This window comes from Nicotiana tabacum, chromosome 24 (genome assembly GCF_000715075.1).
Source record: "Nicotiana tabacum cultivar K326 chromosome 24, ASM71507v2, whole genome shotgun sequence".
NCBI classification, from domain to species: domain Eukaryota; kingdom Viridiplantae; phylum Streptophyta; class Magnoliopsida; order Solanales; family Solanaceae; genus Nicotiana; species Nicotiana tabacum.
Genome location: NC_134103.1, coordinates 39,336,108 through 39,408,196, shown reverse-complemented (window position 1 = coordinate 39,408,196; position 72,089 = coordinate 39,336,108). Strand labels below are relative to the sequence as shown.

Sequence of the window (72,089 nt, the reverse complement as noted above, 5' to 3'; positions counted from 1 at the left end):
AGAGGCAGCTTCAAGTACCTTGGTTCGGTTATCCAGGGGGAGGGGAGATCGACGAGGATGTCACACACCATATTGGGGTAGGATGGATGAAGTGGAGGTTCGCATCTGGAATGATGATATTCGGGAGAAGGTGCATGTGGCTCCCATTGATGACAAGATGCGGGAAGCGAGGCTTAGATGGTTCAGACATGTTCAGAGGAGAAGCCTAGATGCTTCGGTACGGAGGTGTGAGCAACTGGTTACGGAGGGCACGAGAAGAGGTAGAGGGCAGACTAAGAAGTATTGGGGAGAGGTGATCAGGAAGGATATGGCGAGGCTCCAGATTTTCGAGGATATGACACTTGATAGGAAGATGTGGAGGTCAAGTATTAGGATTTTAGGTTAGGAGGCAGTTGAGTCGTGCCTTACTTCGTAACATGGTGGGACTAGCCATGTAGGGTTTTTGTCTAAGATAACTAGTGAAAATGTTGTGGCTTACTATTTTGCTTTTCAGTGCAGGTCCTATTTACTAGCTATCACTTTTGCTTTACATCTTTCTTCTAGATTTCATGATGTTCCTATTTTTCTTATAACTGTTGTGGTGATACTAATATTTACTAATATTGTCTCCCTTTACTTTGCATCTTTCTTCTGGATTTCATGGTGTTTCTATTTATCCTATAATTGTTGTTGTGATACTAATATTGTCTCCCTTTTTGCCCATTTTGTCTTTTGTTTTTTGAACCGAGGGTCTTTCGGAAACAACCTCTCTACTCCTTCGAGGTAGGGGTAAGATCTGCGTATACACTACCCTCCCCAGAACCCATTAGTAGAAATTTACTGGGTTGTTGCTGTTGTTGTTGTTGATGTATTGTTTCCAAAAGGAATAGCTAACCCTAGAACTCGCCCATTAACTTCAAATTAATCTTGGAAAGGGTAATTTGGAGTTGAAAAAGATTAATTAACAAGAAATTGAGGCGTTAACCCTCATTTTATAGATTCTACCTAGGGATAGGATTGAACTACTTGTAGCCACTTTGGGTGCTCTTAATCTCTTAATTATTTTAGGGATAATTCAATTAGGAAGTATTGATAGTCTTGGAAGAAGATAATAAAAAATTAATATCCGAGGCTAATTAACATAAATTCGCTCATATTTGTAAAATCATGAAATACATTGGATCGTTACTTGAGTATAATTTTAGTTGCATCCATGCTTACGACCATTGATCATTTTACTTGCTTTCTAGGTTAGTTTACATTTTCGCATTTAGACATAAATAATTTTTCAATACCTTTTTAAGTGTTTGACTTAGTATAATAAGCGATAATTTTCTTACATTGCCTAATCGCCTACATATTTTTCTCTGTGAGATTCAACCCCTACCCATAATTGGGTATATTATATTGCATGCGGTCGTGTCCATTTACTTTTTAGTAGTGGAATTGGATGTCACCATTCACCCTCTCATGTTTCTCTTTTGATGGTGTACACGGGGTATGAGGAAAACTGATCAGTGTTTGGTTACTGCATCTCTTCTCTATTTGCAAATACCTTGGATGTATACATGTTTTATCCGCATATCTTCTCCATATGCTAGATTTAGAATGTATGCATTCCTCGTTCTGCATATCTTATCTATATGTTGTTTGGTTCTATTAGCAAGAGCACAATACATATCTTCTCTATATTTCTATCTGTGTATATAAGACTTGATCATATATGTGCATATCTTCTCTATGTGCTAGGTTGTTAACTTATACAGGGCCTTGCACATTATCTCTTTGTGCACGGAGGTGATTTTATTTGTGTTGTTTGATTAGATGGTACTATTGTTATGTACTTGTGAAATTCATGAACTGAGCAGGTTATTAGTGAGTATTATTGATAATTCTTGCCACTGTTACTTCGCTGAGGTTAGTTATGATACTTGCTAAGTACATAGGGTCGGTTATACTCATACTACACTCTACATTTAATTGTACAAATCCAGTATTGGACCTAACCGAGAGCAATTGCGATTTGCTGTGAGTTGCTAAGAGACGAGGTAGAGCTACATTCCGACCGCAGTCTTTGACGTCTCTTTCCATTTCAGTTGTTATTCCCATTCAGACAGTATTTTCATTTCGTATTTTCAGACTTATGCTTCTATTATAGAGCTCATGACTTTGTATTACCAATTCTGGGAGATTTTATGTATTGCCGCAGTTTATTTATGACATTTAGCTTTAGATTTGTATTAATTCCGTTAATTTTGACAACTTGTTCCGCTATTGTTATGTTTGGCTTGCCTAGCAAGTGAGTTAGATACCCTCACAATCGGATAGTGATTTTGGGTCGTGACAAAATTTTGGAGAATATTTTCTATCTATTTCATGCCTATATAAGCATCATGTTGTTGCTATCGCCTTGGATACTTTTACATAGGCACATAACAAATCACTCTCAGCAAATAAATAACAATCATAGTAAGAAGGTGCTTTCAAAGATTCAAGTTATTCAACGGAAGAACCTAGTTAGAAGACGAAGATGTTTAGTTCTTTAGTTGGTTAAGTCTTGAGTCGTCGTTCTTTAAGTGTAACCTACTCTGCTTTTGAGAAGTGTATTGATAGAAAAAAAAATTGACAGATGCATTTTGAAGTTCTAAGCTAGAGTTTATAGTCCAGAAGGATTAGCTATAATTGACTTGATTGTAGCGGATTAAGGTACTAGAGCTTATAGTCCCCTTAATTATTGAGTTGTAACCTAAAATCGCTCTTGTTATTTAGTGAAGTTTGAAAAAATCCTACTCGCGTATGTCGTGATTTTTACTCCCTTAAGTAAGAAAGTTTTTCACATAAAATTATTTGTATCTTTAAGTTTATGCACTTTACTTCGTGTTGATACTGAAATCTTTAAGTTAAAGAACCAAATTCTTTAACACGCAAAAATCGAGCGAGACACAAGTCACCTTCCCAGGTGCACGCTAGATTAACATAGAGAAGGATTGAAGACATAACACCTGAGGGATAAGACGGTAGAAGAATTATCTTCATAACATACTTCCTTTAAATCCTAGTCCCGCTGCACTGACAAGCATTACTAAGCATCCGTTATAGTCTCAGCATCTCCACCTCAAAGAGATTACGCTCTTACTTACAAAATTATTTTGCCTTCAGAATTAAAAACAAGGATTTTTTTGAATAAATAAAGAGAATAACCCTCCCCAAAGTGAATAAACTATTGTAGAATATCCCGAGTTCAGTCGCACTAGTTTACTGTCATTGCAAGAGACAAACTACAAAAAAGGAATTTCCTTTATAAACACTAAACAGCAATCATCCCTTTGGGACATCCAACAAAATCGAATCATACAGAGAAGAATAAAATGACCGCCATGCAAGGATGATGATAGGCACGCAATTCACTTACAACATTCTATTAAAACAAGTGAAGGCTAGATAGTGCATTTACATCAAAAAGGAAGTTCTATAAGTTATACCTGGAATACATCCGTTCATTGGCGGATCTAGAGCATATGGGTTCACAGAATCCCAATAACTTTTGCTTAGACCCTGTATATGTATTAAGAAATCACCTAAATATCTATAAATATTTAATGTAAACCCAATTATTATTATATAGTAACTGCTCCGCTGTCACATCCAAGCTCCACTCTTTCCATTACTTTCTGGAGTTAGTACACCACGTATGGGAAAAGACCTCATGGCATGGGCGCAATAGCGACATTACACATTGACTTTGACATGGAGGATCATGAAATTGCCATTCTCAATGGACATGAACAGTTGACTTAATATGCATATCAGCTTAAAATATGGGAAGGAAAAATAAACTATAGTTTATACCGTTTATAAAACCATTGCTCCATGTCGAGCAAGGGCGAAGCTACTATATCCGAAGGATGGTCAATTGACCACCCTTCGTTGATAAATTATACTGTTTATATAGATAAAATATTAGCTTTTAGAGGTGTATTAACATATACTGAACACCCTTTGTTGGAGAATTTTTCACTTCTTTCAAGCTTGAACACCCTTGCGAAAATTCCTGGCTTCGCCAATGATCTCGAGAATTATGAGTATTTATACTCACGACAGCTAACCTCAGGCACTCAGTGACATGGAAATGACAGAGGACAACTTATATTTGCGTGGTTTAGTTGAACCTTGGGTTTGAAATTTCACTTCTGTGCTGGATCGAACAGTGACTTCCTTCCATTTAGAAGCCGATACTCCTTCTCCCCGATAAACTATAGAACTTTGAGCTTTGAATGAGCTGCATCTCGAAAAGCAACAATGCTTTATTTAGAATTTCAGCTAAGTATAAGATCGATTTGCCATGCAGAACATGTCTAGCCAACATAATGAAGATATTATAAGGAATCCTTCTACTGAATCAGGCCAGCAGAATTTCCTTTCTACAAAGTATTTTAGTTTCCTTACCCAGACCAAACATGCTCGTTTTCTGGATCTCTAATCCACTAACTTTTGATCTCCTGATACTTCTCATTTCCTGAACATCTTCTCTTTTTCCTTTGAACTCCAGAAACTCTCCATGGAGACATTTATTACCTTTAAGCTCTAACCTGCATATATTCAGAAGAATTTTAGTAAACGTAGAACGAAAAGGTTAAACTTGACTGAGAGTATACCACGTTCAAATTTCATTTAACAGAATATAAGGGAAATTATTTCCACATCAAGCTGCTGTGCTTCTGTTGAATGCCTTTCATTTCTTTGAAGTTCACATTCCTCCTCTCTCAAGTCTCAATCACACGGAAGACATATCTTGGATGTTGAATGACTAGTAATGCTACCAAATGCTAACTGCACTCTGTCACCAAAATCCAAATAGTGGGTTTCATCACTAGATAGACTTCCTATGACCATGTGGATTAAACAGCCAGCTTCCTCTAGATAGATGCTATTCTTCAATATCTGCCCAGTTTGTCACAATGCAAATAATTTAATTACAGAAACAATTGAAATACATTACTTCTGGACAAACAGTTGGACCAACTGTTTCCCTCCAATTCCTGAAAACATCATCGAATTTAGACATGAAAACAAACAAAAATATACGCAAGACAACAGACCTATCCGATGTCGGAGCTGTATTAAGAACGAAGTTAAGCTTCTCATTTATTGATTCCTGCATTTCCTTCTCCCCACTACGAAATGCACCTTTAATCCAACCAGAAAGCATGTTTTTATATTCTGGTTTTAGTTGCATCCACTGGTCATATGTTATGACCTCGGGCGGAAAAGAGGCCGAGCTAATGGCACTGCAAAGGCAGAAACAGGCTTTAGACCAGTCCATGCAAAACAACTTTATTTATCACAAGACAAACAAAATGTGACATTTGAACGACAACAATGGTTTATGACAGAAAACCCGAATTATAACGCATTGACTTATTCCATAGAAGCAGTTAACATAAACTGACACTACTACGTATTTGCTTCAAACCGGGCTCTGGTATTATTAAGGCCAAGGCCAGAGAGCCTACATCAACAACAACAACAACAACAACATACCCAGTATTATCCTATATCGTGGGGTTTGGAGAGGGTAGTGTGTACACAGACCGTACCCCTACCTTGTGAGGATAGAGAGGTTGTTTCCAATAGACCCTCGGCTCAAGAAAGCATAAGCATCGCATTAATGAAAATATAGACAAGAAGAGACAGTACCAAAAAGCTATATAGAAACAGAATAAAAACAACATAGTAAGGTGATCAACAATGAAAGAAAACAACGGTTAGTCATAAAAATCTACTACCAACAGAAAGCGAGACTGCGTGCAAATACTATTATTATAAACACTCTAGACTACCTAATCTACTACCCTAATCATCGACCTTTATACCTTCTTATCAAGGGTCATGTCCTCGGTCAGTTGAAGTTACGCCATGTATTGCCTACTCACCTCTCCCCACCTCTTCTTTGGCCTACCTCTACCTCTTCTTAGGCCCTCCAATGTCAACCTCTCACACCTCCTCATCGGGACATCTGTGCTCATCCTCTTTACATGACCAAACCACCTAAGCCGCGCTTCCCGCATCTTGTCCTCAATAGGGTCACACCCATCTTGTCGCGAATAACCTCATTTCTGATCCTATCTAACCTGGTATGCCCGCACATCCATCTCAACATCCTCATCTCTGATACCTTCATCTTCTGGACATGAGCGATCTGCCACACTCAGCCTCATACATCGTTGGTTTGACTACCACTCTGTAGAGCCTACATCGTTCTTGGTTAATTTTGCATGAAATAAAATTCAAACGGCCGTAAAGAAGCAACTCAATTTTTTTAATTCATGGTAAATTGACTGGTTGATCAATGAGGAACTCCAACCAGTGAAATTATGTAAAGCCTACGTTGAAAGGATGGTGAAACGTGCAACTGTATGGACAGACGGAAAAATCAAGCGTTGAACCTTTGAAACGGTCCATGACAACCGAGGAAAACTTGTCAAATAAGTTAAAGACTTAGATGCTTAATTAGGAGATTGGATGGGTCTTTTATGTCTTAAGCATCAAGGAACAACCCATTTAACCAAGCTATGTGTAAGCTACATTAAGTTCAAACTATGGCTTTAGGATTCAAAACTATGAAGAGAAACAATACAGCAAGCTCTGAAACAACTGCTACTGGAGATAACTAGCTTATATATATCTTCTGATTAGTGGCAAAGTCTTCCCTTCAACACTATGTTTCTCAATGATACTGAAATCATGAACAAAGGTATTTTTATTTGGGACATGTACAATCATTGAGCCGGCATTAAGGTCACACTTGTTGTCTGTTGACCAACTCTAAGTCTAGAAGAAGTAACGTGAGAAAGTATTGTGCAAAAATGTGATGACCGATAGGTTATTTATAGATTTAACCCTCAATTATGTGTTTCGAAACCCTGAATAGATCCTTTTAGTCTTTCTCGATCTGCGTCCGCATTCTGTGTCTTTTTCCGAAAGAGTTTTATGTGAAAAATTGACAAAAATATGAAATCGTGTCTTAAAACTAATTTGAGTTGACTTCGGTCAACGTTTTGAGCAAACGGACCCGGATCAATATTTTGACGATCCCGGTAGGTCCACATCGTAATTTAAGACTTGAGCGTATGCCCGGAATCGAATTCGGAAGTCCCTAACTCGAATTATCGCAATTTATTGAAAACTAGAAGCTTAAAGGTTTAAAGAATTAATAAGTTTGACCAAAGTTTGACTTTGTTGCTATCAGATCCGGATTTTGGTTTCGAAACTTGGTATAAGTTCATTACTGTATTTATAACTTGTCTGAAAAATTTGGTGCAAACCAGAGTTGATTTGAGGTAATTCAGACGTCCAGTTGAAAAATTAAAAGTTCTCAAGTTTCATTGAAAATTTCATTTACTTTGGTGTCCGATTCATAGTTCTAAGTATTATTTTGGTGTTTTGATTGCGGGAGCGAGTTTGTATGATTTTTTTGGACTTGTGTGCATGTTTGGTTTGGAGCCCCGAGCGCTCGGTGAGTTTCAGATAGGCTTCGGAGTGGTTTTAAACTTAGAATCATAGCTGGTACAAGTTTCATCTGGTGCTAGACTGCAGACTTCGCAAATGCAAGGTCTAGCTCGCAAATGTGAGCCTCGCTTTTGCGAAGGACACTTCATATTTGCGAGCATGGGCAAGGACTGTGGTTATCGCATTTCCAGGATTTCTGTCGCATTTGCGATAGTATCATGTTCGCAATTGCGAACAAATTATTCGCATTTGCAATGGCAACAGAGGTGTGAAACCTTCGCATTCGCAATGCGAATCCCAGGTCGCAATCTGCACCAGGTCAAAAGTTGTGAAAGACGGGATTTTTGCTTATTCTTAACCCTAAACACCTTAGAGGCGTTTTTCCCAAGAGCTTTTCTTCCTAAATTCATTGGTAAGTGACTCTAATCTACTTTTTTTCAATTACCCATTACCTTCCATAAGAAATTCAACCTTAAATCTAGGGTTTTCATGGTAGAAATTAGGGATTTGGGTAGAATTAGAGATTTTTGTAAAATTAAGATTTAGATCTCGAATTGAGGTCGGATTACAAATTGAATTGTATAACCGGGCTTGGGGGTGAATGAGTTCGAACCTCGAGTTTTGACCAAGTGGGCCCGGGATTGACTTTTATTGACGTTTTCAATAATGATCTAAATTGAACCACTTCCATTCGTGAGTAGTTTCTAAAGCTTATTTTAAATCGTTTGATCAATAATTTACTATATTTGGTCGGTTTGGAGGCTTATTCAAAAGGCAAGACCGTGATTGAAATTTGAGTCTAACCTTGACTTGAGGGAATTAGCAACCCTTGATGCTATGTGTTATGTGAATTACATGAGTAGCGGCGTATATGCGAGGTGATGAGTGTGTATATGCCGTCAATTACTTCTTTACATGTCTAGCCATACTTCATTAATTATAGTATTTCATGTCTTGATTGTTACATGCCTTAATTGATTCCCATGCCTTAACTTGATACTTGTCATTTATTATCCTCGCATCATAAAATGTTAATTTCTCTCATGCTTCTATGCTTAATTGACATTTGCCTTAATTGTATTACTTGTACCTCTTTACCTGTTATATATTTGACTGTCTTGTTGCTCAGTATTAAGCGTGACTTTTCATGATTTGGTACGAGATTCCTTCTTGTTGTGTAGTTTTCATATTCATTAATCGTAGAGATTTTTGTGATTCGAGTTGTTAAATCGATTGCATTTATTGATGTAGTTATATTGATATGGTAGGATCGGGTTGCGTACCGCAATAGGTGAAAGAAGGGTGGATTTATATGGTAAAATAAGAGTGACTTTATATTGATATTGTGGGATCGGGTTGCGTGCCGTAACATATATTTTCTTATTATTATTGATATTTATATGGTGGAATAAGGGAGGATAGTGTTGTATGATGGGATCGGGTTGCGCACCGCAATATTTTATGTATTTCTATTTCTTATTGTGTTGTGTTGGCTTCGGTACTTTCATAAGAGACTCTAGGGATTGGTATTTTTGGCATTTACTGATTTTTCTTTAAAGATTGAGTTATTTTCATGAGTTATCTGCCTTATTTCGTTTCCTTATTTTCCTTTCCTGTCATTATTTTATAATGCGTATAGGTTACATTGTAAGTGACCCCGCCTTAGCCTCCTCCCTACTTCGTCGAAGTTAAGCTCGGCACTTACAGAGTACATAGGGTTGGTTGTACTCATACTATACTCTGCACTTCTTGTACAGATTTTGAAGTCGGTCCCAGCAGCAGTCAGTAGATTGCTCGGGTTGACTATCAGTGTGGAAACTTGAGGTACAGCTGCTCGACGTTCGTATCCCTGAGGTCCCCTCCTACTTTATCTTAGCTGTGTATTTTTTTTCAGATATCTTTACTTTTATTCAGACCTTTATCTGTAGTATTTTAATAGCTCGTGCACTTGTGATATCAGATTCGGGGTTGTATTAGATACTTCAGTTGTTATGGTTTTTCGCACTTTACTTCAGATTTATTTCAATTATTTTGGTTTCTTTACTATTATTTAATCTGAACTGTTAAAAACATGGATAAACTATTCTAACGTTATCTTGCCTAGCAAGTGAAATGTTAGGCTCCATCACGGTCCCGAGGGCAGAATTTCTGGGTCATGACAAGTTGGTAACAGAGCACTAGGTTGTCTAGGTCTCACGAGTCACGAGCAAGCTTAGTAGAGTCTGGAGGATCGGTACAGAGACGTATATACTTATCTTTCAGAGGCTATGGAGTTTAGGAAAAATGTCACTTCTTTCTTACTGGGTCGCCTGCACTTACCTGGGATCAGTTCTCACACCTATTTCTAGAGAAGTTCATCCATGTCACCTTGAGAGAGCAGTATCGCAGGCAGTTTGAGCGACTTCAACAAGATGGTATGACTGTCACCCAGTACAAGACTCAATTTGTGAACTTAGCTCGCCATGCCACTATCTTGCTTCCTACTTATATGGAGCGAGCGAGGAGATTTATTGATGGGTTCACTTACACTCTCAGGCTTCAAATGGCCAAGGAGACATGGAGTGATATTTCCTTCCAGACGGTTGTAGATATTGCCAGACGAATCGAGTTGGTTCGTGCTCAGGAGATGGGGCCGGTGTGAGATAAGAGGCTCTATCATTTTGGTAGTTTCAGCGGTGCCTCATCTGGAGGCAGGGGTGCTTTTGGTAGAGACCATCATCCAAGGCCATTTCATTCAGCGCTTCAGGCATCTCACAGTGCTTCTGGGGGTCGTGATCCTTATGTGTCTTATTCTGGGCTGCCAGCCTACAGTGCACCATCAGCTCCTATCAGACTCAGTGTTGTCAAAAGCGAAAAGCGCAAAAAGCGCTAAAGCCCTATTGGAGCTTAAAGCGCAAAGCGCACTTAAAGCGTGGGCTTCACTGATAAAAAGCGCACTATGAAGAATTTTTTATATATATATATATATATATATATATATATATATATATATATATATATATATATATATATATATATATATATATATATATATAATATTTAGAGAACATAATAGACACATAAATAATAAATATATATTGCTTATAATGAAGTAAAACTTCATCAAATTATCAACTTAAATCTTAATAAGAAAAGATAAACTCATTCTAGATTCCACTTCTAATCACTAAAATAATATTCCTCCATATAATCCTCCTCAATAGAGTGATTCTCATTGGTGTCACTAGAACTATAGCCTCCAATCTCCTCTTCCCCTGACTCATCAGAAAAAATCTCATCTTCTATGTCAATGGACTCAATACGTGGAGCTCGGGAGCTTGAGGCATTGGCTGCAATATCTCCTGACTGTCTCTTTTGTCGCCTTGTATATGTCAATGCGTTCTCATTACCCGACGCTCTTGCAACATCACCCCAAGTCAAGCTATCATCACCAAACACCAACTAACCTTCTTAACACCCATCTTTCCAACCAGCCACTCATTGCTATGATCAATGTTATCCAATGAGATTGGATCAATAACACTACGCAAGTCATAATGGGCTTTTAAAGCATGATTATACTTGACATACACTAGGTCATTCAATCTTTGATGCTCCAATCTATTTCTTTTTTTGGTATGGATCTGTTGCATGGAATATCGTAACATTAGTGATATAGTCTAATTGATTAACTAAGCAAAGAAAATAAATAAGAAGTATACCATTATGAGTACTTACATGCTCAAATACGCTCCAATTACGCTCATACCCAGCAGCACTAGTCGTTAAACCCAAAATTCTAATGGCTAGTTTTTGGAGATGAGGAGCTGAATTACCATATAAATTTTACTGTTCAACTGTAAAAAGTGTTATATTGACCATCATTATTTCTAAGTTAATGGAACTATGCAAGTATTAAGTAAAATTTTAAATATAAACTAATAATTGAGAATTTAAAGGTTAATATTTTCAGTTACCAGGAGATCTTGTCGTTCTACATCTTTTTGCAATCGAAAAGCCAAATTGTTATTCAGCTTTAGCGTACAGTGGTATCTCAGATATAATCTTGTCTTGTACTTCAATGCTTGGAACCAATTTTTCAATACAAGCGTACAGTCCATCTGTTACTTCTCTACAATTTTCAATAGCTAAAGTTTGATAGAAGTACTCTGGATTTAGATAATGTCCAGCTGCATGTAATGGATGATGCAATTGCCATTGCCATCTTTCATCAATAATCTTAAAGATATCTTTATACTTTGCAATATTCCCGTCAAATGCCTTTGCAATAGCCTCCTTAGCCATGGCTTCATAAATATACTCCATTGCAGGTTTTTTCTCATTATCAACTAATCACAACACTTTAACAAGAGTCCCTATTATTTTCAAAATATACACAACCTGGTTCCAGAATGTTGCCATCAAAACGGTATGAGCTACACTTTTTCCCTTTGGTAACTTAGACCATCTACTAATCACCCATTTGTCAGATGTAAACATTGCTCGTAAATTAGTTTTTGACAGTGCAATCGTTGCAAAGTCAAAAAAACTCGTTGCAAATTGAGTAATCCCAAATTTTACCAACTCTTTATTTTTTGTGAAATCTCTCATCATATTTAAGACTCCTGAGTGCCCATAAATGAAACCGACAAGGGCAATTGCTCTTTGAAGGGCTTTCTTAATGTTTGGAATCTTCTCTATGTCTTCCAACATAAGATCTATACAGTGCGCTGCACATGGCGTCTCTTCTTTTTTTTTTCTGTAAGAGTTGACCTATAAAAAAAAGTAAATAGATATGTTAAAATTTAGGAATCAGAACCTTGAATCGATATTAGAAAGTAAAACATAAAACTTAAACATTTAAAGTAATAAATTCTTACCGGCCAACACAAAGTTGCTACCATTATTACTTATAACTTGAAGCACATTATGCTCTCCAATACGCTCCACATATCTATCAAGCAATTCACATAGTTTTTCTCCGGTCTTAACAAATGAGGAAGCATCTATTGACTCCATAAACACTGTTCCATGCGGAGAATTCACCAAAACGTTTATCAAATTTCTTTGTTTTCTATCTGATCATCCATCCGCCATAGTCGAAAATCCATACTTCAATCATTCTTCTCTATGTTTGTTTATAATCTCATTAGTTAACTCAACCTTCTTCCTAAGTAACGAAACCCTTAATTCGTGGGATCTTGGAGGCTTCAAGTTTGGACCATACCTTCCTATAGCCTCAACTGCTTCCTTAAAACTTTTTGAGCGAGCAACATTGAATGGGATCCCATTATCGTAAAAGAAGCGAGCAACTTTTTGAATTGTCATGGCTTTTGCTTCTGTATCACATGAATCTTTGATATTTGTTTGCCTAAGTGTTCCTTACTTTTGTAGAAACATATCCATGGGTCCCTTTCCTTTGGCCAATTTCTTACTAGAGCCACTAGGTGAGCTTCCTCCACCTCTTTTCTTATGAATGATTTCGTGGACTTCATCTTCTCCACCAACATCATCTTGATAATCAAACTCATCAAGTCCAAAAAATTCGTTAGTATAGACTTCCTTTCTTATTTTTTTCTCCTCCATGTAATTTTTCAATTCCTCTCTAACCTCCTGTGGGCATTCTGCACACTTTGCTGCATTCCCAAAGTTTCTAATCAAATGTTGTTTTGCCCGATTAATTCCACCAGTGGTAATTTTTTCACAAAAATTGCATGTGACTCTTGTAGTGTCATTAGGATCCTTCAAATGATTATATTTCCAGCCAGTATCCCTTCGATTGCCTTTGGACAAGTCCTCTGCCATTTCTAATTTTGAAAAAAAAAATTAAAAAATATATATAATGCATCTTGCGAGCAATTATAATTTTCAAATAGTAATACATAATAAGAACACAAAGCTGGACAGTCCTCTGTCATTTATAATTCTAAAATCTACTTAAAAATTAATACGTAATGCATTTTGCATGCTATTATTATTTTTAAATAATAATATACAACAAGAATTTTAAAATAATAATATACAACAAAAATATAAGGTAGACAGATCCCCTGCCATTTAATTCTGAAATAAAATAAATTAATATTATGACATTTGCATGTAATTATAATTGTTAAATAATGATATACAACATACAACAAGAATATAAAGGTGAACACCACTGGGGTCCACCACTATGCCATTACTTCTAAGAAAGTGTTGAGTCCACTATTTGTATCTTTATTATTATCCTCTCTTAGTCTCTTTACAGTGTTGCATATATAGTGATAGTTATATAAAAGTTAGATAACATCAATCATCAAACGAGGACAAGTGTCCCATTTAGTTCTACAAATTTTCTACAAAGACAAAAAGGACTAACTATAAAATTTCAGCACCAAACCTATTTATTTTCTAGCTTTACCAATTTATTCACTTTACCAAAAGGAAAAATAACAAAAAATGTAATTACAAGAAAAAGTCAACTCAGTCAACTCTCATCTTTAATGGAGACTTCTTGTCTTTATCTCTTATTACAAAGGAGTAAAAGAAGAAAACAAATGAGTAGAAGAGAGAGAGGCATACAAAAAGTATAAGAGATAAAGAAACAGAGAAGAGAAGAATACCTGTGATAGAGGCTTGTCCCGCTGCAGTTGTTCAATTTTGTCTTTTTCTTGTATTCCTTCAACTCCTCTAGTCTTCTTATAATTCCATTATCTTCTCTTTTCTTAATTTTTTGGGAAATCTGATTTGCTCCCTTAATTAATTTTTTCATATTTCCCTTGCTATTTGCCATAAATATGGTCTATGAAACTGTAACGACTAACTTATTATAATTTTAAAAAAGGAATGTAAAGGTCTTCTGACACACGCGCCTCACTTGAGGTCACGCAGAGTGACAAAGTATTTGTGCGCCTCGCTTTTGCGCGCTTTAAGCGCGCTTTTAATTTCACTGATGCTTAATCCGCGACTATGCATATACAATCGTCACCATGCATATACGTCATCCCCACACAAAACTCAAGTAGCAATTAAACCAATAAAGTCTTAATTCCCTCAAGTCAAAGTTAGGCACAACACTTACCTCTTTCCGCAATAAAATCACCACTCAACCCCGGCCTTTCCTTTAGAATTAGACTCCAAACCGGTCAAATCTAGCCAACTATAGTTCAAATAATTCAGAATAAACTTTATAATTAACCCATGAGTGAAAAAGATTTGATCTTTGATGAAATTAGAAAAAGTCAACAAAAGTCAATCCCGGCCCGCTTGGTCAAAACCCGAGGTTTGGACCAAAATTCGATTATCTATTCACCCCCGAGCCCGGTTATGTGATTGGTTTCAAAATCTGACCTCAATTTGAGGTCTAAATCTCAATTTTACAAAATACTCAATTTCTATCCAAATTTTGAATTTCTACCATAAAAATTCTAGATTAAAGGTTAAAATCAATGGTGATTATAGAAATATAATAAAACAAGTGAAAATTCACTAACTAATAAAGTAGGGATGAAAAATCTCCTTAAAATTGCCTCTAGGCCGAGCTCTAGCTTTCAAAAATGGTGGAAAATGTTTCAACCCCGACTTTCAGCACATTAAATACTTGGGCGTCAGGTGTTCTTCGCATTCGCGAAGCACTTGACGCTTTCGTGATTCACTTGCACAATTGGCCTTCGCGTTCACAAGGTCTACTTCACATTCGCAAAGTCTTATTCCCAGCATGCCTTCGCGTTCGCGTCCCCAGGTCCGTGTTCGCGATGAAGACCACAACTACCTCCCCCCAGGTCACCCCAATAAATCTCGTTTGCGAACGCTTGTCGCATTCGCAAAGGGTAAGCCCTCCCCCCTTCGCTTCGCGTTTGTGATGAACAATCCAGTCCCAGACCAAAACTTCCCCTTTGCGATCGCAAGAGAAGCTTCGCAATCGCAAAGCACAACGCACCAGACATCAGAAACAACAGTTTTTACATGTTCAAATGGTCTGAAGCATATCCGAAACTCACACGAGCCGCTCGGGCTCCAAACCAAACATGCACACAAGTGAAATAACATCATATAAACTTGATCGCATGATCAAAATACCAAAATATTATCTATAACCACGAATCGGACATCAAAATGCATGAAATTCAAAAGAAAATTCAAGAACCTCTAGAATCACAACCGAGCGTCCGAATACTATCAAACCAACTCTGAATTGCACAAAAATTTGCAAACAAGTGTCAAATATCAAAACGGACCTATACCAAGTCCCAAAATTAAAATTTGAACCCAATATCCATAAATTAAACCCACAGTCGAACTTAGAAAATTTCCAAACTTTCAAATTGCTAACTTTCGACAAAATAAGTCAAATCAACCTAGGGAGCTCCAAATTCAATTCCGGACATATGCCCAAGTCTAAAATTATAATACGGACCTACCAAAATTGTCAAAATACTAATTTAGGGTTATTTACCTAAAATATAGACTGTAGTCTACTCAAGTTATTTTTAAAAATAAAAATCATATTTTCTTCACATTTTTACTTAAAAACGTTTCGAAAAATAATACGGACTGCGCATATCGCACCCCATTTTCTCGTGAAAGCAGGTTGCGACGTGTGACAACTCTTTTAATGGAGGTATTAAAGGATAAGAGTCGCCACCTAATATTTTTGAGGTGCGTTAAGGCACCTATATGCAAATAAATCTGTTTTAACTAGTCTGTGCTATCAATGATCGGGTAAGGGATCCAATTACCTCGAAGAGAATGTGTCAGGTACTCTTCGAGGTCTACAACTATGGGTCCCGACCAATATTAATGCTATGTGGGATTATTGAATTATAATTGTCCTATGTGATCATGTAAGTGAAGGAAGACATGGAATATAAATGTTCAACTATGATATAAAACAAGCTAATTTGTTCTAAGTTTAAAGAAACACAAGCATGAGTAACAAACATAAATGTGGGGGGTCCTAAGTTTTTTAGCCTAAAGGATCACCCCATGCAACATAAATAATACTTCGCAACTCCCTTAGGGTAGGGGTTACTCGTATTATTCAGCGGTCACAGACTATCATCTCATGCTACCCAATTACTATGTTAAAATTATTTACCTAAAGCGCTCTAGTTCAATTCTAAGTCATGTCCTAAGCGTGCACTACCCGTCCCAGGCTTATGGTCTAGGAGGCTTTGGACCTACTATTCGTGTGGTTCTAGACTTTACTTAGGGTGCTCAAAATGATAAAACTTTGCGCACATTCAAAACAAGTAGGACTACACATAAAGACAGTGAATGGCTCAAGTTAGCCTCCACACATAAACAATAAAAGCACGCAAACAGATTTCAGATTCTGTAATAAGCAGTTTTGGAATCGAGATATATTGGAATTTTTTAAAAACCTATAGGCATCGCTTCTATATGACCACACAGTTTAAGAACATCTCATGGGTAGTTCTGTTGTCCATATTATCGAAATTACATATTACAAGCTTTATGAAAGCCTATAGACATGATCTCTAAATGATTGAGCTTGGGGCAGTGAAGCCCTTGGAAAACTCAGAATTTCTCAATTTTGATCCTATTGGCATGCTTTCTAAGCGAGTAGCAGTATCCTATAGGCAGGTTCTCTAATAGTTGGTATTTGAATGCAGATTTATCACGATTGTTCCTATAGGCATGTTATCTAGGCGGTAGAGTGATACGAACAACAAAAACAGCCAAATAGTTAATCAATTCAGGCCCTATAGACATGGAATCTACTTACCAATGAATTTGGGAAGAAAAACATCTTGGAAAATTGCCTATAGAGTATTTAGGGTTGAGAAATGGTGTAAACTGATTTGTTTCCCGTTTCCCCCCACTTTTACCCAGCTTCAGATGTCGCAATTGTGATATCTTGTTCGCAATTGCAACCATCGCAAATGCGAGACAAGGGTCGCAAATGCGAGCACTAGCTCAGAAGCCCAGAAGTCGCAATTGCGACAGAATGAACGCAAATGCGAAGATCCCACCTTCGCAATTGAGACCACAATCTTCACTATTGCGAAGATACTCTAATGTTGCCAGGTATCGCAAATACGACCAAATGATCGCAAAAGCGATCATGTGTTATTCGCAATTGCGAACCATTTCCTCGCAAATACGAGGTTACCCAATCCCAGACCTTGCTTGCATATGCGAATATTTGTCCACAAATGTAAGCCAGACCTCGCAAATGCGAGATCTGCATCAGACACCAAAACTAGGCATTGCACCAACAATCTTTGCACAATACAAACTCATCCGAAATACGTCTGAAACTCACCTGACCCCCTCGGGCTCCAAACCAAACATGTACACAAGTGTAATAACATCATACGAACTCATTCGCACGATCAAAACACCAAAATAATATCTAAAACTACGAATTAGACATCAAAATGCATGAAACTTTTAAAGAAACTCAAGAACTTTCAAATTCACAATCGAGCATCCAGATCCTATCAAATCAACTCCGTTTTGCACCAAATTTTGCAGACAAGTTTTAAACAGTAAAATGAACCTATACCAAGTTCCGAAACTGAAATCTGAACCCGGTTGTAATAAAGACAACCTACGGTCAAACCTAGAAAATCTTAAAACCTTCAAGTTACTAGTATTCAACAAATTAAGTTAGGGACTTTCGAATTTAATTTCGGGCATACCAAAAGTCCAAAATCATGATATGGACCCATCAGGATCGTCAAAATGCCGATCTAGATCGTTTACACAAAATGTTGACCGTAGTCAACCAAAATCATTTTTGAAGCTAAAAATAATGTTTTCTTTAATTTTTCACATAAAATCTTTTCGAAAAAAGATATGGATTGTACACGCAAATTGAGAAATACTAATTGGATCTAATCGAGATCTCAAAACACAAAAATAAGTGCTAGAATTTAAAATGATCTATCGGGTCATCACAGGAATAAGATTGTTAAAACATTGACAGTATATAAAAGAGGCCATGCCTTTTTTTGGTTAAAACTAACAAATTAAGATATAAATCGTTACGAATACAATAAATATTTAATAGTAATTTTTATAAAATAATTATTAAAAATATCTTGATAAGTTAAACGAATTAAATATTTAATTTTCTTATAATGATGGATAAATATGAAAAAAGTTGACAGTACAAACAAAACTATGCAAAACTTTAGTCGTAAATCCAAACAACTAACATATAAATAAATACCTTATATCAAATTAAGCAATAATATAAAAACTGATCAATTAAATATTAATATTAAAGATATCGCAATATATTTCAAGACGTTAAACGATTAAAGAGAACAATATTTTATTTAATATTATTCAATTTACAGACATCGTCATGGATCGTCCGTTTGTGCATCCTCGACCTGCTATTCGAGAGCTACTTTTGCTCCAGGGTGTCCATAGGCCTTCACATATCTGGGATGGACAGTTGTTGTCCCAGATCTTCCACTCCAGACGTATTGACGATTTTTGGGAGTTTATTAGGGACCACCCACTTCATCGTCGTACAGTCGTATGCCTTCAGCGGACTATTTTTACCGGATTGTAGAGGTCAGCTGGCCCCTGATCACGGCTATGATCGAGCGGCGGAGACCTGAGACTCACACATTTCATCATCCTATCGACGAGACGACCATCACGCTATAGGTTGTGGAGGTATTATTCGGATTGGCGGTTGATGGTTTGGATGTCCACCACCCGCACGCTCTTAGGGATTATAGGAGGATCGACTATCTACAGATGTTGTAGAGGCTCACTAGATTCCAGCCGGCGGAGCCGACTGCAATGAGTGGCGCTAGTCGATTGCAGCTATCGCCTATTAGTCAGCATTTGGAGGCACTGTACTAGGAGAACGCGGATGACTCACCATTTGAGGCTATTGAGCAGCAGTCGCGGATGTTGAGCTGGGGTGGAGCTGTTCTAGCCTACCTTTAAAGGCAATTGTGCAGGGCGTCCATGGGTACCATAAGAAATGTCGCCGGTTTTATTCTGCTACTGCAGCTAACATTATCAATTGTTTTCATGATTATCATAGAGATAGTAAAAATTACTCAAATTTACGTCCACATTCAATATTTGGTTTGGGCTTGGGATCAGTTCTTGTCGATCCATCCCCCTCCCCGACTGATAGCTTTAGATGCACCACCTCCGCCATTTTTACCACATGCTAGGAGGTGGGTAGATAGGCGAGGCCACGCCCGCGAGGTCGAGGCTCGACATCATCTCCTTTATTACAGGGATCTGTTGGATCTACTTGAAGATACTCAAGTAAATATTTGACTAAGGTTGTTTGATAATACTTGATCTGTTTTACATTTGCTCACTATTCTTGCGTTTAATAAATAGTTCATATGGAGGCCATACAGCGATGAGCTCATCTCTGATTTGCCAGATTATTGCTCACGCGGTCGATTTGTGTGGATGTCTGAGGTCACACTGATATGTCCCGATATAATCGAGCATCATGCCACCGAACGAGTCCTGTGATAGTTTGGTTGCCGGCAGCTTATACCTATTCCTCCCAGTTAGCACTCAACATATTACGAGCGGGATGATCGTAGCAGGGTCAGTTGACCAAGCATACTTGGCCTGCCTAGAGGCCCAAATAGAGGACTAGGAGAGACTGGTCCTGATTCTGAAATACCCTCCACATAAACATGTTGATGAGGAGCATGAGTACATAGTTTGGTATAGCCGTGTTACTCGCACTCTGATCAGTAATCTCACTCATCGGGAGGGTGGTCGGTACGTTCCATAAGTCGGGAGGTGTGAAACACTGGTATGTTATTTGATATACTTACTTATCATGTTAGATTTCCTTAGCATCCTTCCTTAATTAATATGATATGCAGGCTATTAGCTTACACCGTTTCTACAAGATGGGTCTGTAGATACAGCATCATGTAGGCGACGAAGTGTCATTTGTGCATGATTGGGGTCGTCAGGTTATTGATTTTGCTGCTTACAGATTGAGAGCTGCCCGAGAGGATGCGCGATTAGGTTTTGATGTGCGTATGTACCGCCTGAGGATTACCATTATGGGCCAAGCATACCCCCAGCACGTGGTAGACGTGTCAGGTGTGTCCAGAGAGGAAGGGGTGGCCCACATTATCGTGGTGGTCGGTGAGGATGGGGTCCCCAACAAGGGGGCGCTGAGGCACCCGTGGAGGATATTAGCGAGGATCTGCCAGGTGACTTTGCTGAGCCATATTATGCTCGTGATTATATGCCGTCATTCAGCCTGCTATCACCGGGGACTTCAAAATTGACCCCGACATCTCTAGTGTTAATCGCGGGCACTGCCATTATGGCGTATGATTGGGATCAATATTTTCCTGATGTTCTAGAGTCATCGAGGTTCGTAGAGGATCGTCCGATATGAGATGTGCAGAGTGGTAGACGACTGTGTTATGGCTCTTCATCGAGGGATGATGAGGATACTTCAGGCATAGAGAGGGAGATATCACATCCGGTGGAGACGTCACAACCTTCTTACCCTCCAGTGCGCCTCGGAGTTTCCCCAGAGCATTGTGTGCCTACTCAGATGCAAGTTTGTTTGTATTAACATTACTTTAAATTTATTTTACCTTAATTATTAGTCACTTATATCTAATCCGTTTATATTTTTTAAAGATTTTTCCATCACCTATCACGGAGGTCATAGTGTGTGGTACTCAATTTTCGGAGACACGGGATCTTATTTAGGAGTCAGCTGAGACACTAGTTTGACTATTATATTTTTTTTAACTATTATGTTACTATTCTATATATCATATACTAAAATATGTTAATATTTTGTAGCTTATTGATGGCCCAATGGATGCCTCTACTGATCCTGCTAGCCTTCTAGACAATCATGCTGCAGCACATCCTCTTATAAAGAGACGACAGGATGAGGATGATCCGGATAGCATACCCGGTCGGGATGGTATGCGCCTCTAGCCAGCTAAAGCATACAAGTCATGGGAACATTGATATGTATTTTGATTTGTATATATAACATTAAATACTTTTGTTAATATTATTGATATTTTTACATTATAATCGCATATGTTTTTAATTTTAATCTTATCAATTAGGTTAATACTAGAACACAAAAAATACGGCATACTAACATAAATAAAAATACGATAAAAAAACACATAATACGTAAAACCTACAACATAAATAAAAATTACTCTTAAAATAGCCATGTGTTTGTTTAGTCACTATCGCCCATTATTCTCTACTTCAACCACTGAAAGTTTTCTTGCAACCGATTATTTTCTTCTTCTGCCTCTTTCAGTTGCTCCTTCACTGCCACAAGCTGTTCTTCGAGTTTTCAGATCTGTATTTCGTACTCCCCAGTATGATTCCAAAGGTTTAGCAAACATGATTTGTAGTATTCTTAGTTAATGGGTTCATCATACCATTTTTCAAAACCACATTGATTTTTGTCCTACAAATGGTGAGGATAACAAACGAATATTAATGAACATGTTATAAATAATCTATTAACCAGCATAAATTTCAATATTAATAACTCACAACTTGTTTACACATCCAACGTATGCATCCTAGATTGTAAGTTGACCAACATAGATTCAAAATCGCACATTTTCCATAGTAACATGCGTCCAGACATATCATATTACTTAAACTTGAAAGTTATGGAAAACTGTATTCTTTGTTTGGTTAAGCAGTAATGATCCGCAAAGAATAATGTAAAATGCGCGGTGTTTTAATAGGTTAGAATGAGTGATTTTAGGCTACATAACGCATATTGTTGATGCGCTATGTTTCAGTACAAAGGATTCTTTACGGTACACGTGCGTGCATGCTTTTTCAGATCGACAAGACAAGACACATAATACATTTTGTTGATGCGCTATATTTCACGTACAAAGTATTCTTTACGATACAAGTGCGTGCAGGTTTTGTCAAGTCGCAAAGACAAGACACATAATGTATATTGTTGATGCTCTATGTTTCACGTACAAAGGATTCTTTACAGTATAAGTGCGCACAGGAGTTTTCAGGTCGACAAGACAAGGCGCATAACGTATGTTGTTCATGCGCCATGTTGAAATACCTCCTATTTGGTTCTTTTTAAGTTGAACCAAATTTTCAGTTATTCATTGCAAAAACCATTTCAAAAATGCCACTTACATTTAATAAGTGGTTTAATAAGAGGCAAAAGGGTAAAGGTAGTTCAAAAGATTCACATGAAATACGTCATAACACAATCGATCCCTACCTTAAAAAAAATATGCTAGGTTGCTATACTGATTTAGTGGATGACAGGTGGTATGATATTTTGTGTCCCTTGAAAAATAAGCATATCAATATATATATATTGATATCAAAATTGCAAGGCACATTATTGAGGGGGAAACACATTCTACAAAGCCTGAAGGTATGCGAATTTGGGGTGAAAAACTACAATGGGTTCCCCTATACTAAAAAAGGTGTGATTATGAAGTATTATGCCATTGGCATGGGCTAGTTGTACCACAAGAATTGTCTGCAATGTTCCAAACAAACACATATAAAGATGAACCAAAAGTTATTTGGCATTTGATGAAGGATATTTTAGAGATGGAAAAGGCACTAGCCGTTCATCATGCATTGGATGATCTTAACAACCTCGAGGAACGGAGGATCGGCATTGGGCTTTATTAGAGAATGGAATATTGCATACAGACCTTGATTATCCTGTATTCCCAACAGTTGTGGAGTGGGAGGGGCTACCAAAATTTCTTGCGTAGATGTTGGATGTAGAAGTGCCATATTGTTGTAGAAATCAAGAAAGAGGTTTTATTGATGATAGCGATGAAATACGAGAAATGTATGTCAACTGGGGCCTAGATTATGATGCCCTCAATCTGGACGGATGCGAACAAGACGTTGATGAATAAGATGAAGACAATCGCAATAAAGAGACCGGTGAAAGTAACGATGAAATAGTGCCCGACAGTGACGATTGGCGAATGAAAATCATTATTTATTTCTTCAAGTTATTTTTAAGTATTGTATTGAATCTTCAATGCTAAATGTCAATTAGATTTAAGACTATTGGAAACATAGTTTTATTTCATCAATATTGCAAGCATGAACCATTACAGAACACTTAATACAACTAAATATACTACTACAAAAAACTACATTTATGCTTGAATCTTGCCAACATTGAATGAACTGCCACTAGGAGCCGAATTGCCACTGCTTCCCAAAACAACTGTAATATATTTACGGCGATCGTGTCCTGTTTGGGAACATATACCATATTTAAGCGCATATACGGTATCACTAACATCCATTTGGTTCCGTATCCACGTTCATTTTTGCACTTGTCGGCGCCACACAAAATCCTTGTTACACATCATTTTAAATGGTTCTGATGGCCAATAATGCTCAAAACCTACTGGTTGGAGGTGGCCGCTATAGGTGTTTGTGTATGCTGCCACACTATATTCTTTATCAATATACCTCGTCGCTGCAAACCCAGCATGTTGAAAGCGCTTCATGGCATGTACGCATGGCAAGTGATAAATCGATCATTTCCCACATGAACATAATCTCTTGGATTCATTGATGGTGTGGGTGTTATTATCGCGATTTTGATGCAAACCGGTGCGAACTTCAAAAATATTTCGATCGCTGCAATATTGAAAATATGTATGCCACTATGCCCGCTTCCTATATTTCTCAAATTATTTCATCGGTTGTGGCATAAATTGAACACCCATTTCCAACCAGGACGATGCACTGCGGGACCTTTCAACAAACCTCTCCGCCAGCTTCTTAAATGACATCCGCACCATGGCAGTGATAGGCAATCCGCGAGCAGACTTCAACAACCCTTGAAAGACTCTGACATATTTGTAGTCAAAATTCCCCAACTTCTGCCACCAACCTTATGCAAAGTCCACTTATCAAGCTCATGTCTCATCAACCAAGGATATGACTTCTTCGTCTTCCTACCTAATCAATTCCATTCGTATCCTAAATTTACACTCTTGATGGTATGTTGCAGCCATCCACATTAAATCATGTAAGCTCTTGTTCGGATGAGCCCGCTGGAAGTTGGACTTCAAGTGCCTAACACAGTAACCGTGGTAGGCGTACGGCTCCTTCTATGCATTCAAAGTCTGCACATAAACATAAAATCCCACCATGTCGATCAGATATTAGAAAAATACCCAAATGTTATCTCACAACATGTTGCTTCAAGTGGTTTAAAAACCATGTCCAAGTTTGTTGACTTTCATTGGCACAAATAGCAAATGCGAGGGGAAATGTGCTTCCATTAGCATCTATTTCAACAGCAATCAATATCTTTATATCATAATTTCGATAAACATATGTCTCATCTATGAAGATTACCGGCCGACAATGAACAAAACTGTCAATGGATGGTTTAAATGCCCAGAACACATATCTGAATATGTATACTGGTATGTTAGGACTGTGATCAAGTTTCCATTCAACAACAGTCCTGGGATTAAAGTGTTGCAAAGCAACCATGTACCTCGATAGAGCGGCAAATGACTTGTCCCAATTGCCATAAACAATCTCAACGCATGTTTACTCCCGAGAAATACTTTTCTTTTGGTAATGGCACACCCATATACCTGCGCAACTGATGTTATACACTCTTTTACCTTGTACCTTATGGATGATTCAATGTGTGGAATCAAGACAAGGGAAATCAAATCAACATTCAAGTTAAAATGATTCCCATTGAATATGTTCATATCACAAATGTGCTTGCCAATATATTTTCTCACCATCCACATATCAGTTTTCAACGTTCTCGCACGCAGCATCCACTTACAACCTTGATCCCATCTACGACAAACAACCTTATATATAATATCTTAGATGACTCAACAACCTCAATCTCACGACAATTTTTGATGCTGTAAATTCGCACCCCGCTGGTAAGACGCGACTTGTCAGCAAAAAGCATATTCTTACAAAGCTCTGTTAGTCTAGATTCATCCCACATGGATGTATGAATTTCATCAAGATCCCTTGTGAGGGAATCCACATCAGGCATACTGGGAAAGTGATCAAGGTAAGGAATCTCCCTTGAATAAAAAGGCACATGGGAATCATACATTGTGGGTCTAACTGTAAGGGGAGTCCGCATATATGGAGCATGCTCAGTTGTGGCATCATGCTCCCTCATCAAATCAGGTTGCTCATTCTCATTTTAATCAGCAAAGTGTGGTTCCTCATCATCGTCACTCTCATCAAGGAAGGGTGTATCATCTCCAGACTCATCAGTGTTGTTGTCATAATCACTGTCATCTTCATCACTTTGTGCATCTGCAATATCCTGATTCAATATATTGTCATCGCGCAACTGAGTTAGGACAGGACTATCATGTTGCTCGTTTTCACTGCACAACCAAAAATAATAATCAGTTTCACAAAGTCATCCCAACATAATATATTAACTTTATTTATTAACTTACAATTCATAATCTGTAGATAGCCAATGAAGTACATTATCGAGTTGTTGATGACTCGCGGATGGACCAACATGATCCACACCTCCAAAATTAGGTATATTCCAACTGTTGGTTGGTTCATAACTTGTAAAATTCACATCATGCTGGTACCCTCTTTAAAATATATAAGTATTAGTACGAGTATGATACATAAAAAAAAAAAAAAAAAAGCAACCATACTATAACAAGGAAAATTGAAATTTACCACCCGGCGTGTGAATTATGTAAACTTGGCGACACTCCATGATGCTCCATTGTGGAGAAATTATGTCTTAGCTCCTCATTCGCCCGTGGAGATAAGTTTAGATCTAGCCAGACTCTTTCATACGGAACCTGTTCGGATAAAACTCCTCCTAAAACACCACCAGATGATTGAGGGTTATCCATATTTTGCGGAATATCAATATTGTTGAAGTCTTCAGACTTGACGTAAATTTCCAACATTTTTAACACAAGAACATCCTAGTGTTCATCTGGAGTCCTCAAAAAATCTTGCAGAGTTTCATCGTCTTCGATGTTAAACTCAGCATAACTGATCCACGTCCAATCAGCACTCAATAATGAGTAGAGACGATCGTTGGAAGAATATTACCCAACAAGAGTCGTAGTCGATTTCCACAAGGAGTTTATAAGGGGTGTTAGAGTAGACACTTGATAAGAGTACGTTAAATAACTCAATTACACTTCTAACAAAGGGTGTTTGTAATCTAACTCTAAAATGAACACTAACATATGTAAACTAATTAGAAGAAACTTGAAAGCGAGTAATTATTTTTGATGTTTTTAAATCCAATGGGAAAACGCCTACGGATGTATCCTTTGCCTAGGTGCTAACCTAATGGGTAAGTTACGTTAATGCTTGTTTTAGTGATCAGGGTATATTATAACTCTCAACTCTCATTTATCCACTCATTATCTCTCGGTTATAGAGTGATTATGCTCAAATTGGCTTTCTCAAGTCCAATTGGGTATCAATTCAAACAGTTGATATGAGCTCACGTCGGGTTTTTCCTATCTCTAGTTCAAACCCTTTAATTAAACTATCCAAAATCTTAACTAGCCAAATTTCTTGTTAGCCAAGTTTTCCTAAACTAAGTCCCCCTTTCTCAAGTAAGAACCAAGTCAAATAGGCATGAATCAATATTTTGCAATTATTAATTCTAGAAATAATGCATAAACAAAGCTAATAATAAACACTCAATCATAAAGAAGCACTAAATTAATTATCATAAAGTTTACACACTAGGGTTGGGTCACAACCCTAGAGAAAATCTAGCTACTCATACTAGAAAGTGAAGACATAAAGAAAAAAAAAATTAAAGCCATAAACTAAGAATAAACTAATGAGTTTTCACCCAAAATAGTCACTACTTTCCCAAAACAGCAAAATATAACCGCTACTACTCAAAATAATACAAAACTTGCCCTAAAAACTGTTTCCTGTCTATTTATAGTGCCCTGATATTCGCAGACAAAAATGCCCTTCGGGAGGTTCTGCAGCCACACAATTCCATGTGTGGTCCGCACTTTTCTTGTCTTCTTCAGTTGGACAGATTCTGCAGCCGCAAAATTCCATCTGCGGCTGCATTTCAGCCTCTGCGGCCGCACTTTTCCTTCTATGGCTGCACTTTTGGCAAGGTTTCAACCTTGGTCGTTTTTCACCTTCTATGAACTTTTGAATTCTTGTCAACGCGACTAACGTTTGCGGCTGCACAATTTAGTGTGCGGACCGCACTTCTTCAAAATCCCTAAAGCTTAAGGTGTCTCTTCTGCGGTTCGGCGGACCGCACTTTGGCCTTATGCACTCCTTCTTGACTTTTTGAGCTGGAACACTCTTTTTTGAGTTAGAATTCTTTGTTAAGGGCCAATTCTCCAATATGCCTCCAATTTGTACAATTTTATTAGTTTTGAAAACAAAAATTAATACTTTTGGACTAAAACTAAAGCAAAAAGGTACTAATAAGTGGTTAAAATCCACACTTATAAACTCTCCCAAACTTAAGTCTTTGCTTGTCCTCAAGCAAATAGATTAGTTCTCACCTCCTCAAAGTGAAGGGTCATTTCAAAGAGTCAATTGTAAGCCATTCATACTCAGTTGGGACCAACAATTACCCACAATACTCATGCATTTTCAACAAGGTGACAAATCATATGTTATGTGCATATAACTCTAATGTGACATTTGAGCTTCAAGAATTGGCTTCACTCATCAAGGACTCTTGTTCTATCATGTAGATCATGGTGGACTCCAAACTCTTCCTCATCTACCTTCCATTTGCCATGCTCATTTCAAGAATTAACACTCAATGTTTAGATCAATGAAGGTTCACTCTTCTCTCACAAAGGAATGCCACAAGTAAAGCTTCAAGTACCATAGGCTTTCCCCTCATTTAGATCACCACTAATGTAAGCTCACTCGGTTCAAAATTAAGTAGAATCTCTTTTGGGTTGTAATGAAGGCTTTTGAATTGGGGTAGGATACTATATAGGACAAGTGATTACACCCTTCCTTAAGCACTCCACTTTTTTCATTTTTTGGCTCACATTTACCAACTCTTAGAGGCATTTCCTTTTCTTAGGGGCTAGAGAGACTTGGCATCACTCTTTATTGCTCATTTTATTATTTTTCTCCCTTGATGCTCATACTAGAGATAGTTGCCTCTTTTTGATTTCATCAACCTTCCTTTTTATTCTCTTTTTGGCATTTTTTTTTTGTTCTTTTCTTTTCTTGCCTTCTCTTTTCATAAAGATCATTTCTTCTCTCCTTTTGGTGCCTTGATACCTCTTTTATATTCCTCAAATTTTTTTCCCCCAAACTTATGCCTTAAGCCACTTATTTCATAAGAGTGTTAAGGAATATCCGGGTGCCAAGTGAAGATTGCAAACAAAACGGGTAAAGGCTTGTAGCATGGTTACCAATAGAGAAAGGCTAAAGGCTCAAAGGAGTTGACTATGTATAAAAAGCATTAGGTGGCAATAGAAAGTTCAAACGGACCAAGGAAAGCCTACAATCATCTTCCAAACCAAGCAAACCTAGAATTTCGCCTTGAAACACATTTGGGGCAAGTTCTAGACCATTCACACAAATACTTAGACTAGCAACAAAAATCATCTCACCTCTCATGCAACTAGACCATAAAAGAGGATAGAATCTAAAGCCTACAACGATCACAATTAAGTTAAAGATCACTATGGTCCAATCAACCACTCAATGATTACCAAAGTCACCTCAAGAATCTTAAAGTCACTAATTAGAGCTATTTCAAAAACCTTGTTTAAAATCATAAGCATGCAGTTAAGTGTGTTGGTGCATAATGAAGCATGAATAACTCTATTTGGAGAATGACTTGATTAGGGCTTTTATTTATTACTACTACTACTACTATTATTACCTTAACATAAAAACGGACTCATTCCCTTAAGAAAGTTGTCACACCATCCATCCTCGAGAAAAGTCACCCGGTTCACACAAAAGACCACCTTTGGAAAGAACCGTGATATTTAAAAAACTAAAGGCTTATTATCCACACTATTATGTAAAACATAAAAGTTACTAACATAAAAAAAACTACTAACATAAACAAAATCAAAGTAAAAAAATAAAGAAGCTAATAAAATCAATAACTAACTAAAGATAGATAAAGTAAAAAGAAACAAAATCATCCAATTATTATATTCCAAATGTATTATCAAATAAAGTCCATCCCTCCCCCTCCCCCTCCCCAGACCACCCCCCGAATAAAAATAAGCATTGTCCCCATGCTTAACAATAAAGTCTTTGTCTCTATTGTAACTTTTATTTTTTTGGTCATAAAGATTACTAATATAACTAATAAATTTACCCTCGCTTCGCGCAGTCATACAAAATATTTTGTCAAGTTTATGTAATAATTAAAATGTATAAAAATATTAAAAGTAGGATCTTGTAAAATTCTCAATATTAAAAAAATAGCGAAAATGTCAACATAATGCGAGATAACTGCGTGCTTACTCTTATGGATCATATTGGCTAGGTTGTACATATCGAAGGAATCTAGTCTTTACCTTAATCGATGAGTTTTTTCAACATCTACATGAGCGAATAATCAAACTAAAGTTAGAAATATTAAAGGAATAAAATAATTAGTGAATTTAATCCCAAACAGATAAGTAGAGAGAACACCCCATTCAAACCCGAAAAATTGAAAAGAGAGGAGAGTTACATCGATAAGTACTGTTTGAATGCATCAAGTCTCCTGTTTGTATAATATCTATACCCATTTATCCAAGGCGTCAATAGATTTGTGAATAGATTTGTCACTCTTTTTTCAACTATAAAATGTGAATGCTTAGCATTCATTTTTTCTTCATTATGAAAGGGTAGTGTAGTAACGGCAATTCTTAGAACAGACACAACTGTACATTAAAGGGTGGTATTTTAACGGCCATTTCTCATAACTGTTGTTAATATAATAAAATTATGGTGTAAATGCATGAATATGTTGATTTTTCAACCAGAAAAAATGAATTAAGATGGCAAAAATTTGAGAAAAAAGATAAATACCCTTCCTAGCCTATGAGAGGTGCCAAGTCAGCATTTTTCATCCCTCTTTTATATATATACTAGTGATATAACTCGCGCTTCGCGCGATTGTAAATGAAATTAGTAAATTTATATCTATTCATGTAGTTGTAAATTTATTTAAAATATAATAGATTAAATTTTATTGTATATTTTATATATTTGATCATATCACAGATATAAATAATTCTATTAGAAGTAGAATTGCATTTCTTGTTAGCATATTTACAAAAGATAAATATGTAGGCGTGTGAAGCCTAACATGAATCTTTTATGTACATGTTATTAATACTGGCATTTAAGTATTTTGATATATTTATTGCGTTCGATAATAGAATATTTGTTTATTAAAAATTTTCATTTATTCAAAAAACATGCTGATGAAGTGAAAAGTAAAGAAATTTAAAGTTGACAGAATACAAATCAAAAGAAGGAATCATCCATCTAAGTCTCGTGCATAAAACAATAATCGATCAATCAAGAAGGCATTCCACCAGCAAGCAGTGTTATCAGCTTAGAATAAAACTTGTTCATGTAATATAAAACTTTTACTCTGATTAATTGCAAGAAGCTCTTTGCTACTTAGTATTTTGTAGTCAGTTCTATCAATCGATCGTGTATTACATTCATTTAACAAAGGCTCATATTAATAGAATTGTGGTCCATTTGTAACGGTTAAGATAAGTAAAAAAAGGTGACAAAGGCTGGAGATGAAGATATAGCACAAGGGCATAAAGCATGAGTCAAATTGATAGCACTTAAATAGGTCTTATTGATAGTCCCAATCACCAATGAAAAAATGTATAAGCATGACTAAGATAACAATTAAAAATGCGATAGCTATACTCTAAATCACCAATCATTCTAGCATTAGGTAAATTAAGAAAAATGTAGAAAAAAGAACAGATATGAAAGCAAACCATATTAAACAGAATAGTTATGAAGAAGAAAAATACGAATATGACATGCTACAACAGAAAAGAAGCAGGATGATGAAGCGTATATTATAATGCTATTGCAAAGGAGGTAATAAGTCATTATGCCACAAGAAAATGGCTATTTCAAGTTGATATAGCAATAGGGTTTGTACAAAGAGTTTTTTGGCTTTTACTTCCCTCAACTGATTTAGATGAACTTTCTCTAAGCCGGCTTCATAATTCTAAAAATTCAAACTACAAAGCTACACATTTGTTCGTATAACGCAACGATCGAATGTATTGAATCATATGAAGTGTCAAACAATTCTCAAACAATTATATCCAAGAAGCCAAAATAATATGAGTGATACCATAAGTTTGACCGACTTAGATCCACGGAGAGAAGACATTCCATTCCATGTTGAAGTCCATTTATTGCTTCAAAATAACTAACTTCGCTGAGAGGAGCTACCTGAATGTACACAATAGAATTCAGCCATCTCGCTAATGTTTAACTCCCCATCATTGGGAATATAAACTTTATCTCATGCTAATTATTTTGAAAGATTTCAAAAACTAAGGTTGGAGATATTTTTTTAAAAAAAGTTTGCAAAAACAGATCAAACAAACACCTTTCCAAAAACTCGAACACCAATTAAGTTTGCAAAGTTAGTTTTTGCAAACTCTAAAATAAACCATCTAAGTAATTTAGCTCATCTTGGCCATGGAAGGATTGCACATTGTTAATATCTCATCAAGCATCACAATTTTTCTAATAACTTATAAAACACAATAAGCTTACCATATCAGAATTCAGTATACTTTCTCTTAAAATTAATAGAGCACATAAAGAAGTATTCTCTTGCTTTATTGCAAAGTGGTAGAAGATCTTGGGGAAGCTTCATTCATTCACTAATTTTCTCTGTTTTGACATGTCCAATCAAAAGAATGAGTAAAAAAGCAGTGTAACTCGATCGAAATACATCAAAATAAAATTTAAAAAAATTAATCATACCTTTTCAGCAAGACAGGAGACAAATCCAAAATTTAAATTTTATCGGTTTTGGATTATACCCCTTTGAAGTTACTGCATTGAATTTTGAAGACAAATATAAAGATTGGACAAAAGCTATTGATTCGGCTGAACACGTACTGTTATGGTACATATGCCCCTGAGCAGGACTATAGGATCTGTAGTGTGGCCCCTTCTTGCTCTCATGAATATAATCCTATGGTGGCTCTGTAGGCTTCTAATTATCTTTATTTTTATTTTTGCTTTCCATCCCCTCCGGCTGCATGTTGCATCACTTCTTATCATGTTCCTTCGCCTCTGTAGCGTATTTAGCACTTTTCTTTTTTCATGAGGCTTGCTTTTTTTGGCTTTGATTCATTATTTTCTGTAAAACCTGCAGATAAATAAATAACATCTTTTTCAGTTTACAAATTATGGTAATTAAAATTAGATAGTGAAAATCGAACAACTCTATGAGAGCATATTCTGAAGTTAACTATATTATACTAGTCCTGTTACCTAGTTAAGGAGTAGCCATAGTTAAGAAATCATACAATAATCTAAAAGAATAGCCATTTTTCGTTTAAGATATTGATGAAACATTTGGATGGCACTGGCTTTGACCCTTTGTTATTACTTATTAGTAATGCGGCTTCATGATTTTACAACATGCTTGCTCAGGTTACTTAAGCTCTATAGTCTATATATAGGGTATAAAAACATAGTAATGAATCTGCTCGTAGACATAGGGATTAGTAGTTTAGTACACATCGATTACTCATTTTTATTAGAGAATATTAGATACTGAAAAGGATGAGCAGATTAATTAATTGGAGAAAACTACATGTGATAATTAACAAAAATGAAAGTAATAACTATTTAACAGTTAAAAGAGTAGGGAAAATACACAACACTAATGAAAAGAAGAAGCAGTTAACAAAACAAAGACAAATGGCATGGGGAATAGGAAAATATATGTAGTTAACAAATTGAATCGAAAGAAGCCAAAAGAAAAGAGAGGTATTCTTGGCCAATGCATTATGCAACGTCGGTTAGTTTCAAGAGAACTGGATTTCTAATTATGCCAATAAAAAGAGGACGAAAATATGGCAAATTAGTCCACTTCTGACAGAAAGAAGTGGAGTAAGTGTCTTTAATATTCTAGAGAGGAGGCAATGTTATTCAAATTGCCTGTACCTGAGAGAAATTAATCAGAATAATCTATTAAAATTTTATTAATTGCGGCAAGCAATAGAGGTATCTGTCTTGGTCCCTCTTAACACACCTCAACATTGGCTTCTGTATTAACATATCTGCTATATTTCTTGTGTATTATCAGATATAGTATTAGATATGTCATAGCCCACAAGGTAGTTGCCAAAAATAATACCAAGCAAAACAAAGAAAGGAACAAAAAGAGAAAAGTTTTGAATTATGCTTGTTGAGCTTGATAACAGAGTTAAAAAAGATTGAACATGAAAAGCAAAAGAAGAATTCAATAATTACAAGATTTAATATGAAGTGCACTAAAAGATCAAGCTTCAAGAAACATAGATAAGGATACTTTGAGGAATGAAACACTTGAGGGAGAAACCTAATAAGATAAGAAGCTTAACATGTTTGAATTCCACTCCCCTATAATGAAAAATGCTTAGTAGCAGTAACCATGTACTACATACAGATCATAGTGGTAACAATAAAAGTTTTATTTTCTAAAGAACCAAATGTTATGAATTCAACAACAATTGCTTTTAATATCTGTTACGCAAAAGAATTCCAAGCATAAAATTTATAGGCAGGCAGCGTCTATCACACTCAATATATACCAAGAAAGTAGAATCCTAGGAGCATATAACAACACAACTAAATTATTTAATGAATATTCTACAAATATAATCAGAACTGAAGCAAACCATACCATGAACACATTGCAATAAACCGTATGTTACACTTTGGTTTGAAAATATTACTATATTGTTGAGGAATAGCTATCAGTTGCTACTGACATTTTAAATAGAAAGGAAAAAATAGGACAAAAGAGCTACTTTATAGATGGGTCATATATGTCAGAAATAATGAATCCTTCAAACCTATTCATTGCAAAATCAATAATTTGGAGTTTCAACTGCCCCCAAATTCTGTTAGAAATCACTCGGGGGTAATTCTTGCCCACCCAAAACTGCTCAATTGATGAAGGGTAGAGATGACTGTTACATCCAATAATTGTGTAAAGACAAACAAATAAATACATAAGTTTTGTACAGAGTAAAAGAACAAACCGTAGCTTTTGCTAATTCAGAAGAGAACGACGTAAGATGAATTCACTAAATTTAATCACTTCAAAGAGAGCATTTAATAGATATAGGTACCACATTCAGGCCTAAGATGTTTTGCAGCGATGAGGGGAAGAGATGTCGACTGTATCAAGCCGTCGGAGTAAGCATTCGTCATGTCAATTTGAAAAAGATGTTGGATTCAAATTTCCATAAATTGCAGTCTACTAATCGTGTCACTCTTACAAAGATGTTCACTTTTAAAAAAATCAAAGAATTGAAAGCGAGTGAAGTTTGTATCGTGAGGTAACAAAAAAATAGCAAAACCAATGTTGGCTGGGAAAAGGAAGAAAAAGAGACGGAGGGCAATTAACAAAAATAAGGACGTGACTTTTCATCTTTGTAAAATTATAGACGTGACGGTTAGGTACTTTTTTCCCGCAAATTAAAATAAAAGGCATGGTCAATTATTTGAGACAAAAGATAAATGAGAATGCTGCTCGATCAAAGTGTCACGTCAGACTTTTATGGCCCTGCATTATAATAATATATAGATATATATAAATTTATGCAGTAAATGAGTTACAGGAAGTGTGAGGCTGAGGGCATCCACCGATGTGTTAGACGTACTAGCTATGTCTAAGTTACTAACCGATACTAAGGGTTGATCCTCAGTGGGATCGTTACAAAAAGTAAGGGAAGCTATGTAAGAGCGTACATTAGGGGTTATAACAGAGGATGGTGCATGAAACACTTGGGATCGTGGGGATTCAAAATACAAGATTTAACACGTCTTGTGCGTAAGCTGCCTGCTTGGTCAAGCAGAAAATCTTCTTTCAAAAAAACTGGTGGTGAATCGAAAAGGTAGATGCTGCCATTGTGCTGCAACGTGGAACCATATTTTGCTAGCCCATCTCTGTCTTTGTCGTTTGGAGCGTACTTTGGATATTGTAATAGGAAAAGGTTCAGATTCACCCTCGTACCGTAGAAAATAGTCTACATTTACCCTTCATTATACAATCGATACAAAAACATCCCCGAAGTTAATCAATAGTTCAAATATACCCCTATTCCTTTAGGACCATCCAAGATGGAATTCAATACGATGGCATGGCTATAAAAATAAATAAATCAAAGACTAGTCAGCAAAAGACAAAAAAAAACGCAAGTCGTCATTTTCATACGCAGCTTACAAGGGAGGACCACATTTTTCTTTTCTAAATCCCCTCTGCCGTGAAGCTTCATTACTGCCGGTAACCCACCACTAACAAAATATATTACCACCGGATTTCTACCTTGAAAGCCCTATACCAAAGATTTGCCATTAATACCACTATAGACATGAGAATACTCCATTGTGAAATTTGTTAAAATCTTCAAATAAAATAAGTCATAAAATGAATTAGGAGTTGAAACTCAGTCATTTCTATTTTAATGCTTGGTATGAATAATCCTTACATTCTTTTTTTAGTCATTGAGTAGATTAGACAATCCCATTGAAATCATTGCAGATGGATCCTAACTACTACAAATATCAAATGCTTCTCACATGTCGTTACAAAATCCAACTTCAATAAAAGGTCTTTACAAACAACGCATAAATTCATAATTCCAGAAAGCAACAACATAAACAAAATTAAATATTTTCCATCACGATATGAAATAAAATTACCATGGCTATGGTGGTATTAATGGCGAAGCTTTTGTATAGAGGTTTCAAGAAAGTAATCCGGTAGTAATGTATTTTGTTAGTGATGGGTTGCCGACAGTAATGGAGCTTCACAACAGAGGGGGATTGAGAGAAGAAGCTGCGTAAAGATGACTGACTTGCGTTTTCTGTTTGTCTTTTACTGACTTGTCTTTGATTTATTTGTTTTTATAGCCACGTCATCGCATTGAATTCGGACGGCCCTAACGAAATATGGGTATATTTGAACTATTGGTTAATGTTTTTGTACCGATAGTATAACTGAGGATAAATATAAACTATCTTCTTTTTCCTATTGTAGTTCGTTTTCATGAAAATGTTCATTTGATGTAATATACAAATATATTAATGTGATTTATGCAATTTAAATATAAAAATACAGATATGATCGTACAACTGTTACTTTGTAGCGGTGATTTTAAATGACAGTGAAACTTTTGAAAAAATGAAAGATGATAAACCAATCCTTGGCTTATCAATGCAAACTGGTACTGTAACCGCATCAACACGCATCATGGAAATTCGAAAATGCATCCAAAGATAGGGGTGTTGTCGGTCGGTACGGTATGGTATTTAGGCATTTCGGTTTAGTATTCGGTATCCTAAAATGCTATACTAGTACCGTACCTAATTAAATTCGGTATGATTCAGTTTTTTACCTTTCGATTTCGGTTTATTCGGTACGGTAATTTTGATTTATTCGGTTCTAAGGTAGCTTCTGAACATTATATTTAAGGAAGAATAACACCTTAACTAGCTAGTAAAATTAAAATTATAACTAACCAGCAAAATCAATCTTATGAATAGAACAACACTACACATCATATATGGGACTTATATAAACAGGAGCATAAGATTAGAATAACGTTTACAAACTTCATCAACATGTAAGTATGTCTGGTCTAGAGCTCTAACTTGCATCTCCGTAATATACCTGTTGCGACCAAACACACTCACGCAAGTATACGTGGTCGTCAAGTAATAAAGTGACTAAAAGTCGGATGTCGAACCCACGAGGATTTATGATTAGCTATTAACTAAATTAGACTATCCTAATTATCTAAACAAGAATTAAATCTAAAAATATTTTATTCCAACTAATTAAATAAGAAAAATATAAATAATAAACTTTGAACAGAGAAAGAGCAGATTTTTATGATATCAATGTAATGAAAACGATCTAGGGTTATGGGCTATCTAACAATCCTATTGTATTCTTCAATTGAATTGACCGACTAATTTATCTAGCTTATTGGTTGACAGGGTTAATATTGCTCATAAGAATCTGTCAAGTTCTTACTCGCCTATTCAAGCTAACCTAACGCCTATATGTCTATGGAGTTAGAATCAACAAGAACGCATTTATAATTCCTGTAAATCAACCAAGCAAGGCAATTAGGTATATGTCTATCCTAACCACGAATCCGTTCCCCGATGCCCGAGTTCAAGAACTTGCCCTACTCAATCCTATATGCAATATAGAATTCCCACTTTCGAGTTCAATTCTAGATTCGTAGATAATATTCAATTGGTGATCAAGCAATTAAATAATTAAGTGCAAGATTGAATAAATAAACTAATATGATAAATCAAGAAGTCAAAATCAATATCCGAATAACAATAGTCATGAAAGAACCACAACCCTAGAACGTGAAGTTTAGCTCCACATAGACATGGTAGCCAAACAACAAATCATATAAAGAAACATAAAAATTACTAAGTTTGGTAGGAGAAAGATGAAACTTGATGAATTCCGGCCTCCACAGCTTTTTCGTGGCTTTTTCCCTCTTCCCAATATGTTCGATAACCTAAAGGAGGCGTTTTTGGCTTATATATTGTGTACAAAAGTCGTGGGCCAAAGCTCTCCTATTCCTAGTCCAAATCGGCTTCAGGGATTGATGCTAAGGTGGATGCGACGCATCCACCTTGTCCTCCATTTCAATTTTTCTTCTGCGAAGGTGGATGCGACGCATCCACCTTGTCCTCTATTTCTCAGCTTGCATGCGATGGTGGACGCGACGCATCCAGCTTCACTTCTACTTCCCAGTTTCGCACGCGATGGCGGACGCTATGGCCCAACTTCACTGCTAAGGTTGCATGCAGGATGATGTTTTCCTAGGTTGGATGCGACGCATCCAACCCTTCTTCCTCTGGCTAAACCACCTTTTCTTCATATTTTGCACTCCGAATACCTTAAATCGTCACACATAACTTAATTAGTCATCAAACCAATAATTACACCATGTTGGGTGTTTTAAAGATTGAATAACATCAAAAAGTGGTTAAAACATGGGCAAAGTAACATCAACACATATCGAAATATGCCAAACATCACTACCCCACACTTAAACCTTTGTTCGTCCTCGAACAAACCATCCTATAGTAGACGAAACAAAATTGAGCTCTTATCATTCAAAGCACACTGCACCTCTGACCGTGGTTATTTGCAACCATTAGGCTCTAGGCTATGCATCACATACCCTTCGCTTTACTTAAGCCATTCTTTTAAAAATATTCGAACAAAGACAACATGCTCACAACAATCCTAACCTCAAAAACCGACTCAATGTCACTATGCACTCATGGCTTGAACACCCAACATCATAGAGAAGTCTAATAACGTTACCTATCCCTTGTGAAACCATGTGCCCTCACAACAAGAACAAAAGAGCGAGTAGAATCAATCCACACATTCGAATATCATGCTCACAAAGAAAATCGCTCACTCTCACAAAAGAAGTCACATGCATGTAGTTGGTACCATATGCCTGCCCTTAATGTAAATCTCTACTAATGTAAGCTCGCTCGATCTAAAATCAATTAGGACTTTTTCATGGTTGTAATGTGGGCTAAGGGAAAGGTAGGATATATTTTAGGAATAGTGACTCACCCTCCTAAGCACTTTAATACATCACAAAATTACTTTAAGCGCAAATTCTTCAACACCACTTCAATTTCACAAATAATATCACCCCAACAATATTTCCTCTTTCTTTAAGCACTACTTTAATTCATACCCACTAGCAAGAATAAGACAACAATTTATTCCTCTATATTTTTCTTTCTTTTTTTTTTTCTCTTTTTTTTTTCGCTAGTGGCGTATTATTTTACAAAATAAGTGCACCCTTCTTTCTTTCATTGGTTCCACTCAAAAGTCACCCCACACTTAGTCCCTTCTTACTTTTTTTAGCGCTCATCTAACAATTAAAGTGCTTTAAGAGGTAAAAGGATCAAAATAATATCAATTAAGAATAAAGAGGGTATAGGCTTGTAATGTGGGTACCAAATAAAAGGTCTACAGGCTCAAAAGGGTTAACTAGGGATAGATTTTATTTGTGATAAGCAATAAGCTCAAAAAGATCAAAGAAAGCCTAAAATCATTTTTCAAACCGAGCATCACCTAAAATTTCGCTTCAACTCACATACCGGGCAAGTTCTAGACACAAGTACAATACATGGACAACACACAAAAACTCACCACTCATGGCACATGACTCACTAAGGACGATCACATTCCGACTCTTAAGCGATGCAAGTATTCACGGAGCCACGAGATATTAAGCATTAAACGCAAAGTGAACACAAGTCAAGAAAGTGAGAAATAGGCTGCGACAAAACATGCTATCCGTTTTAACAAGGCATCATCAATAATTTCAGAGTGAGAAGGGTCCCTTCTTACTTCTTTTATTCCCTACATTCCTACTCTAAAAAGAAAACAAAATTACCCGGTTCAAACTACATCCCATGGAAAAGAACCGAGGCACAAAAAAAACCACAGGGGATTATTACTATCTACAAAGATACTTTTTTTTTTTAATTTTTTTTTTATAAATAAACTAATAGATAAACTGATAGTTACTCCATATTTTTTTTTTGAATAAATAAACTACTAGATAAACTGATAATTACTCCATATAGATGAATTTACTGCTATTTTATGCCATTAATCCAGTGAATATATTAGTACATTCATCCATACATCAAACATAAATCACCCCCACCCCACACTTAGGACTGTGCGTTGTCCCCAACGCACACAAACAAGGTAAAGTAGGGTGAGAAGAACTCCCTTAAGTCAAGGTGGAGGGCTCATCCGCAGTCTGTGGAGGAGCATCTGCATCCATAGCATTCCTATCATCAACAACTGGTGCGGATTCTGTATCAGGTGTTACAGCGACCTGAATAGGCCTGTTGAGTGGAGCCTCGGTGACTATGGGAGGAACAGGAGTGGATGGTCCGGCAGTGGATGATGCAATCAGCTGGGATATGTCTGTACCTGCACATTGAACCAGAGCTCTGAGGAGTAATGATATCTCCTTCATCATCGTGGCCTGCTCGGTCTGAACTCGGCTTAGATCTGCACGAGTCTGTCTCAACTCATCCCTGGTGGCACTCAACTCGACACGAGTTGCTATCAGCTCAGCCCTGTTCTCTTGCATATCTGCTTGCATATGTTCAAATAATTGTTGGATGGTGAGCTTAGAAGACCTTCCCTTGTTCGGCTCTAGAACATGAGTGACATCATATGGTCCTGGAGCTTTAGCCTCAATGTCGTCATTCTCCTTGTCCCATAGTACTCCCCTCTCTGTTAAAAAAGCCGTTAGGGTATTAGCAAAGAACAGCCTCCACTTGTAATTCATCCTGGTTCGCTGCATTTGATCATGCATGATGGCTCCGAAGTTGAGTGGTATCCCCTCTAATAAAGCATATAATACGAGTGCGCGGTAACAAGGGACATCAGTTTTATGTTGGCATGGCAGCAGTCGGTTACAAATGAAATTTAGAGCCACACGTGCTAACGCACTCATGAATTCCTTTGCTATAGAGTGGTACTCCATACTCCCATGCTTCCATTCTGCATCCTTCCTGGTAGGGCATAGGACAGACTTAATGTGTGCATAATCTGGTGTTTTGCATATGGCGTCAAACCTGTCTGTGAGTGTGTGTGGCACCCTTAAGAAGTTATTCAGAGCTTCAGCTGACACATTAATATCTACCCCTCTTACTCGCACAATGTTTCCCCTTGCGTGACGCCAATTGGCGTAGAGCTCTCTAACAATGGTGAGGTTGGCTTTGCCATGGCCTTTCAGAATGGGTCCCCATTTTTGCACCTCTCGAATTGACTGGAGAAACTCTGAGTACTTTGTCTTAAGTGGTCCGATGTTTATCGGCTTTTCCGGAATGTACTTCTTTGAAACCAATATCTTCTTATAGGCTCGGAATGCTTTCTCATTAACAAAGTATTTCTCCCAATCAACTCGGTCTATGGGTTCACCCTCGTCTTCATCACTCATGTTGATCTGTAGGTGGTCATTGTCCGAATCGGAATCGGATTCAGATTCTGTAGTAATCTTCTCCTTCCCTTTATCAGTTGGAGCACTCATTCTCGAAGCTTTTCTTTGGTATGTCACAGGCTCTCGTATCTCTATTCCTTTGCGTGGTGTAATACCCTTCTTCACTGTCCTCCTGACCAATGTTTCCTCCTCCTCTTGCTCTGAATCATCACTTAACTGCCTAGGCAGCAGTTCCATTTCCTTCTCCGTCCGCTTCCTTTTTTTCTTGTGGATTTGGACCGCCCGCTGCCCTTCCGGTAGGCTTTTTGGGCGGTTGCTTGTTACCATCTTTGTCTTGTTGCTTGGATGGTTTACTCGCTGCTGTCATTTTACGAATCTAAGTACCTGTCGCGTTTGAGCTTATTGCGTTACAATTTCGATGAGAGAATTCTGTTCTGCGTTCGTAGGCGTCGCCAAAACGAGACGAGTGGATGCGTCGCAAGAAACGTTTTTTTTTTTTTTTTTGCTGAGGGGGACGCGACGCATCCGCCTCGTTTTCTTGAATAAAATGTATGTCCTACGAAAAAGAAAGAAAAAAACAACAACAACAACAACAAAAAAAAAAAAAAAAAAAAAACTAACTAACTTGGGTGGCCTCCCAAGAAGCGCCTGATTTAACGTCGCGGCACGACGCAACATGTTCTTCATGCCTCCACTAAATCCATTGTGGTCTTGTGACGTGCAATGTCACCACCCCAATAGTGTTTTACTCTTTGGCCATTTACCAGGAATGTCGTATTGGACCCCTTATCACACAATTCTATCGCACCATGAGGTTTCACACTAACCACTTCAAACGGACCCGACCATCGAGATTTAAGCTTTCCAGGAAAAAGCTTTAGCCTTGAATTAAACAGTAGAATTTCTTGACCTGGTTCAAACTCACGATGTTGGATATGCTTATCATGCCATCTTTTGGTCTTCTCTTTATACAATTTGGCATTTTCATACGCATGCAATCGAAACTCATCAAGCTCGTTGAGTTGTAGCAATCTCTTCTCACCGGCCAAGTCCATCTCCATATTTAGCTTTTTAATCGCCCAATATGCTTTGTGTTCAAGCTCGACGGGCAGATGGCAGGCCTTCCCATAAACCAACCTGTACGGAGAAGTGCCTATTGGGGTCTTGTACGCAGTGCGATATGCCCATAATGCGTCATCCAGCTTCCCGGCCCAGTCCTTTCTATTCATACTTACTGTCTTTTCCAAAATCTGCTTGACCTCTCTGTTGGAAACTTCTACTTGACCACTCGTTTGGGGATGATAGGCAGTGGAAACTTTGTGCTTGACTCCGTATTTTGCAAGAATATTATTCAGCAGTTTGTTACAAAAGTGAGTTCCCCCGTCGCTTATCAACACTCTTGGGGTCCCAAAACGTGTGAAGATGTGCTTCTTTACAAAGCCTACCACGACCTTTGCGTCGTTAGTAGGAAGAGCTATGGCCTCTACCTACTTAGAAACATAGTCGACCGCCACCAAGATATATCTGTGTCCGTTAGAATATGGGAATGGTCCCATAAAATCAATCCCCCAAACATCAAAAAGTTCTACCACCAGTATATTTTGCAAGGGCATCTCGTGCTTCCTCGTGATAGTTCCAGTTCTTTGGCATCTATCACAATTTTTAACGAAGGCATGTGTATCCTTAAACAATTTTGGCCAATAAAAACCTGATTGTAGCACTTTTTGGGCGGTTCTATCCCCGCCGTGATGACCTCCATATGGTGACGCATGGCAGTCATGTAGTATAGCCTTCATCTCTTCCTCAGGAACACACCTTCTCACCAACTGATCTGCACACTGCCTATATAGGAATGGCTCATCCCACACGTAGAACCTTACATCATGTAAGAATCTTCTTCTATTGTCAGCTGTCCATTCTAGTGGCGTTACCCCACTTGCGATAAAATTCACATAATCTGCATACCATGGGGCTTCACCTGAGGTGATTGCTAATATTTGCTCATCCGAAAATGTTTCTTTAATTGACCCTCCTTCAGCTACATGGTTCCGGCTCTCTAATCTGGACAAATGATCGGCCACTTGATTTTTTGTCCCTTTTCGATCTCGGATCTCTAAGTCAAATTCTTGCAAGAGGAGGACCCAACGAATCAGCCTCAGCTTGGCGTCTTTCTTTTCAAATAGGTATCTGATAGCTGAATGATCCGTGTAGACGATGACTTTGGTTCCCACTAGATAGGATCTGAACTTGTCAAACGCCCACACCACTGCAAGCAACTCCTTTTCAGTCACTGTATAATTTATCTGAGCTGGGTTCATGGTTTTGCTTGCATAATAAATGGAGTGAAAGATTTTATCCCTCCTTTGCCCCAACACCGCTCCAATTGCTATGTCACTTGCATCGCACATCAACTCAAATGGTTGTGCCCAATCGGGGCCAATGATAATTGGTGCAGTCACCAATCTTCCCTTCAGCTCCTCAAATGCTTTCAGACATGCATTATCAAACTTGAAGGTAACGTCTTTCTCTAGAAGCCTGCACAAAGGGGAAGAAATTTTCGAAAAATCTTTAATGAAACGACGATAAAAACCTGCATGACCCAAGAAACTGCGAATGCCTTTGATGGATGTCGGCGGGGGCAATTTTTCGATCGTCTCCACCTTTGCCTTATCCACCTGTAGACCATCTTTTGAAACCTTGTGCCCCAAAACTATACCTTCACGTACCATGAAATGGCACTTTTCCCAGTTTAGCACCAAGTTCGTCTCTTCACACCTAGCTAGCACTTTATCAATGTTCATTAAACAACTATCAAAAGAACATCCAAACACAGAAAAATCGTCCATGAATACTTCTACATATCTTTCAACCATGTCAGTGAAAATAGCCATCATACACCTTTGAAAAGTCGCAGGTGCATTACAAAGACCGAAGGGCATTCTCTTGAACGCATACGTGCCATAAGGACATGTAAATGTAGTTTTCTCTTGGTCTTCTGGGGCTATAGCAATCTGATTATACCCCGAATAACCGTCCAGGAAACAGTAGTATTCCTGGCCAGCTAATCTATCAAGCATTTGGTCAATAAAAGGAAGGGGAAAATGGTCTTTCCGGGTGGCATTGTTCAGTTTTCTGTAATCTATGCAAATTCTCCATCCAGTTACAGTTCTTGTAGGAATTAAGTCATTATTTTCATTAACTACTACGGTTATCCCCCTTTCTTCGGCACACATTGAACGGGGCTTACCCATTTACTATCAGAGATTGAAAATACAATACCTGCATCAAGCCACTTAATCACTTCTTTCCTTACCACTTCTTTCATGATTGGATTTAGTCGGCGTTGGTGTTCTACACTTGGCTTGTGTCCGTCCTCCATGAGGATTTTGTGCATGCAGAAAGCTGGACTAATGCCTTTAATGTCAGACATTGTCCACCCAATTGCTCGCTTGTGCTCACGTAGCACCCTTAATAGCTTTTCTTCCTGTAATTTAGACAAGTGAGCAGAAATAATAACAGGTAAAGTGTCAGAACTTCCCAAATAAGCATATTGAAGGTGAGGGGTAGGGGTTTAAGTTCCAAATTTGGAGCTTTTTCAATTGACGGCTTTGGTGGAGGGCCACTTGGCCTATTCAGGGGCTCAAACGGGATTATTCCTTGCATGTAACCACATGATGTATCTAGGATTCCCTTCATCTCCTCAACCTCATCATCCATCTCCAAGCTATCAAACATCATGATTGCTTTTTCTAAACAGTCGCCTAGATATACACTCGTGTTAAGAAGTTTCTCATCCACCTCCACTACAGATATCATAGAGAGCTCCTCATAGTGGCGGGGGAGTTGGATTGCTTTGTAGACATTGAAGACTGCCTCCTCGTTGTCCACTCTCATAATCATTTTCCCTTCTCTCACTTTAATTATTGCATCGCCAGTAGCCAAGAGAGGTCGTCCCAATATGATTGGAACTTGTTCATCAGCCTCGAAGTCTAGAATAATGAAGTCAGCTGGGAAGATGAATTTTTCCAATTTGCAGCAGCACATCTTCAATCACTCCTTCGGGGTAGGCTATGGACCTATCAGCTAATTGCAACATCACGGTGGTTGGTCTCGGAGCTCCCAGACCTAATTGCTTAAACAAGGATAACGGCATCAGATTTATGCTTGCACCCAAATCACACAGAGCACGTCCCACGTTAACATTACCGATTTGTACTGGAATGGTGAAGCTGCCAGGGTCCTTAAGCTTTTGGGGAAGCTTGTTTTGGACCCTTGATGTGCACTCCTCAGTAAGTGCAACCGTCTCGAACTCAGTCAATTTTCTCTTATGAGCCACTATGTCTTTTATGTACTTAGCGTACTTTGGAATTTCACGAAGTACATCCACTAATGGAATATTTAATTGAACCTGACTCAACATGGCGAGAAATTTATTGAACATGCGATCGTCATTCCTTTTCTGCAATCTTTGGGGGAAAGGTGGTGGTGGCCTTGTAACCTCCATTCGCTCTGAACTTGCATCATCTTCCTTTGACTCTTGTGTTGCCTTAGGTGTCAACTCCCCCTCAGGTATAGGTTTTTCTTTTATCTTCCTTGGCACTTCCTCTAGTTCCCTCCCGTTTCTAAGTGTAACTGCATTAATTTGAGGGTTCTTCTCTGTATCACTGGGAAGTGAGCCTGTAGGTCTAGTATTTTGGTTTGCTGCTAACTGCCCCATTTGCCTCTCAAGATTTCTGAAATCGGTCCTGAGCTGTTGATTGTCTAGTAACAACTTTTTCAGCAAGTCATTCATACTTTCTTCCATTTGTTGGGGTGGCTTCTGAGGTTGAGTAAAATTCCCTTGAGGCCTATACTGATTCTGTTGACTCCCGCCCCATGAGAAGTTAGGATGATTCCTCCAGTTTGGGTTGTAAGTGTTCCCATATTGCGCATGTTGATTCATAGGACCTCTGTTTTGTTGCCCCACATAATATATAGATTCAGGATTCGTGGGGCACATGTCAATCATATGACTATCTCCGCATAGTTCGCAACAAATGGACATCTGCTGTACATGTTGCATTTGTTGTGTTGTCATTCTATTCATCTGATTTGCCAATTTTGCTATATCGGCTCTCATGGCGGAAAAGTCATCAAGCTCAATCAAACCGGCGGCTTTCTGTTTAATTCCCCTTCGTGAATCCCCCTCTCCTTGCCAATTATGGTCATTAGCAGTGAAATTATTTAGCAAGAGTTGTATTTCACTATACGGTCTTGCCATGCAACTACCCCCACAAGCTGAGTCAAGATTCATCTTTGATGCTTCATCTAACCCATCAACAAAAGTGTGACCCAATACCTCATCAGTTTGACAATGATGCGGGCAGTCTCTGAGTAGTTTCTTGTATCTTTCCCAAGCTTGACGAAGTGTCTCGCCATCCCGTTGTTGGAACCCAAGAATTTGGCTCCTCAACGACTTTGTCTTCTTAGTTGGGAAAAACTTGATTAGGAATTTCCTTGCTAGATCATCCCAAGTGTGGATAGAGTTCGCGGGCTCCTTTTGCAACCATTCTTTAGCTTCCCCCAACAGTGAAAAAGGGAATAGTGTCAGCCTGACATAGTCCTTGGAGACGTTCGGATAATTGTAAGTGTCCGTGATTTCCAAGAAGTTCTGAATATGCCTCTGCGGGTCCTCATGAGATAGACCCACATATTGTCCTGTGGACTGAATCAGCTGTACCATGTACTGTTTGAGTTCAAAATGCCCAGTGATATCAGGCTTCACAATAGCCTGAGTCATATTCGCAAGATTGGGCCTTGCGGCTTCAATTACCGGACGCTCTTCATTGCCTGCCATATCTATTGGCTGTGGTTGGACTGCGATGTCCAAATCTCTTTCTATTCTCGTTCTAGCTTCGTGTTCCCTTCTCACTCTATGTAGTGTTCGTTCGATTTCTGGATCAAGAGGAATGAGGTTGTTTGCACTTCTACTCCTCTGCATTCGAGAGAAAACCCTGCGTTGACACAAACCAGGCAAACTGAAAATTAAAACTTGAAAACAAATATCTAATAAAAGCTTAACTTAGTCACGTAGCTAATTTCTAAGTCCCCGGCAACGGCGCCAAAAACTTGTTGCGACCAAACACACTCACGCAAGTATACGCGGTCGTCAAGTAATAAAGTGACCAAAAGTCGGATGTCGAACCCACGAGGACTTATGATTAGCTATTAACTAAATTAGACTATCCTAATTATCTAAACAAGAATTAAATCTAAAAATATTTTATTCCAACTAATTAAATAAGAAAAATATAAATAATAAACTTTGAACAGAGAAAGAGCAGATTTTTATGATATCAATGTAATGAAAACGATCTAGGGTTATGGGCTATCTAACAATCCTATTGTATTCTTCAATTGAATTGACCGACTAATTTATCTAGCTTATTGGTTGACAGGGTTAATATTGCTCATAAGAATCTGTCAAGTTCTTACTCGCCTATTCAAGCTAACCTAACGCCTATATGTCTATGGAGTTAGAATCAACAAGAACGCATTTATAATTCCTGTAAATCAACCAAGCAAGGCAATTAGGTATATGTCTATCCTAACCATGAATCCGTTCTCCGATGCCCGAGTTCAAGAACTTGCCCTACTCAATCCTATATGCAATATAGAATTCCCACTTTCGAGTTCAATTCTAGATTCGTAGATAATATTCAATTGGTGATCAAGCAATTAAATAATTAAGTGCAAGATTGAATAAATAAACTAATATGATAAATCAAGAAGTCAAAATCAATATCCGAATAACAATAGTCATGAAAGAACCACAACCCTAGAACGTGAAGTTTAGCTCCACATAGACATGGTAGCCAAACAACAAATCATATAAAGAAACATAAAAATTACTAAGTTTGGTAGGAGAAAGATGAAACTTGATGAATTCCGGCCTCCACAGCTTTTTCGTGGCTTTTTCCCTCTTCCCAATATGTTCGATAACCTAAAGGAGGCGTTTTTGGCTTATATATTGTGTACAAAAGTCGTGGGCCAAAGCTCTCATATTCCTAGTCCAAATCGGCTTCAGGGATTGATGCTAAGGTGGATGCGACGCATCCACCTTGTCCTCCATTTCAATTTTTCTTCTGCGAAGGTGGATGCGACGCATCCACCTTGTCCTCTATTTCTCAGCTTGCATGCGATGGTGGACGCGACGCATCCAGCTTCACTTCTACTTCCCAGTTTCGCACGCGATGGCGGACGCTATGGCCCAACTTCACTGCTAAGGTTGCATGCAGGATGATGTTTTCCTAGGTTGGATGCGACGCATCCAACCCTTCTTCCTCTGGCTAAACCACCTTTTCTTCATATTTTGCACTCCGAACACCTTAAATCGTCACACATAACTTAATTAGTCATCAAACCAATAATTACACCATGTTGGGTGTTTTAAAGATTGAATAACATCAAAAAGTGGTTAAAACATGGGCAAAGTAACATCAACACATATCGAAATATGCCAAACATCACTACCCCACACTTAAACCTTTGTTCGTCCTCGAACAAACCATCCTATAGTAGACGAAACAAAATTGAGCTCTTATCATTCAAAGCACACTGCACCTCTGACCGTGGTTATTTGCAACAATTAGGCTCTAGGCTATGCATCACATACCCTTCGCTTTACTTAAGCCATTCTTTTAAAAATATTCGAACAAAGATAACATGCTCACAACAATCCTAACCTCATATCTAATACCAATTTTTTTTAAAATGTAAACTAAATACCATACCAAATACCAAATATCAAATACCAAAAATTTCGATATGATAATTCGGTATTTACCAAATTATGCACAACCCAGTGAGCGGAGATAACACCTCATAATGGTCACATTACTAATTTATGGCACAATAACGGGATCCTAGGCTTGAACTCTCTTAGGAGTCGTACACAAGGACCCCTTAATTTACTTGAACTCCTTAACTGTTATCATCAACGAAAACTGGACAGTTTCTACCAAGACGACATATATGGCTCACTGCGAGCAATTTAAATAACAAAAAAAATCAGTAGAATTGGTACAAAATTACCCTCCATCCGCCTATTGAGCCAAATTTACTTCTCCCTTAATGTTTTGGCTTAAACCTGCCCCTAAATCTAACAGCTCATATTAGAAATTTTAATGGCATGGCAAATTCTTTTTGGACGAATTGAAACCCCACCCCATATCTGTCAAACGCACCCATATAACCCGACCCATCGGACCAAGCCATATGACCCAAACCAAAAACACCCCAGCCTCTTCTTAAAAAATGACTAGTTGGTTCTCTTCCTCTGTAAATTAGAGTTCTCTATATTAACCAATAAATAATACACAATCACTTAGATCAAAATCAATCCACAAGGGAGCTTTTATCTTAAAAATTTAAAAGATAAAGAAAGGAGGATGAATGTTCTCTTACTTTTCTATCAATCCGAAAGTCTTTAATGGGTGCAATTGAACTCTAAGTGTAAAAATGGTAGACATTGGAGTGGAGAGTTTTACCTGCAAATAAAGCTACGCAACCATAAGTGGGAACAAAATGATGAAAATTCAAACGCATGCAGCAATTAAGAAAAGATAGGTGTATAATGCAATGAAAGATGCATCAGATACCACGATTTTCAGACCAGAAATAGAAGGAAGAAATAAGAGGAAAAACAAAGGCACCAAAAAGTTAGTGCATGGTTTTCAAAAGCTTCAAAAGAAACAATTACAACGAAAGATGAGCAAAAATGGAAAAAGAAACATATGCAGCAACAATGATTATGAATACCGGTTTCCTATTTCTCACATATATAATGTTGAAGAAACATCAAACAAATGAAAAGATAAAATGAAATTCGACATGCAAAAAGCTGATATAATTTGTTTCCAAATCAGTAAGAGAACTATTGATCAACACGGAAAAAGACAGCCGATTCTCTGTACCAACTCGTTTCAACCATCACAATTAAAAACTATACAAGACCCAAAAGCTTTTAGATAAAAGACCCATTTAAGAAAAGGAAAATTGTAACCATGTTTAACCTTAAAATCGGATAACAATTGAATTTGTCTGTGATTTTAAGAATATGTGGACTAACTTGACACAAAATGATAAATCAGATTGTAATTGAAATAAATAATGATAAAGTAAATGCAAACCACATAAATTGAACAATTTCAGCCTTGGAAGATTAGCCACCCTCGAGTCGAACGTATTTCGATCGATATCAAGAAATTTAAAGAAAATAATAATGTATTTCTTTGAAATGCGTGTTACAATGCGTTAAATAAATTATCAGACCCTCTTTTATATAGTAGAGGAGTCCTACTTTAGGTACAATTTTATAAAATGTAAAAATTTCTTGATTAGCTGATTGTCGGTTCATTACTGATACGCGCCGAGATTCTCGCCGCAACATCCGATCGGTCACGGATATTTCGGTCTTCTGTTGGTTATACTAACAATGTTTTTTTTTATCTCGATCGGGGCTAAGGTCGACTCCGGGATTACGATCTCAACATTCTCGAAGGCAGGCGTTCTGACCCCGGGTTCTAGCTCGGTGGGACTCCGGGTCGATCTTTAGTCTTTGGTTATCATGTTCCGAGCCTAACCTGTCATGTCATAGGCGAGCTCGATTTCGACTGTATACAGATAGTCCTCTTATTTTTTAGCGGGTAGACGATAAGAAACGACATGAGCTTCCGATTCTTTCTTCGACACCACATGACAGAAATGACAAAATAGTCGAAACGTCTCGCCAGTCAAGTCTTTATGGCATTAAATGTTTGTCAGTTGCTGGTCGGTCACTCCTGGATGCGAACGGTCATTGAAAAACTATAAATACCCCCTCATTTGCTCTTTCAAACTTTACATTCCTCGTACCTTAGCAATCTTAATATTTTCAGGCACTTATATTTCAGTTTTTTGAGATCTTTTTATAAGAACTTATGTTTCCAAACCATCAAGTGCACTCTTTTAATTTCCTCTTCTTCCTCTTTTATCCTTCATTTTGAAAGAAATGGCGAAGACTTCAAAAATCGTTCCCCAAAAAGAAACTCCTTCTACTTTGCGGCCGAACACCGAAGAGACCGTTTCGTTTATTGCTGTCGAGGAACCAGTACCGAAACCTCCTTTGAAAATGTTCATCCCGGGGGGGATGTCCGGTCAATGCTGATTTTCAGATTGAAAAGCCATCCTGCGTACCAAGCCGGTGCGAGGATGCCTCAAGGTACATCTGCTCGATCACCGAGGATGTTCTCTCCGAAGTCAAAAAGGATTGTAACTGGGTCGGCAAATATGTGGTGGTTCCTGAACCTGACAAAGCCATCACCACCCACGTCGAGGGATTTTTAAGTATTTATACTTATCCCTTCACGCTGGGCCCTTTGGACCCGGTTATCATCGACTTTTGCAAAAGATACGAGATAACCCTCGGTTAGATTCACCCTTCTTTCTGGAGGATCATAATCCTCCTCCGTTTATTCGTAAGTAAGATCGAAGGGTACCATTTCACTATCGACCACCTCATGCGTTTATACAGTCCCCGACTTTACCTGGGGGGGACTGATCAAGCTCGCCCGTCGATCCAGTAAAGCCTCATTCTCGAGTATCGATGAAGATAGGGATCGAGGTTGGCTAGGCCGTTTCGTCCGAGTGAGGACCTCGAACTTGATCCCGGCCAAGCACATGTCGTTCCCTGAGAAGTGGAACATGTCACGTAAGTATAATTTTGCTTCAAAATTTAATTTATCATTTTTTTCCTTTCCTTCTTATCGGTGTTCTGTGGTGGTGCAGCTGTTGCTCGGGTTCCGAATGCAGTTCCTCGACTGAAGGAGTGGGTCGAGGGCATCGTATTATAAAGGCCTTATTCCGAGCGTTCGTGGCGCGAGCTTTCAAAGGGCCGATTGGAGGCTCGTTCGCACGGTGAGATATCCTTCATGAGTACTATTCAATTTTCCCTTTGTATCATTAAGTCCTTATTTGTTTTATTTTCTTTTGCAGGTTTATCCAAGGATGTCAAAGTGAAGCCCCCATCCGATAGCGATGATTTCCCCACCGAGTCCCCTACTCCGAGACAGGGTGAAGAGAAGAAAAGAAAAAGGGCTCCGAGGTCGGAGAAGAAGAAGCCAAGGAGAAGGCTGGTGCGTAAATCCAAAGAAAGCACCAGTGCTCGAGCACCATCTTCAGATTCTCTCTATCGGCTAAGGGATGAATCTAAAAAAGAACAAGAAGAAGCCTTCAATCTGGTGGCCTGAGTGTCGTCATGACTCGAAGGGCAAGGGGAATACGAACCAGAGAGAGATGAGGCTGATCTGCCTCAAATTAGGGAGGCCGGTGAGGAGGCCGTGGCCGAAGCTTCTCGGGATGTGGGCGACGCCCTAAAGGAAGTACACGGTGTGGTCGACATCACCGAGTCGCCTTCGTTCACTGAGTCCATGTTCAATGAGTCTCAGACGGTGAAGGCAGGTCCCAACGAGGGGGGCTTCGGAGCGGACGACCCTTCCGCATCTTTTTTGATGGCGTGGACTCTACTGCCACGGAGGACGTCACCGGGTTGGGTGACTTGGAGGTGCCGAAGAAATGTCTATCTTCTGGAACAAAAGGGCATTCCTCAAGCCCGAAGTTGGTTAACCGATTTCCAGCTCCGAGTGTGGATCCCGACTGGAAGCGGTCGATCATCATCTCTATTCCAGAGGATGCCCGGATCCTTTCTGCCCCTGTAGGGGTGGCCAGCTATCTTCGACGCCTGGTGATCGAGGAGGACCAAGCTAAGATGAATGAGGTAGATTCACCCTTCCTGTTCAATGAAGCACAATAGGCGCTAAACCAGGTAACTTCAAATATTTCTTGATGATTTCAATTCATACTTAGACTAATTTGTAGATAATCTTAACATTTTCCTTTGTGTCTGCAGGCCTCGGTGCTTCATCATGTAGCCTTTATCCGATATCGGGACGAGCTAAACCAGCTTAAGGCCGAGGTCCGAGGGCTTACTGGAAGAGAAATTCTTACAAACTTCTCAACGAGGAGCGTGAGGGAGAGGCTAAGAGCCTCCGAGCTGAGCTGGAGGTGGCTTGGAAGGAGCATGCCGATTTGATCGAGCAGGTAAAAATATTTAAGGTTAGTGACGATGAGCTAAGCTCTGTTACTAACCGTCGGAATCTGCAGGTCCAACAAAAAATTGATTGGATCGATCAACTACGAGCTGAGATGGACGTCGTCAAGGCCGAGACCGACGAATGGAGGGACATGATGGACTGCCTGGCCTCGGAAAAGGAGACTGCTCGGGCGCAGCTGTCTTTGGCTGAGGCCCAACTTCGACCGGCAAAAGAAAATGCTGAGGTACAGTCTAAAAGGGTTGAGAAGCTCCAGTCTCAGCTAAGTGTAGCCGTCTCCGATTGAAGAAATCTTGCCAAGGAGCTAGAAATGGCCAAGTCGGTGATCGTTATTGTTAAAGCCAATGCCGACGAAATGATGGCCTAATATAAACCCATTGTCGAGGCGGCCCAGGTCCAAATGAAATATATATTCGATCATGCGAAGCGGCAATCTCAAAGGAAGACCCTCGAGGAGATTCATGCTCGGGGTTTCGACTTGTCGACGAAATCGAGAGTGCTAAGGGGCTCGAAGCGGAGGCCAAGAGATTGGCTTATCTCGAGAAGGACTCCGAGGGTTTGAGCGGATCCTAGGGTGGAGGAGACTTCGAATACCTTGGTGACGAGGCGGGCTCCGGTGAAGACCAGGCCGTTTAAGTGACTTATACATTTTTTGTATTTCTGTACTTGTGTACTTTTGTACTTTTTGTCAAGGCCATATGGCCTTTGTAAAGACTGTATATATAATATAAGGCTTGTTTTTCCCTTCGACAATCTCTGAATTTTGTTGTGTATTTTGCTTTATTATTTATATTTGCAAAGATCGAAATGCCTTAGCATAAACTAGTTAGGTCATGTTTGGAGGTTCGAACAGACCTTGCCTTTGACATTATTTTGTCTAAGGCATCATGGGGGTTCGGTATGACCAGAATTTTTCCCCAAGGTAATTATAATTTTTTAGATTATAGTTTGCCGAGGGTAGCCTTTAGAACCGGTTTAGAAATTTTTCAAGCTCTTATTTTTTATTACGGGTCACGGACGTCTCCGAGCCGTTTTAATATAGACGTAGCCTTTTAGTTCGGGTGTTTCCCAGTGGGCTTGTCACCTCGAGTTATTTGGGCTTGCCTAAGATAATAGTCCCCGAATGGGGATGGCCCTAGCCTTTAAGGTTCGGGTGTTGCCTAATAGGTCTTGGCCCCCGGGCTCCCTCAGCCCGAGCCGTCCGAGTTTGTTTTTGGACGGCAGTCCCTGATTAGGAGTGATCGTTTGGACCCGGATAAAGGCGGCCCTTGGGCTCGATACCTTTAGGGGATCGGATGTAGGAAATTCTATAAGAGGAAAGACAAAAGAGAGAAATTCTTAAGGGACAAAATATTTATCCGCAAGGTAGAAACTTCTTTTTATTCTTGTGCGTAATAGTTACACATGTTTACAAATTTTGTGCCAGGGCTCGAGCAGTCTATGAGGGCATGGTTCATTTGACCGTTTGCCCCTTATAGGAAATCCTATCGATCGAGCCGAGATCATCCAATCATAAAGTTTTTTTTCGGCTAAAGTCGTTATCCGAGGGTGATCGGGGTCAATCGTAGAGAGGCCTCGAATACTGCTATCGTGATCTTCGATACCAGTTCGTAACCGGCCTTCAATTCTAAGTTAGCATTATTTACTATTGCCTCGTTAAAAACCTTGCCGGAAAATCCATTTAGGACAAAAACTGGTTCAAGTGAAAAAGAGTGCAACGCGTGCTTTCAGGCCTAAAGATTGTATCGTACTTTGATGATTGCCTGCAAGTGTTAGTTCGGAATGCAAATAAATAAGAGGAAATGAACGAGGTCGTACCTTAACAGTAGTATCGCTTCAGGTAAGCTATGTTCCAGTGATTCGGTAGTTGCTCACCGTTCATTATTCCGAGTTTGTACGATCCTTTACCGGTGATCTCGATAATTTGATAAGGGCCTTCCGATTTTGGTCCCAACTTCCCTTCATTCTGGTTCCGGGTATTTAGCGTGACCTTCCTTAACACCAAGTCCTTGATATTAAAATGTTGAAGGTTGGCCCTTCGATTGTAATGTCGCTTGATCCGCTATTTTTGGGCGGCTAAACGGACAGGGGTTGCTTTGCGCCTTTCATATAATAGATCTAGGCTCGTATTCATAGCCTCGTCGTTTGATTCCTTGGTTGTATATCGGAACATGAGACTTGGTTCCTCGACTTCTACCAGTATCTGAGCTTCGGCACCGTAAACCAGTGAAAACGGGGTAGCCCCGGTAATGGACTTCGATGTCGTACGGTATGCCCATAAGACTTCGGGCAGGATTTCCTTCCATTTTCCTTTGGCGAAGGTCAACCTTTTTTTGAGGTTTTGGAGTATGGTTTTGTTGGTCGATTCTGCTTGTCTGTTCCCACTAGGGTGGTAGGGTGTTGATAGGATCTTTTTGATCTTATGATCTTTGAGAAACTTGGTTACCTTGCTGCCGATGAATTGTATCCCATTGTCGCATACGATCTCGGCCGGCATCCCAAATCGGCATATGATGTGTTGCCAAATGAAATCGATGACTTCTTTCTCTCTGACCTTTTCTATGCATGGGCTTCCACCCACTTAGAAAAATAGTCGGTCATAAACAATATAAATTGATCCTTACCGGGTACCCATGGAAGAAGGCCAACGATATCCATTCCCCACTTTATGAACGGCCATGGTGACAAAATCAAATGTAGCAGCTCCCGGGGCTGATAAATCATCAGAGCGTGTCTATGACATTCATCACATTTTCGTACGAACTCCTATGCGTCCCTTTCCATATCGATCCAGTAGTAGCCGTCTCTAATTAGTTTTCGAACCAATGATTCGACATCTAAATGGTTTCCACAGGTGCTTTCGAGGATTTCCCTCAAAATGTACTCGGTATCCCCTAGTCCTAGACCAATCGCGGGTGGGCCATCGAATGTTTTTCTGAACAGGGTTCCATCTTCGGACAGGCTAAATCGGGTTGCCTTCGTACGTAGGGCCCTCGATTCTTTTGTATCTGAGGGTAGTTTTTCGGTCTTCAGATATTCTATATATTTATTTTTTTCAGTCCCAAGTTAGGCTCGTTGAATTAATCTCGGCATGGCCTTCTTCCACTACCGTTCTCATAAGTTGTATGACTGCCCCCAAATTAAACTCATCATCCTCGACCGATGATCCAAAGTTATCAAGGGCATCGGCCTCATTGTTCTTATCCCGAGGTACGTGTTGCAAAGTCCATTCTTTGAATCGATGTAATGTTACCTGCAACTTATCCAGGTACCTTTGTATTCTTTCTTCTTTGACCTCGAGCGTGCCATTAACTTGGTTCACCACGAGGAGGGAGTCGCACTTGGGCTCGATCACCTCTGCCCCCAAGCTTTTGGCTAGTTCGAGACCTGCAATCATGGACTCATATTCGACCTCGTTGTTAGTCAATTTTACAGTCCTACTAGATTGTTTAACTATATTGCCTGTTGGTGGCTTCAATACGATGCCAAGTCTGGAGACTTTTGCGTTCGAGGCGCCATCCGTAAAGAGGGTCAAGATCCCCGATGAGGTCCCTGAGTTGACTAATAAATCTCTTTTGACCTCGGGTATTAGGGCCGGTGTAAAGTCGGCCACAAAATCTGCCAAAATCTGAGATTTAATGGCAGTCCGGGGTCGATATTCAATACGTACCCACTGATTTCCACGACCCATTTAGCGAACCGGACCGAGATCTCGGGATTATGTATAACATTCCTCAATAGGTAATTAGTCACGACACATATGGAGTGAAAATGGAAGTATGGTTTTAGCTTTCTAGAGACGCTTAGCAAAGCGAGCGCCAGCTTTTCTAGGCGAGGGTACCTAGTTTCGGCCTCACCTAGGGTCCTACTAACATAGTAAATTGGAAATTGTGTACCTTGCTCTTTCCGGACCAGGACTCCACTTACATCTATCTCCGATACTGCCAAGTACAAGTATAGTTGTTCGTTTATTTTCGGTGTGTGAAGCAGCGGTGGGCTCGATCATATGTGCTAATTTTTTAATATCATTTAATAGGAAAAACTGTTATTTATAGAGCAAGACCAAGCCTCTTGGAAGAGACGCTTCTCTTCCTAACTAGACATGTTCAGTTATGTCCAAACTCAAATATTAAAATTCAAATAAAAGATATTTTTGGTTTATAAAATAAAATAAAAATTCTTTTTAAGGTACATAAATTTTCATATGGCACCCAGTTTTGCTCCACTCATTGAATTTTTGTACTCATTTTTTTTTAAAAAAAGTTTAACTGATACTCAAGTTTTGGGTAAGTTTAGATACATATACTTTTCTTTTCTTCTTTGTGCTTAGGGTTAAAATAAATTTAACAAATTCATTTTACAACTAAGAAGAAGATTCTTCTTCTTCTTCTTCTTAGTTATAAAATGAATTTGTTAAATTTATTTTTGTTTTGATAATTTGATGATTGTGATTTGTTCTTTAAGATATTTTAAATTTATGTTTCAAATTTGAGCTCATTTGGAGTAGATTTGAGCATTGAATCGTGTGATGGATTGTTGAAATTCGAAGAACAAGTTTATGTTTCAAAACTTAAGATTTCGAAATTTGAAGTTACATTGAAGATATTGAATTACTTAAGATTCGAATTTTCTGAAGTTGCATTTGAAAGATAGAAGAACTTCAGATTTGATTTTTGAATTAGTTACATTGAAGAGATTGAAATACTTAAGATCGAAAGTTGATTTCTGAAGTTGCATTGAAGAGATAGAACTACTTCAGATCCGAACGGGTACACTTTATAAAATTTTATACAATGCGGATATAATTTTAATAGTGGCCCCAAAAGTGAGTATATTTGAAAATGCCCCTTAAGGTTCGGTCCAACCCATGCCCCTAGTTGAAGTTGTTGATATTTTAACACACTCATATTTGTATGTATTCTCAAATAAAATAACTTGACGGTTGATAAATGGCTATGCATATATATATATATATTTAGTATATTACTTGCCTTATATTTTGGTATTTTAATAAAAATATGTGCGATGTTTGGGCTTAATTGTGTCTTTTTTATGTGTAGGATCATTGGAAGAAGAAAACAAGTGAAGGTTGCACCCAAGGATGTCGGAAATACACAAAAAGAGCACGAAAAGGCGAAAATCGGGGAAGCCTAGAAACCAGGCACCAGGCCAGGCGACACCTGGCTCCTGGCGAGGTGAAGCTGCCGTCTAGGCAGGCGACGCGAGGCTCCCAGCTCGCCCCAATCCAGGCCTCGCGATATCTAGGGCCCGGACCCTTTCTCAATCCGCGCATGAAATATTTTATACTCGGTTTTGAATTTAGAGACTCCTATCTAGCCTATAAATACCCCCTAAATGTGATTAGTGAAGGGTTAGTCAATATTTGAAGGCAATAAAGGCTTAGAAATACGAACACAACATGGAATTCATCGATTTTTCCATCCTTCATCAAGTATTCCTGGCTTTTATGTTTAAAAACGATACTTTGATTGTTGTTATGAATATGAGTGGCTAAGCACCTCATTATTCTAGAGTTATGGGTTGTTATTGACTATTGTTATTTGACGTTTGATTATTTTGCTTGAGTTATCACATTAATTCGTTTGTTCAATCTTGCACTTAATTATTTTACTTTGTAGTCAATAGTAGAATGTTATATGTGAATTTATAGTTGAATTTGAAAGTGGGAACTATAGATTTCATATAAGATTGAATAGATTAAGTTATTGAATCCAGTCATCGGAGAATAGATTCGCGATTAGGATAGACATATTCTAGTTGCCTTAATCCCATAATCCCGGAATATTCTCCATCTCATTGATCTTCTTCCTAATCGCTTGAGCAAATTAACTTATATGTAGTTTAGAATGGACAATAGTTAATCATAAATCCTCGTGGGACATCACTTTATTACGTGTCGATAGCGTATATTTGCATGTGCGTTTGGACCCAACAAAGGTCGTGGTCTTCAACTTATATAACCTTTTCAAAGGGCTTCAACTACCGATGTGGGATAAAACCCACATTCCTAATAATATAACAAGCTACTCTTTCATACGGGCCATAGGGTAGATTTGATTGACGAATTATTAGTTCAGAGCACGTTATTTATTGATCTTTATACTTCAACCTTCCAAGCCATTCTGAAGTAAGATGACATGTGATAGACACACTAAAGGGAGTCTTTTTGTTTGTTTAATGATGTTTAGTAGCAAGAAAGTGAACATTGTTATTCAAGTCATTTAAAAGTGGCAACGATTCTTAAAATGTTGCATATTGTTATCGTTTGATTGTAATAAAAGCTGTTTATTATTTCCTCTAATTTCATAAGTTGAATTAAAGAAAAATAACCAATGGATCAAACTCAATCCCTCTTGGAAATAGCTTTAGTCTCCTATAAGGGCAGAAAATTAATTTCTCCAATCGGCCCTCGAATGATGTATTCCCTGATTTGCTCACTTTGACCACAAATTCGTCATTACTTTAGCAAATTGCAGAGATAATGCAAGCTGGAATATAAGCTTCAGGAGGCAATAATGACTAGGAGTTACCTAGGACTGCTGAATATTGGTATGTGGCTTCCTTTGGACAACTTTCTCTGATGTAGAGGATGTATTAATTTGGACGCACGGTCGTAAAAGGTTTTTATCATGTTATAAAGCCCTTATAAGAGTCTGAAACCAAATTGAAACTTGGACATGGAAGCAAATAATGAAAATCAAAAGCATTATACAGATTACTTATTTCACATGGATAGTTGGTAAACAAGCATGTCTCGCACATGAAAACCTACAGAGAGACCATTATTTATTCTGTTCAGCATGTGTGTTTGCTGAAACCGATAGATACCTATTTTGCATTGTCCCATGATACAATTATGTTATCTCTAGAGGATTATGGACGAGTCATGTATGTTTGTATGTCAGTATAGCAGCCTTGCCAGCCCTTGTATATGCTCATTTTGCTATTGTTGTTGTAGACGTTTGTGGTGGCCTCGTCGGCCTACACAGTTATGTATATGAGCTTTTGGGTACCCTTTATATGAGATAGACGTTATTTCCAGATGATTCAGAATATGGCCTCATCGGCCTTGGTTGGTATTGTCTGTTGGCAGGTAGTCCTTGTCGTCCTAAGTTGAAGGTTACCCCCAGAGTTTACAGTTACATAGTAGCACCGGGTGCAGGCCACACCTCCCCTGGTTTGAGGTATGATAAACTTGGTATCAAAGCAGGTTTGTCCTAGGGTGTTTATAGATGTGTTGTGCACCACATTATATAAACATGAAGCTACAAGGCATTTAGGAGTCTGTTACCCTTCTTTCAAATCCAAATCATACTATAGAGCTGAGTCATAAGAGTTTGATTCAGGACTTAAATTTGCTAATGATACGGAGATGCTTGCAATTAGAAAGATTACAGCTAGCCAGAGGGCTAATACAACAACAGGTAAGGGCACTAGTAGAGAGAGAGTTCTTGACGACGTGACACTAATTTGAGGCCCTTTCATATCGTGCATACCTGATATGCAAATTTCTTATTTAAGATCCTAAGATGGGAATATCTAACACACCCTGTGAATAGGAGGCCATGGGAGCATCAGAAGGTAAAAGTATATGTTTCAGTAGGTAAAAGAATCAAGGTGAAGAAGGGTACGAGGTACCTAGTTAGTGAAGATCAACAATATTTACAATTCAGATAGAGAAATATAAGCATTTTGAGTTTACTTTCAGCAGTAATAGAGGTATGTACAATTGGCCACACCCATCTCAGTTATCCCTTATGGGATCTAACAAATATAGTTTAAGAGAAGGATGGGATATGAGGATCTAATTGGGGTTAGAGTAACCCAAAATAATAATAGTTCTCCTTCTTAGATGTTATACCCCACACTTTTCCCCCACACATGAAGTTGAATATTAATGAGGTTTTTAGCGTAACCAGTCGGTCAACGACACGTTATAGGAACAAGGGTATGATTATGTTTTATCATAATTGTGCTAGTTGCCCCCACCAGACGTAATGGTTGTTGCTGAGCGATCCGTTTAGCATTTGGAGCGGTGGAATTTCTAGAACCTGATATAAAAAGTATCGCAACTTATCTATCTTTCATTCTATGCAAACTTACCATCTTTAAACTTTTCCAAAACTCTCCCAAACTCTCTAAGAACTCTCAAGCGATCCAAGGCTAAATCAAGGGGGGTGAAACTGGTGAATTTTAATGAAAATATTTCGTGATCATTTTTAAGTTATCCTTCTTTGTGTTGTGCTGATTTTGGAAGCTCTTGGGAAGTGAGAAATTATTGTTGTAGGAAGCGTAAGAACTCAGGAAGCATAGTTAGTCTCTTCAAAAATGTACGTAAGTTAGTTTTTCCTTCTTGGCATGACTTGAAGAAAGCGTTTCTTTTTGAATGGTCCTTATGCTGTAAGACTACACTGTTCTAAGCCTTTCTCGATAATGTTACTCATGTTCTTGTACGTTCTTTGCCGGTGGCATTTTCTTTCCGGTCTAAGATGTTCCCGGATGATATCTTGACGTTGTGAAACATAATTCATTCTGAGTCTAATCTTAATATCGCTTGATATTGATCTTTCATTGCACTTATTTATATATATATATATATATATATATATATATATATATATTTTAATTTACTGAGTCACGCTATAGTTGTCCAGGTGTGGCACCTATTGTGAAACCATTGATCAGTTGGGTATGAATGAGACATGATGTGAAGTAATTACTGAGTCCTCTATGAGGCCGAGTACGAAATGATGTATTATGAGATATTACCGAGCCCTCTTGAGACCGGGTACACCGAGTTCTGTTGAGATCGGGTACTACTGAGTTCTCCTGAGACAGGGTACAACCGAGACCTCTTGAGGCTAGGTATGATGTGTTGAAAGTATGAGACTTTACCGAGTCCTCTATGAGGTCGGGCACGATATGAGATGATATGTCCAAAAGAGTGGTAGAATAATATTATATTACATATAATGCATGGGCCCAATAAGTGGCTAGTTTCTTTTTATAAAGTTTGCATATTCTTATGATTCATGGATATAACAGTGTACGCCCTCAGTGGCTTGTCTTTGGTATTCAGGTTAAAATTTTATATTCATATCCTTTATGTTATGTCTTGGGTTTACCTACATTATCAGCCTTACATACTCAGTACATCTTTCATACTGACGCCCTTTTTTTACTAGGGCGTTGTGTTCATGCCCAAAGGTATAAATAGACCAGGTGGCGTCCCTCTTTAGTAGGTTGCACGCTCTAGTTGTTGGTTGTCATACTTCACTTCTCTGGAGTAGCTGTACAGAAGTCCCTAGATACTGAAGTATACATTTCAGTCATTTTGGGTATGGTGGGACTCTGTCCTGACCAACTTATGTATTATGGCACTCTTAGAGGCTCGCAGACTAGTGCTCGGATGTATATAAGTAATTTCTATAACTCTGTTGCCAACAATTAGCTACATATTTAATGTTGAAGTTTCTGCCGCCTATCAGTTGTGAATACTTCCATCTGGTAGTGAATTTGGAGGCTTTGTTGGCCTAGATTTTATGTTGGATGGACCCACGTATTGATGTTGGTTCGCACAGACTTTTGGCCGTCGTGTGCCGATCGCACCTCCCGAGGTTAGGGTGTGACATGAGACACCCAGGTGGTACACTCCAGAATAGTACAGTCGAATATGAACACTGGAATGTTCAGAAAATTCTGAAGATAGGCACTGGAATCCTAGAACGAATAAATATTTTCTGTCCCTAGTAAAGAGAGAATTAGATTCGATCGTGGTTTACAATTATAGCTTTCATACCTATTTGTTTCTTTTTTTTATCATCTTCCAGATAAAGAATGAACAAGAGTAAAAAAAATTGATTCAAATAAAGATTTCTCGGGTACCCTATGTCAATAAAAGAATGTTAGGCGACCCGAAGAGCTAGTAAGATGGAGATAGGAGAGCTAAAAGCGAAAGAATATTTTGTTGAAGTTTTTAAAATAAGGTAATAGATTGAAACATTAGCAGCAGAATAAGAAAAGAATAAATGAAGCATTATGAGAAGAAAGGCCTTGAGACTAAAAGATTATAAGCCATAAAGTCATATCCTCATTTCAAGAATGAGGTTGTGACTCCAACGTGAATACCAGAAGGCTAAGTTAGACCCCGGAGTAATAAAAATTAGTATGGGTTAGTGAACAAGATAAACCGAATTTGAATTAGGGACCCGGAGATTCGATAATATTCAGTATCGTGAGAATTTTAGAGACTGCATTCCGGCAATAATAGAATGGACAACAGAAGAATAACCTTTAAAGGTCATTCAGAAAGACGCTTTCCTTTAGCAAGCGCTGTGAGCATGGTTAAACTTAGGGGACTAAGTATGCCAGTTAAACTAGGTGTCACCCTCGTGTATATTCAGTTATCCCTGGTACAAAAGGGTTACCGTTGAACGTACAAGAGGGGGGTGAATTGTTGACTATTTAAAAATTAGTCGACTAGCACAAGTATTAGTTGACTGACCACAATGCAGAATGAAAGTAAGCAGTAAAGAAGAGTAAATAACACACAGCGATTTACACTGGTTTGGTACCGTTGTGGTACTTACATCCAGTTTCCCTTGGGTCACAAGGGTTCCCTTAAGATCTTTGAAAATGTTACAACACAGATGGTTGTAACGCGTTCACCACCAACGAATAGTATCACACCTTGAGTTCTGAGTAATTGACACAACTCACTTTTGTGTTCTAGATCTTTCTATCTTTTGAGACACTGATAACTAAAGATTACAGTATTTGAACTAAGAAGTAGACGGACTTAGAATACAATGTATGTAGTTGCGCCAGTCTTCTCTTTGAAAGTATCAACCTTTTTATAGGAGAGAAAAGAGTCGTTGAGTCTTCAGCAAAATCAGAGGCACGAGATCTTTGCAAAAGGGTTTGGAACCAAGGGGTGCCTCTTCAAGTCCTGCTCTTTGAAGAGTCCAGATTCGATTGTGACTTTCCTTGTCACAGCTTGAATTAAGGAGCCATTTACGCCTGGAGTGAGCTTAATTCTGGACACAGAATAATTGCTGGCGAGCTTCTTGATTTGAGTATCCATGATTGGCAATCTGAGTTCCTTTGATTGAGGACGAATAAATTTGCTTCTCTTGATTGACCATTGATGTAACAACATCATCTTCATTCGAATCCTGATTGATAATTATTTGCTATTTCGAATCCTGTAGCAATCGCATCTTGTTGAGCATCTCCATTCTTTCCTTTTTGTTAGTCCTGCAAATATAACATAAGATAATATTGTCATTATTGAAACTTAAACTTAAACCTATCAATCTCCCCCTTTTTGATGATGACAATCAAGAAGGAGTAAACAGTAGTTTAAGATACTTCCCTTTAAAGATGTTGCTCCCCTTGAGTTGTGTTGCTCCCCCTGAGTTGTGTTGCTCCCCCTAAGGTTATGTTGTTTCTATCTCCTCCTGAATAACTGTAATTGCAGGTCCTCCTGCTGGTGTTTACTCATATTTTTTCTCCCCCTTTGACATCAATCAAAAAGGAAATAAAAGCACACAGAATGATATAGGATAAAATGTACATACTAATAAGGTGGTTAGAGCAGCAGAAGTAGTGTCTTCATCAGAGGCTAGTTAGTACAGACCCAAAACATTAACTAAGAGAAACAACCAACAAAAATAAGCATAAGCAAAAAAATGCATTAACTTCTTCCCAGGAAGTATTTGAGGGTGTTGATCACTTTGGTGCAGAAGAAGTCATAGGAGTTTTCAACGTCCTTGACGAGTTTATCCATCTTTTCACTCATAGAATTGAAAGCCCTGGTTCCTTGTCTCCGTGTGGCTCCTATGTCCATCCTGAGCTTGGCCACATCTGTACATGTCTCCTTGGTGACGTCCCTGATTTTATCTACCTGTTCTTTCATCTCAATAAGAAGCAGCTTGACTCCATCAAGGTAATGTTGAATTTGTTGAAGATTCTGAGAGGCAATTGACTGAGAAGCTGGTTGATCATTTTGGACTTCAACTGGCGCTGGAGCACTTTCAACCTTGGCTCGCCTAACTCATCCATCATCACCCAGAGTGTATCCCATCATTGAAAAAGTTGTCTTATCATAAGTACTGCTGATGTACTTGGGTGTAAAGGGTGCCAAGTCTACTTTCATGACTTTTTGAATATTAGAGATGAGAAGACCATAGGGCAGACATGCAGCAGAGGAGGATATATCCCTCATACTCTCAAGTATATAATGAAGAATCCACACAAACCAATCAAGACGTTTATTAATAACCAGACAGTAGAGGACAAAGACATCTCTAGTGGACAAAGAAAGGGACCCAGATCTGGGAAGGAGAGTAGTGGCAATCATGTGGACTAAGACACGGTGTTCAAACTTAAGATTTTCGGGGCCAATGTCAGGGGGGTTATCAGACAGAAAAAATTTTGCTTCATCAAAAGACACTTCAAAGTTTTTGGGCCAAGAATTTTGGACAAACACATCATACCCACTAAACTAGGCGGAAAAGATCTTTTCAAATTGGTACGAGTCCAAAATAATTCTACTCCCTAAAACCATAGATTCCAAATCATCTTTATCATTCACGAAAAGATTTGCATAAAACATTCTAACAGGTTCTTCATACTCAGAGTTTCCAATAGTGTCAAAGAGATGGGAAAGGTGCAGAAAATTGATAATTGCAGTCACATCACAATGAAGACTTTTCATAAGAGAGATACTTACAAAGCGTCCATAAGCATGGGTTTTGACTTGTAGGACTCAAACCTTGCCTTTTCACTGGGGCTGTAGAAAATTAGCTTGTCCTCAGGATCAAATTCCAAGCATTCCACTTTACCCTTCTCGCATGCAGCCTTTTGGGGGGTTTGCTCCATGGGTCTCTTGCCGGCCTTTTTCTGGCTAATGGGAGGATTTTCAGATGATTCGCTGCTTTCATTATCTATTCTGAGAAAATCTGAGTCAATGGACGACTCCACATCCACAGGCTCTTCAATGTTAAGAGGTTTTTGGAACCTTCGACTGCGTCTGGTTACAGAGGAGGGATTTCTTTTGGCCATGGTGTGAAGAGTTGTTTGGTAGAGAATGAGAGGAGTATTGGAGATGGAGGGTTTTTATTGAATATTTTGGGAAGAGTAAAGAGACGCCATGATTAATGGAAAGGCCAAGTTCAGACGAAAGAGATGGTTCAGAAGTGACTGATCGACGGTACTTGCAATAATTACGCTTACACAGAAAAGTAATTAGATCACATATAAGTAAGGAAATAAAAAATTCTAGTATAGGGTAAAATATTTTAAACACTCAAGGAAATATTTGATTTACAAATTTGGCAAAATGCCAATCGTTTTTCGGAGAAGGCAGAATCTTTCTTCCAAAAGAGGTTTTGTAAAAATATCAGCAAGTTGAGAATCAGTACTAATAAACTCTAAAACAATGTCACCTTTTGCTACATGATCACGGATAAAATGATGTTTAATTTCTATATGCTTTGCTCTAGAATGATGCACAGAATTCTTTGATAAACAGATAGCACTAATATTGTCACAAAAGATAGGAGTGGATACTAATGCATTTCCTAACAATTGACATGTCCCACTGGTACTCTTCCTATCAATCTTGTCTCCTGCAAAATCAACATCTAAAAAGCCTCTTAGAGAGAAATTGTTAGAGTGATCATACCATAGTCCTAGTTCAGATGTACCAATTAAATATCTAATAATTCGTTTAACAGAAGAGAGATGGGATTCTTTAGGAGCCGACTGAAATCTAGCACATTTGCATACACTGAACATGATATCTAGTCGACTGGCGGTTAAATATAGTAGAGATCCAATCATCCTTCTATACATAGTTTCATCAATCAGTTTTCCATTACTATCTTTATCTAGCACGGTAGTTGGACTCATTGGAGTACCAATAGCCTTAGCATCTTCCATCCCAAACTTTTTGATAAGCTCCTTGGTATACTTGGTTTGGCAGATGAAAATCCCTTTAAGGGACTGCTTGATTTGAAGCCCAAGAAAGAAGGTCAATTCTCCCATCATGCTCATTTCAAATTCTCCTTTCATGGAAAGAGCAAATTCTTCACAAAGAACAGAGTTAGGGCTACCAAAAATAATATCATCTACATAAATTTAAGTAATAAGATTACCTGAACTGGCTTTCTTAATGAAAAGAGTTGTATCGATATTACCTCGTTTGAAACCTTGATTTAGAAGGAAAGAACTTAACCTTTCATACCATGCACGAGGAGCTTGTTTGAGACCGTACAGGGCTTTAGTCAGCTTGTATACACGATTTGGAAAGGTGGCATTTGCAAAGCCAGGTGGTTGCTTCACGTATACTTCTTCAGAGATATAACCATTTAGGAACGCACTTTTAATATTCATTTGAAATAATTTGAATCCTTTGTGAGCAGCGAAGGCGAGTAGTATTCGAATGGATTCAAGTCTTGCCACAGGCGCAAATGTTTCATCATAGTCAATTCCTTATTGTTGAGAATAACCTTGAGCCACTAGTCTTGCTTTATTTCGAACAACTTGACCTGATTCATTCAATTTGTTTCTAAAGACCCACTTAGTTCCAACAACAGAAGAGTTTTAAGGATTTGGAACTAATTCCCATACTTTATTTCTTTCAAGCTGATCTAATTCTTCTTTCATAGCACTAATCTAATGAGAATCCTTTAGAGATTCATCCACTTTCTTGGGCTCAATTTGAGAAATGAGAGCTACATGAGATTTGTTCTTTTGAGATCTCCTTGTAGTTATTCCCTCCTGTGGATCTCCTATAATGAATTTGTGAGGATATCTCGGTTCACTCTTCCATTCATTTGGAGTATTTACTGGAGTCACCCTTTCTTCGGTAGTCAACTGATCTTGCTGGGGTAGGTCAAGATATTCTGGTGGTACTTCAGCTGATTGAGTCTGTTGATTAGCTGACTCATTTTGATGATCCTTACCTACAATAACTAACTTAGGAGCACAGGAAATTTTCTCATCTTCAGGAATATGTTCATTCCTTGGGCGAGGGTCAGTATCAACAAAAACAACATGAATAGATTCTTCAATACATAAGGTTCTCTTATTATAAACTCTGTAAGCTCTACTTGAAGGAGAGTAATCAAGAAATATACCTTCATCACTCTTTGGATCAAACTTACCAAGATTATCTTTCCCATTGTTATGGATGAAGCATTTGCATCCAAAGGGGTAGAAATAGCTGATATTTGGTTTCTTACCATCCCACAGTTCATAAGGAGTCTTTTTGAGAATTGGTCGAATCAAACATCTGTTGATGATGTGACATGCTGTACTCATAGCCTCTGGCCAAAAATGATGAGGTAGAGAGTTTTCCACGATCATGGTTCTTGCCGCAAGGTTCTATTTTTACGCTCTACTACTCCATTTTGTTGTGGTGATCTTGGTGGAGAGAAGTTGTGAGAGATTCCTTGATCGTTGCAGAAATTTTCAAAAACTCTGCTTTCAAACTCTCCTCCATAATCACTTCTGATAGTAGAGATGTAGTATCCATTTTCTCGTTGAACTTTCTTATAGAAAACTTCAAAATTCTTTAGAGCATCATCTTTGTGACTAAGAAACATAACCCAGGTAAATCTAGAGAAAATATCTACAATAATAAAAGCATATTTCTTACCTCCTATACTAGCAGTTCTAGTAGGACCAAATAAATCCATATACAGTAATTGAAGAGGTTTAGAGGTAGAAACAATATTTTTGACTTTGAAAGATGAGCGAGTTTGTTTTCCTAGTTGACATGCATCACAGATATGATCTTTCGAAAAATCTAGTTTTGGGAGTCCAATAACAAGATCATGTTTATATAGTTTTTGAATAGTATGCATGCCTGCATGGCCAAGTTTTCTATGCCAAACCCAGGGATCTTACCTGAGAGAATGATATTACCTGATTCGTCTTCTATAAACCAGCCATGTTTTTTAAAACGAACCTCATAATTGTTGTCACATAGTTGACTGATGCTGAGAAGATTATAGACAAATTCATCAACTAGGTAGACTTCATCTACATCACATGTTGCGCTTAAAGGAACTTTTCCAACACCAATAACATTTCCTTTGGATTTGTCACCAAAAGTAATTGTTCCTCCATCTAGCTTGGTGACTGATTTGAACAGTTGTTTGTCACCCGTCATATGTCTGGAACACGCGCTGTCGAGATACTATTTTCCTTTTCGATTCTTCCTGCGGTGTTCCTGCAAAACAAGATTACTCATTTTTAGGTACCCAAGCCTGCTTGGGTCCTGAATGGTTAGACTGCTGAGTGTCAGTTTGATTTGAAGATTTTGGTCTCCAGGCCCATCTTCTGTTATTTTTGAACATGCAATGATTTGAGGTGTGACCTCTTTTACCACAATAGGAGCAGGATGAGCTGTTAGAATTACCAGTACTACTTTCAGCTCTAATTCGGTTCCTGCAATTATTAGTACTATAGCCATTTTTACCACAAAAAGAACAAGCGATTTTCTTCTTGTGATGAGCAGTCTGATTTGACTTGACTGGACTGAGACTCGTGGTCTTTTTCCAGCCATTCAATTGAAGCTTGAGTTCATTTACTTCATCTTGAAGCATATCACGCTCAATTTCGCACACTTCTAGTTTTAAGGCCCAGTCTTTCTTCTCTCTCTCTTTTTCTCTCTTGGTTCTTCTGAGCTTATTTACTACTCTTTCTATGTCTGCAAGAGCAACATCAACAAATTCTTGAAGTTCATAACAATTAGGTCATAAAGGAGTACGTAGCTCACTAGTTCCTTCATCTGACATTGGACGAGGTTTTCTTGAGTCGTCTTCCTCATTGTTGTTGTCTGTCATTAGTCCAAGTTCTCTCGAATCTTCATTGTCACTTAGAGCCATGGAACATATGTTAGCAATTTCCTCGTGATCAGATTATTCCTCATCACTCCATGCTCCGAAAGCTTTCTTCTTTTGCATGTTTCTGCTAAGCTTCTTCTTTAATTCCGGAGAGTCAGCTTGAATGTGACCAAACTTTTCACATTCGTAACACCTTCCATCATTTTTATCAGCTTTATTGCTCATCCTTCCTTTCCTGAAGTTGAACTTCCCTCTTCTGTTATTTCTATTTCCTCTTATCATGTTGGTTACGACTTGAGAGAGCATTGCAATGTTTTCATCTTGTTCTCCTCCTTCTTCTTCTTCTTCATTTTCTAATTCAGCCACAGTTCCCTTGAAAGCAATAGTTTTCTTCTTCTCTTGAATTTGTCTGTCAAGATGAATTTTTTCAAAAGCAATTACATCACCTCTGAGCTCATCATAGGAAATTTTGTCCAGATCTTGACATTCCAACGAAATGACCTTTGGCTGCCAAATTGTAGGTAAGCTTCTGAGGATCTTTCTAACTTGTTCGCCACTTTTAATAGGTCTTCCAAATGATTTGAGGTCTCCAAGTATTTTGCTGAACCTGAAAAATATTTCTTCTACAGATTCACCATCCTTCATTTGAAATAACTCAAAGTCCCAAACCAAGAGGTTTATCCTAGTCTCTTTCACTTTGTTGGTTCCTTCGTAAGTGACTTCCAGTTTGTCCCACATTTCTTTTGCAGTTTTGCAACTTGATATCTTTTCATATTCTTCTCTAGTGATAGCATTGTACAGTAGATTTTTTTCTTTTGTATTAACAGTGATGACAGCAGCTTGTTCATCAGTGTAATCATCCAAGTCAAGAGGATCAGTAGATACGATGACTTGACCATTTGCATCCTTCTTGGGAGAAATTGAAAGATTTCTCTTTTTGGTCACACGCCATACTTTGATGTCATATGACATAGTATACGTTTCCATGTGAACTTTCCAGTGAGAGAAATACTGACCGTTGAAGTAAGGGGGTCGAACCTAAGAGGTTCATTCTTGAAAGAGAGCACTAACAACAGTATTGGATCCCATGATCTTTTCCTCACTAGCGATTAGGCAAGATTGTGAGCCTTGCTCTGATACCAATTGAACGTACAAGAGGGGTGGTAAATTGTTGACTATTTAAAAATTAGTCGACTAGCACAAGTATTAGTTGACTGGCCACAATGCAGAATGAAAGTAAGCAGTAAAGAAGAGTAAATAACACGCAACGATTTATACTGGTTCGGTACCGTTGTGGTACTTACATCCAGTTTTCCTTGGGTCACAAGGGTTCCCATAAGATCTTTGAAAATATTACAACACAGATGGTT

The 72,089-nt window shown here is 38.2% G+C and overlaps 2 protein-coding genes and 1 long non-coding RNA gene across 3 annotated transcripts; all 3 read right to left on the bottom strand.

Moving 5' to 3' along the window:
* Positions 1–11,820: 11,820 nt before the first annotated feature.
* LOC107819124 (uncharacterized) lies at positions 11,821–13,272 on the bottom strand. Its single transcript, XM_016645208.1, has 3 exons — positions 12,903–13,272; positions 12,385–12,491; positions 11,821–12,240 (listed from the first exon to the last, which is right to left on the bottom strand). Exons 1-3 carry the CDS (start codon positions 13,270–13,272, stop codon positions 11,821–11,823), a joined length of 897 nt encoding a protein of 298 aa, XP_016500694.1.
* An 11,367-nt stretch (positions 13,273–24,639) lies between these two features.
* LOC142178110 (uncharacterized) lies at positions 24,640–24,957 on the bottom strand. The gene has a single exon (XM_075247440.1). It carries the CDS (start codon positions 24,955–24,957, stop codon positions 24,640–24,642), a length of 318 nt encoding a protein of 105 aa, XP_075103541.1.
* Positions 24,958–35,250: 10,293 nt separating this feature from the next.
* Positions 35,251–36,630, bottom strand: LOC142178454 (uncharacterized). The gene is made up of 2 exons (XR_012706605.1): positions 36,385–36,630; positions 35,251–36,017 (listed from the first exon to the last, which is right to left on the bottom strand). It is a non-coding gene; the product is annotated as an uncharacterized LOC142178454 (long non-coding RNA).
* Between the last annotated feature and the right edge of the window lie 35,459 nt (positions 36,631–72,089).

Excerpts from the sequence above, each read along its gene's own strand:
- LOC142178110 (XM_075247440.1), bottom strand. The coding sequence starts at position 24,957 with ATGGTTGCTTTGCAACACTTTAATCCCAGGACTGTTGTTGAATGGAAA.
- LOC107819124 (XM_016645208.1), bottom strand. The coding sequence starts at position 13,272 with ATGGCAGAGGACTTGTCCAAAGGCAATCGAAGGGATACTGGCTGGAAA. Across the intron at positions 12,492-12,902 it reads AAGCTCACCTAGTGGCTCTA|TGTTTATGGAGTCAATAGAT; the intron begins GTAAGAAATTGG and ends CGCATGGAACAG. Across the intron at positions 12,241-12,384 it reads GAGAGCATAATGTGCTTCAA|GTCAACTCTTACAGAAAAAA; the intron begins GTTATAAGTAAT and ends TTTTTTTTATAG.